Raw genomic sequence first — 72,089 nt, 5'->3', positions numbered from 1 at the left:
GAAATTGTTACTTTAAACTTGCTCTAAGTGGCTCACAATGTAACTTTTGTATGACACACCTACAAAACAAATGAGTTAATCACAATATGTGTCATTTTTAATTTTTCTCTTTCATTTTTCTTTCAGTCATTCTCTCTTTGTAATTAGCATGAAGACTACCCTTCAGTCAAAACTAGCCACCTGGAAAGTTTCAGCTTGTAATATGTAGCTTTTTTTGTGAATTATGAATGTGCAAAAAAGAGACCTTTCTCCTTACACCCACTTCCTTGCATAATTCAAATATGAATGAATTTTATTCAGGCTTGCCAAAAAATCATATTTCAGCTGATAACAAGCATGAAAAATTTCAGAAGAAAGGGATTTTTTTAAAAAGAAATAGAATATTCTGAGCATGGGAGAACAGCAGGTTAAGACAGAAGTCTCAGTGCAGACTTAACTGTAACAACTGCTATCAAGCAAATACTATATCCAAGCACTAAATCTTTCTTTGTGCTGCCCTGGTGCACGGTAGCAGGGACAGAGTAGAATAATAAAAGCTGGTCCTCTTATGCAAACAGCAGGGCACAGCACTTGACAGAGTACAAGAAGAAGGTGAGCCTGCCTGCTGTCCTGGCTTGCTAACCACATTCCCAGGGTCTGTGGGTTAGTTGTCAGCTCTAGCTCCAGTCATATAGCAAAATGTACTTCAAGCACGAGCAAAGGGAATGTTTTGGCCCTTTCCAGAAGAACATTTTACCAATTCCTTGCCTCCAAATATACTGTTCTACTAAATAAAGTATTTGAAGGAATTCACGTAAGCCACATGATGGTTCAACAGGTCAAAAAGGGAATGGAATCAGTGCCAGGCTTTTTTCTGATTAACTGTGTATTTAAAAATATATATATCTGTGAAGAAGGTATTATCTCCACAAAGCAGAATAAAATTTGGGCTCATGCCAGTACCACTTTGAAAATAAACTATAACAGTGAGGAAAAGTTACCATCTGGAACATTTCTGCATCATATTTTTCTTGTTCCTAATAAAGCTTTGGTGATAAGTCCAGCTCTCCTTTTCTACCCAGAAAACAGGATTAAAACTCCCATTCATTTACTATGGGTTTATTAAAAAAATACACATTACAGTGGCTAAACAGTAGTGAATGCTAAAGTATTACCTTGCAGGTTACAGATCCACATCAATTAGAGGATCAGCTGAGAGGATTTGCAAGTGGCAAGCTTGGACATAAAAAATCCCCTTCCAGTCTGACGTAAGTTGACTGTTGCAAGTTGAGCTTGGCAGCAAGTGACCAAAATTGAGTTGTCAGCATCCTCCTGCATAGTGGAAGAAGTTGTTGCTTTCTCTGCAGATGCAAGAGTTTCTATGGGAAAACAGAACATAATCACGGTGCTGAATATCTCTGTGGATTGGTAATGTCTCTAATACATAGATCACTTGTGCAAATTCAGTCCCAGCTGGATGGGAAATTATTGAAAATGGTTGTTGTTTGATTGATATAAAATGAGTTGTCAGCTTGATTCAATGCCTTCAAGGCAGATGTCCACAGCATTATTGGCACCTGTCAGAAGCAAAGAATTCCTTGGTACAGAGTAACAACTACTCATGCAACCACCCAAAACAGTCTTTGTGTGCTAGGGCTCAGAGAAGAAGGCAGAAAAAAATAATCTTTACTTCTGGCCAGGATCTTTAATGCCATAAAGTCAATAAGAGATTTGACATGACACTTGATACAAGCTTTTCCCTGGGATCCTGGCTAGACACTATCAGCTCTTCTGCTGTTTGGTCAACACTTTCCCTAAGAATTAGAAGAAAACTCACACATTTGGTTACTTATTATTATTGTCATGGTAAAGGTGTATTTATAAAGACCAGTTAATAAAGAAATTTTTTACATGTTTGCTTATAAAAAATGCTGTGAATAATTTTATTTTCCTTGAGAAATTGTCCTTACAACAATACAACTAGAGAAATAAGAGAATGTCTTCTCAGCAAAAACTAAGACAAAGAAACAGCCAGTACAGCAGTGTCAGTATTACACTGCTTGCTAATAGTAAACAGTGACCTATTGTTTACCACAGAGCAGATTAAAGCGGATTTTTTCCTCTATGTCACTAGTTGTCATATGGTTATTACTGCCTTTGACCAAGTGTGGTACAGCTAACAACAGGAATGAATTCTATTTCCCATTACCAATCTGTCGAGCTGGCCGCCTTCTTCATGGGGCTGGTGCTTTGGGAGGTACTAGCTGAAGGACTTTCCATTAAAACTCGTTTTACTGTCTTCATCTAGTGCATGGCTCAACTTTCCTTCTTTCCTTTCATCTCTGTTTCCTCCTTTAGATTATTTTTCATTATGCCTCCTCCCCAGCATACCCACACTTTGCCTTTCATCTCTCTACGTATGCTATTCCAGCACTTGTCAGGCCCAGCAGGAGGCACATGGGAGAACCAAACAATATGATATGTTAGGTGGAAGAAAATATTGGAACAATCATTTATTGTCACACTTTAAAGAGGTCTTCTATGTTATTTATTTTATTATTCTGTATTAGGTACATGGTTTAGTTTTACAGGCATTATTAATCACTAAAATACATTACACTTTCAGCCAGGATGTTAACATTCTAAATGCATTCATCTTGCTTCTTCAAACAGAAACAATGGGCCTTCTGCACTGCCCTCCCTCCCCTTTAGTCAATAAATCCTTTCTATTGATTCAGGAAATAACTCTTAAACCCTGTTTTATATTTTAAGTTCCACTAGCCACACTCAGCCATATAATTTTGCTTAATAACAAATGGATCTTCTATTTTTGCTGTTTACTATGTGTTTGGTTATCAAACTCAACTTGAAAGTATTGGGTAGAAGAGGACAAAACCTATAATGGCAGTAAGCCACCACAAGAGATTTCCTAAATGAATGTTGCAATAAAATAAAGTATCTATAAAAAGTGTACGAGTGTGTGTGTATAAAAAGCAGTCTCATCAGTAGATGAATGATAAATGAAAAATCCATCAGTGAGTATGGATTCCCTTGAGCTAGACTGGATCAACAGACAATATGGATTTTTGAAAATTCATGGCTTTGCCATTATTTATTCTATCCTGAAATACCCATTGCAAATCTCAGACAGATAATTAGAGAATTATCATATTGCTTAACTAAGTAGTGCAAATTGTATTAGATTCTATGTATCCCAACCCTGGGCAGAATCATTAGTGTTGTTTAATTGTTACAAATATAGTCATCGGATTTTAATAAATTGCCTTCATTGTCAATATCCACAATTGACTACTTCTCTTAATGCTTGTGGATAGGTTAGTTACCAGGTAATCTTACAGTTAATATATACCACAATGAAGCAAAAATGTAAGAAAATGCAAAGGTCAAAACCATGTTTCTATTATGAAAAAAATGAATGATAATGACATAATTTTTTCAGCTCATCAGGTTCTTTGCTAAGTGCCTCTGTTATTGCCAGATCAGTAGTGTATAACAAAGAAGTGCTTTCTGTAGGCTGCTTCATTAGCCTGCCCTGTAGGACCTCACCTCAGACCTTTCACTAATCTGTTGGCCAGCTCAATAGCCTTGTTAGTTCTATTCACTTCTTCCTGGCAGCGGATTTTCTCAGCTGTAGCTCTCTCAAAGGCAGTGGTTAAGGCAGCCAGGATTGTGTCTAGTTCCTTCAAATAAAAACAGTAACAAACAACTTTGGACATTGTAAGAACACATAAAAATATTTCTGCTATCCCATTTTATATTGCTGAAAGTTAAATTACACAGTGCAAGTAAGGTGTAAACATTAACTGCACTCAGAATTTTGCTTAGGTTGTGGTCCAAAGGTGGATTCAGGAAAACCTGGGGAAAATGGGACCGGTGTTCTCATTTCCCCCAGTTGTTCAGAACAGCCTTCAAAATGAAATTACAGATGTGATCTTATATCAGTGAAAAGGGAATGTCCCCTTCTTCCTGAGGATTCTGAAATGAAATATATTTATTATTACAGCTGTATATCCTCTATAGGAGATCCAAAACTTGAAAAGACAGCTGTTTGGAAACTAAAGAAAACAGAAGGGTTTAAAGATGATAGATAAAATACTTGAAAACGCACAAGTCGGTGTCCTTTGCTGACTGTCAGTCAGATTATGCTTCCCAGTGCACAAACTGTTCTGAAAACAGCCTGAAATCCCCAGCCACCTTAGATTTGGGAGCAAGCAGCTCAGTGTCTGGTACATCAAAGCATTTAAGCACACAAACAGTCCCACTAGGTCAAAGCCTTGGTTATTCCCCGAGGGAGGAGTGGAAGATAATTCAGCATGGATGACTGAGCATGAAGACAAGGCAAGAACGATGTGCAACTCCTGAGACTCATGGCCGGAGCACCCAAATGACTCTGAGTGCAGAGGATGAACTGGCTGGGGAGCTGATAAAGGAAAGGTCAGAAGGGTGCTGAAAGGCCCCAGCACAGCAAGGCACTCCAGAACTGGTGTCACTGGGTGCACATGAACAGAGCTACTGGCTGGAGCTGGGGCCATCCGGGCAGCCAGAGAAACGATTCCCTCCAGCAGCGAATATGTATTCCCTTCAGCTTGGCAAATGTGTATCCATGCAGCTCTACGGAACTCTCTCGTATTCCCCAGGAAAGTCAGAGCTGAGCATGGCTCCTGGGAGAGGGCTGTACTTTATCCCAGCTGTGCTCCTGACAAGCTCTGTGCACCTTGGGCAAGGCAAAGGGGTGCCCCTGGGAATCTCCTTAGAGAAATGCTGAATGGGTGCCTCAAGTCTTCCTGCCTTGAGGACACCATGAGGTGGAACCTGTGTGTATTACAGGACATTAAAAAGACAGATAGCTGTTTTATTGGGAAGGTTTGGAGAAATTTGGAGTAAATTACAGCACAAGCATTTCTAAATGGGGCCCAAAGATACCCTTTAAAGAAGGGCCCGGCAGTTTTGTAGCACCCACGCTGAGCAGCCTAAAGGGGCTCACGACTGGGCAGAGTGGGGCCAGGTTACCTCCTGCTGCTGTGTGCCCCCATGTGAGGAGGGCGCGGGCAGTGCCTGTGTTAGAAACGTGTCCTGTTGGCCAGGCTGAGGCACGCTGACCGAATCCTGCCTCTCCTTCCTGCCCAGGGAAGAGCCAGGCACCCAGAACTCGCCATGCATGAAGAAAAGAACCTGCTGTGGTTCCAAGGCACATTATGTGGCTGCAGAGACTGAGGATGTGATCCCATCGTTTACCTGAAACTTAAAAATGTTAGTGAGTGATAAATTATACTGACAAATACCTTTGCCTGTATTACAATGAATCATGTAGGAAATACCTCTGACAGAGGAAGGTATTACAAATAATTGAATTAGAGAGGCTTCTAAAATGTCCAAAAAAGTGTTTTTTAATACATCTAGTGGTCCTGACTCTAAAGTTCATGTCTTTGAGCCTGTCAGGATTCCAGCTTTTCCCAAGATTTCTGTCTTCCACTGCAGTGCACTCCTACAAAGCTTGTTGCTTGATGTGTATATACATTGCCTAAACAGGAATGAAGGATGCCAAATGGGTAGCAATAGGTCTGTCTGCAGGTGAGATCAAGGACCAGCACTTAGGCGCCGAAGCTAAGGGGATGCAGAGAGAAAAATGTGGAAAAGCTACCTGCTGTTCTGAGCATGGATGCTGCAATGCTCATGGTGGGGAGCAGAACTCTCTTGAAGCTTTTTTTTAGAGGTCGTTCAGGACTTAGGAAGGATTTTTTACTGCAGTTTTGGCTCTACTGAGCCAGGCTGAAACACATTGTGTGCTTCTCTGCCCTTGGACCATTTAGTGTTTGGAAAACCTTTCTCTAAAAAAAAATAAAAAATTAAAAGGAGGTATTGGAAGCAAAAATTCAAGTGGAATACAGTGACAAAAACACCCACATTTGTGTATATGTATATATATGAGTGTGCGTGTATGTATGCATATATTTATGGTTGAACAATAGAAGAACAATTCCAGTTCACAAAGGTCAAACCCAGAACTTGTGAAAGGTGCCAGAGGCAGTGAAAGTGCTGGCAGGAGCCATATGGGGAACTGGAAGTTGCCAGCTCCTCCATGAATTTTTTCAAGGTTTTATCATATGAAACACCGTGTGCCAGGAAAAGTATGTAGCAGATCACTGTTGGGTACCACTTCTTCCCTCTCATGCTTTTCTAACTCATTTGCAATACGAGCACCCCTTCTCAGTACCTTTACTCAGCTGGCAAGTAATCTGTGATGTGGAACTGATTTGGGCAAGGACAGAGAGGCCAAACTGCAGGTGAATAGCAAAACTGCACAGAATTACTTCCTATTCAAATGGAAGCCCAGAATAATCAGGCCCTTAATGTGTTACAATTCATTTGACTATCCACATTTTTGACTTTCTGTAAATAATGTGCTAAATGGATAAAAGAATATACCATTTTTCCTTCTTTCCTCTGAGTTACTGATAACAAGACAAGTTCCTTCCCTTACAGTTTGTGCATATAAATGTGATTAATGTAAAAAAAAAAAAGTGCCAAAATCTCTTTATCTTTCTCTCTTTTTTTTTAAAGCATTGCCCTTTTCAAAACAAGGGGAAATTCAGTATAGTTTCAGTGCCACAGTGATCAAACAGTGTCACATCACTATGGCAATTGCTGCCCAGGCCAGGAATACAGATCAGCTTTAATTGTGCAACGCCTTATTGCTGGTGCATGTCAATCAGAACCTATGAATTGAGAAAAATTTGCTCTGTTCATTCTGTTAAATGATGTATCCAATTAAACCTGTTAGAATTCATGATCTTCAGTCAAGGTTAAATGAAAGTAGTTACTCCTGTCAGCTAGGTGATTAAATGCTGCCTACATCAGGCACATTTATGTGCAAAATTAAAATTTTGGTATAAAGCATGAATCTTTATGCATGCCAGTTAATTATCTTGCAGTTCCTCCATTTATTAAATGCCCACTGCATTTCTTCTTAATCATCAGCTTCCTTTCAAAACTTATTTCATACACTACATTATACCAAATTTCAATGTTTAAAATGAAACGCTTTCTCAATGAAAACTTCCTCTTTTCAAGGGTTTGGCTGTTGCTATGTTACTAAAGATGGCCATTAACAGTTTTTCAGTCATTATGCAGAAGGCCTGTTCATGTTGTTTTGCTCCATTCTGGGAGAGCGTTACAGGAATCCCTCGAGTTGCTGCTGTGGGGCATTTGCTCCTCCCCAAAACGGAGTTCTGCTGCACATGAGCCAACTTCAGGCAGCAGTAGGGCGGCCGCGGCCGTGCTGCCTCTGCCAGCTCGCACAGGACAGGCAGGGCAGCGCAGCACCAGGGGCTGTGCCCCGCCGGGCTCCCGCTCTCTGCAGCGCCGGGGCCAGCAAGGCTCTGCAGTGGGGCCAGCAAGGCTCTGCAGTGGGGCCAGCAAGGCTCTGCAGTGGGGCCAGCAAGTCCAGGCTGCACCTGCAGGCACCAGAAACACCACAGCCTCCAGGTGGGGCACCACTGGTGCCCTGTGCCAAGGGCTCAGGGGGCTGATCCCTTCCCCTGCCAGCCTTCAGAGCTGTCTCAGAATTCCCTTTGGCTTGGCAATCTAATGCGTCCTGTCTGCCCCAGGCAGCTCCCATATTGCAATATCATATTTTAATTAGAACAAAAATTATGTGTTGCATGCTTGAATTAAATTAAATTGCATATTTATATTTATAAGACACAGTATTGGCAGGATTTAAATGCTATATGAATTGAAGAACCAGAATACAGGTGTATTATAGTGATTTGTAGCTGAAACATTTGCTAGAAATGCACACAAAGCAGAGCAGTACCAAATGCTAATTTAATACCCTAAGACAACACTCTGTGCTCTTGCAAGCACAATTTCCCATATTCCGTGTGAGCATTTATCCCCTTTCATTATGAAAAGGTATTAAGAACCTTTGTTACAAACAAGCAACATTAAAAATATGTCATACCACTTCACAACTACTAATGAATAATATCATTTAAAACAGACTGGGAAATAAACTAGTATAACACATTCTACTCTACTAGTACTATAAATATTCGCAAGGTTGTTATTAAAGATAAATGCACACAGTAATTTTCTACTTGTAGGTTTTACAGGTATAATTTTGAATCATACAATATTTTTTAAAACACATCACAAGGATGGAAACCAACAAAAAGACTGACTGGCAGTGATTCCTTGTGATCAATAGCTGACGTCTCCATCTATCTTTGAGGGCCCACATAAATTATATAGTGGCAGTGTGAACCTTCAAGAGGAGTGATGTGATTAACTTGTTCAGGGTCACAATGGGGAGCACTGATCATAAGGATTTTACACCTGTGGCATTTCTGTTCTGTGGCCACATTTGCAGGACACATTCTGCAGGTGTCAGTGGCTGCCCTGAGGTGCTGCCAGAGGGAAGGAGGGCTTTGGACAGGTCAGCCTCAGCTTCATATTCCTGAGGGGCAGCTCATTCTCTCTTCACTGAGATTCAAAGCTGAAAACTGTTTCACAGCAGGTGAAGGTATGAATGTCACACACAGATCCGTGCCCAGCCTGAGCACGGAAACCCTGGTGCAATTGCAGCAGTGGCTGCTCCAGCCTGCCCTTCCCAGACCACAATAGCCTCCACTCCAGGCCTTGGAAAGCAGACAAAAAGACCCCTCCTCTGCTGCTCCCCTAGAGCCACAAATAACGGATTTCTCTTTCTTGGCAGCTGTAGAGAAAACCACAGATATTTTTTCTTGTTTTGTTCAGCAAATATAAGCCGTAAGTTAAAGCCCAGTATCTTTAGATACCTCAACAAAAGAGGAAAAAAGGGAATCCACACTTAAAGAGAATAATTCCTCGGGGGCTCTGACAGGAGGTGGCGATGCGCCAGGGAAGGTGGTTGGAGAATAAGCCTCTTTGCAGGATTCTGGGATGTCTATTGCTGAACTGCTTCAACTCACTTGAACAATCTAGAACTCATATTTAATTCTTCTTTCTCTACATGTTCTTACTTTCACCCCAGTCCTCCAAAACCAGATATGATAAGCTGTGAACCCCAGGCCCAATGTGCCTTAATGTTACCCCATGAAACAATACTGGCAGGACAATTTATTTCTGCTCAAAACAATTTCCCTGTCCTAAAATTGTGATTGTTAGGTTAGCATCCCATTGAGATGAGAAAAGGAAAGAGCTGCACTTTCAGGTTGTGCCTAAAATGTTAAGGAAGGCAAGCTGCACCGATTTATCCTTGGCATACTGTTTTATACCCATGAGAACAAAAAACTTCTTTTTAGTGGCATATTAAATTGTGCAGAAACAGACTGACACTGAGAAGGCAAACACTGCAGTCCGCTTAAACAGGCTGAGTCTCATATCAAAGGCTGCTTGGCCACGAAAATATGTGTGTACACACACAGACTCTTAGTTTATTTGATTTCATAAGCAACTTTATATTTAAAACATATAAAAAGACATAAAAAATGAAATTGGCATGGAATTATATATTTTTAGTGATAGATTTTCAAAGAATTTGTGATTTAGATTATATTAATTTTCAGGAAACTTGCTTAGAAAGTAATTAAATGTATTTTACCCATTAATTCTCTCTTTTTTGTTGTTTTGCACTGTGCTACTGAAACAAAACTAAAAAATAGGGAATGGAAGGATTTTTTTTAAACTGAATATTATAAATGAATAGAGCAAGGGATGTTAATGTTTGTCATTTTCCTTATCTGTACACATGAATATGTTATATGCTCATTTCCATTGCAAATGGAACAACAGAATGATCATTGCAAACTGAAATATACTGTACATTTCATTTCTTCATTTCTTTGAAAATACCACTGACAAAAATAATCAATTGCTAGTATTCTTGTTCTAAAGCTCTGCATCTCAATGAAAATTGAAGGAATTAATGGTGTCCATCTGGAATAAAGCATGCAGTGTGTTCTGGAGGGTCATTATTATTCACTGCTGAAACAAAGTCAGCCTATGGAGCCCTGAACCATGACTGGGCAATTGTGCAAGGCACTATACAAACATGTAGTCTTCCTATTTCTTGCACACCTCCCCTCCACCTTGCTCACATTTAATGAAACAAAAAGAAGGCAGAGAGGAGATGTGACTCCTTATAGCTACATTAGTGAGGAAATACTGAAGAAGGAAAAGAACTATTTGAGGTAAAGGATAAGCTTGTCACAAGAACAAACCTGAATAGAATGTCAGTGGTATAGTTTGAGTCACAATTAGGAGGTTACTATCCTTCTGAGCAGTGAGGTTCTGGAGTAGCATTCCTGCAGGAGCCATGGGGCACAAGAAACCTCCTGAGGGTTAAGAAAAAAATCAGTCTCTGAATTTTTTAGCTTTCTACTACTCTGTGTTTACTTTGCAAAGTATAGTAATGTCTCCTTCTCATTTGGTCCCAGAGATTAAAAAACACAGTGAGAGGTAGTGTGTAGCCCAAAGGACTTTTTATCATCACAGACAACACAACCAAAGGAAGAAAGATCTGTAAGTGCAGGCATCAACTCTGAGCTTAAAATGACATTGGAAGATAAGTGAAAAAAACCCACTCAGGAAGGCAGGAGGACTGGTACTTTTCACATAATGATGAGGCTCTGTGGGACAGAAAACAAAAAATATGTAGAATAAATAGGCAGGAATAAAACCATAGGATGAATATAGGACAGGAAGGTAAACTGCATCCTGCTGAATGGAGTGGGACTGACATCCATGTATGCTTGGTCTTACTGCTAATGGGACACTGGGTCACATCCTGAAAACCCTTACTTATGCAAGTAATCCCACTAAAATCAATGGGAACCATGACTGTAACTTCCATGTCTCCACTAGGGATTGCAAGGTCAGGTCCATTTTCTGTGCAATATTGGATGAATGCTAGAAAATCAATATCTCTATTGAGACTTCTTCTTTTGGAGTAAAAATAAACCTGGACCATTTTGAGTTCAGATGTTCATTGTTCCTGGGTGTTTTTATAAATTCCTTTTGAAAGCAAAATGGTCAAATCAAAATGGAGTGAAATGCTCATCTTTTTGGTGTGTTTTACAGCTTGTTGTTATACCTAGCTTTGTAATGCCATAAAGGTTAAAGGCAACTTCATAGTTTCTTTGTATTTATTCTTTATCAGTTAAAAAGAGACATTTTAGTTTAGCAATTCCCTCTACTCAAATGAGTCAGGGCTGAGGGATAACTGGGGAGAAAGAGAATGCCAGAGTCTATTATTTTAGGAATTCTGTTATTTTATGGAAATTTTTTTGGTCTTTTTGCCATAGAAAATTCAAAGGAAGAAGGTTTTTTTAGAAAAAGATTTTGGTGCAGTCATAGAAATATAACTCATTGCTATAAAACATTGCTTTGGTAGCACGGAAAAAAACCCTACTCAATTCTGCTCACATTACAGGTTATTATCATACTTCAATCACTATGGAGCACCTTCAACCATCATTTTGTTTAAAATGCCTAAACCTAGCTTGGTATATTTGTTCTTAATTTGCTACTAAACTACAATTACACCTACTTGTAATTGTGTCCAAATTGAATTTTCATACTGAAATGTGTTAAATTCCTGTGTTTGATTCCCTTCTACTTCAATTGTGGTGGGTCAAAAGGAAATTATGATTAATCCAAGGCATACAAATGAACTATTTTAAGGATTTGCTAATAGATTTATGTTTTTCTGCAAGCCCTTGATGGCTTGAATGAAATTTTAAGATGCATTTCATTATGTTGGAGATGTGATCAGCTTCACGTCTGGCATGAAAGTGGTTTACAAAAGAAGTAATCTCACAGAAAAATACCACTAATTCCTAATACATTAGGGGTGTAATATCCACCAATTAAGAGACAAACAAATAGGAACTGGTGTGCTTTCTCTCAGACACAGTTCCTTGAAATTTTGAGAAAATACATCCCAAATCCATTCTGCACCTGATGCATTTGGTTGACCCAACTCAGATATTTTTCCCAAGAAATTTCATTCAACAAAAATTAATGGAAGGATCCATTCTCTTTCAATCCATCTTAATAGGAATTATGGATGATCAAGAAATAAAAATGCTTTGTTGCCCAGGTTTCAGCTAAGGTGATTGTATTTTTTCTGGGACCAATACAAAAATATGGGCTTATCCTGGGATTCCACCTCAGCTGGATTTACTGGCATACTGGGGAGAAAATCCAAGAATGTGTTCAGTGCTCAGTCCCTTTTACCCACCTCTGCAGGGCTTGTTTCCCACCTGCTGTGTGACACATTAGCCATAACTTCTTCCCCTCTTGCACCACAGCACAAGGGACTGTGGTTTGGCTCTGTACTGCTAACAACATTATTGACAAAGCGATGCTCCTAAAGTATAACAACAAGCTGTTGTAGCACTTATTAATGGAATAACGTGCACTTTTCAGATACTCCATGCTTCTATTGGTTTTGGAGCTGTGTTACTCACACAACATAGTTAACTAGCACTAACAGCCTTAGAGTACAAAAACCATGTAATTGAAAATCCAGGAGAACAATTGGCACCATTTCAACCTCACACAAGCACAGCACAGTACTACAGCGAGTAGTATCTGTGTCTTCATGGTGTGCCCTGCTTTACTTCATTATCTGATTTTTATGTTATTATTGCAAATAAAGTTAACCCAAACCCCAAAGCAATGGACAACACTTTACAGTGTGTTTTTTAACTAACAGTGCTGCCTACAGGATAAGATTAAAAATATTCCAGGTCTTGGAAAAGTATAAAAATTAGGCATCAAAACAGGTCAGATATTTACATATATCTTTTTGATGTGCTCATGTGATAGGAGAGCAGATTGATAAAGGACAGAAGAAATGCTAAATATGCACCATGACAAACAGTGAAAAATTAAGTATTGTAACTAACATTAATTACACTCTAGTAAGATGAATAGGCTGCTCATCATTAATGAGAATGTACACCTTTGTCTAAGTTTCACATCTACCTGTGATAAATGTGCTAACAGCGATAGAATACATCATAGTAACATTTGAATTAACAGCACACTAATAGATTGACATACAAGTATGAATAAAGCATTTAATCATAAACATTATACCACACCCAACAGCAAATTTTTTTTTTAGCACATATATCAAATAAAATGTATAAACATTACAATTTTATTTCAGTTTATGCTGAGATAATCTAATGGTATTACCTCATACTATCCTAATATTTGTAATCCAGACTATTAGATACTTACGTAGTAGCTTTTGGGCAGTTTAATTACACAGTAAGGGGGATTTCTGAATAGAAAGGGTGGGGCTTGATCTCAGGACAAACTACCCACTGACTCTTGCCCACGTGGCAGGGATGGAATATTCAAACAATCTTCATGATGGGTTGACTCCAATGCTTATTAAAGGCGTACTTCAATTCACTCTTAATGAAAATTGAAGCAAGCCCGCTAGCCTACAGTTCTCGTCTATATCTTCAGTAGCCTTCTCTCCTGTGTTTCCAGTGCCTTTTTCCTGGCAGGGAGGCAGAGGAGTGATTGAGCCAGGCATACAGCAGGAACGGCCAACACTGCCTCCCCAGAGCCCAGAGCTGCCGGCAGCTGGGGCCGGCCCGTTTTGGAGGAGCTGGGATGAGCAGATGCCGTGCCGTGCCGTGCCGTGCCTCCGCGGCAGCCCTAAGGGGGCGGTCCCGCAGGTGACAACGCCAGACCACTGTCCCTGTTCCCCCAGTGCCCTCTGAAGGGCTCCTGAGGCACCTGGGCCCTGCAGCACGGCTGTGCTCCCCGACGCCACCGCCCAGAAAGCGCGTGGAAGTGCCCGCGCTCTGGCACGGGGACTCAGCCGGGCCCGAGCAGACGCTCCCGCTGAGGCGCTGTGCCGGGAAGCTGGAGGTGCCGCTCGGTCACACTGCTCCAGCACCTCCCTGTTCTCCCTGGCCGAAGAGACTGTGGTGCCCTGAGTGACCAGCAAGCATGTGTGGCACAGAGCCAGAGTGCACAGGCAGTAGCTGGCTCAAGCATTCTTCCTTGCTCAGGGCCAAGGCTCCAAGCCCGGCTGGGAAGGGAGAGGGCTGGAGTTCACTGCCCATCTTCTCTCATGCGCTGCTGCCCGCGTCTCCACTGCAATGAAGAGCTTCACAGGCAGAGATGAGAAAGCAGAGGGAAAGAGAACAGGAGGAATCTTCTGGCTCAGTAGCAGCAAGCAGGGCTCTGCTACAAGTAAGACTAACAAATGGTGTAAAGACCAGATGTAATTCACAGAACAAACACTGTGAATTAGTTAAACATTGCCAAGAGGGAATTGTTTTAGCCTAATAGTTTCCTGAAGATCATTCAAACAGTGCATTCAAACAGTGTATTTTTAATGCAATTAAGCAGATGGTTTAAAATACTTTAATTACTGCCAGGGCTCACCTAGGCTGCACAGTAGATGACACTGGACTTGTGTAGTGCCTGATATAAAATGCTTATATAAAATACTGAGAGATATACAAGCAATGTATGAGTACTCAAGCTCAATGAATCCATCTGCATGGACCACAAAAAGGCTCTGCAGGTCAACAAGCCTATGGACACAAGTGAAGAATCGTATTTGCTGTCATTCTTGTAAAGCACACTGTGCCAAGACAGCTTGTGCTGCTTATCTGCTGCAGGAAAGCAAAGCATTCCAGGGGGAAGTCCCCACATGCAGAACAAGGCACACACGTTGTCAGAGCACCTAAGTCTAGCTTTTTTCTTCTATCTAAGGTGACAGATCTCTCCAGGAGAACTGGAAGTCTTGAAAACTAGCATAGGTATTTCAAACTGTTTGTATGTTTTATACTATTCTACTGCCACACCAGCACATAAGCCAGCAAGATAATACAGTATGACTGCACTGGTAGCTGCCATACTCACACTGAAAGCATCTATTTTCTTCTCTGTTACACTAAATGGTACATTACCTTGTTTTCCTTTGCATTCCAGCTGGCAACTTATTGATTTGGGGAACACTTTTGGGCTTCTCCCTCCTATGCAATAATCATTATAATTTCACATTTCTAAATACTAAAAGCCCACTAATGCAAGTGGGAAGAGTTTCCTGTGTTAGTTCACATACTTGAGGAGAAGATGTTATCGATTCATATGCTTTAGTCTGTAAGTCCTTTGCAAAGGCAATAAGTATTATTATTTCCATTCTAGCAAGAAGGAAAATGGCACGCAGACTGCCCAAGGTCACCCTGCAGATCAGTGTGAGAACCAGAATTAAATTCAGATCTTGTGGGTCTCTGTGCAGAGACTCTTCTGGTGAGCTATTTTTGGAAGCCTCCAAATGAAGCATGGCCATGATACACAACCCATTCTCACAGTCTAAAAATAATTTATGACATTCAAAATATTTTTTTCTCTAGTATTTTTTAATGTCTGTAACTATGAAGTGAGTTCTTTGCAATAGCAAAAGAAGAGCTGAAAGAAGCAAAATCTTAAAATTTTGAGCTGAAGAAATTTGCACCAGTTCGACTCCTACCTCCTGGACTCTACTGATGTTAACAACTCAAGCACCATGGGCAGCAGCCACTGAAATTTTCTTGCACAAATTTTGAGTTGAACTCTGGGTCATGGAGACAATCTTCTTTTACAGATAAAACAATAACTTCAGAAATGTATTCCTCATCAAAATTAATACAATTTTGCAGAAATCAATCTACCTAGAGAAAAAAAAGGAAATGTTTTGTGAAGATACAGTAATCAGGTAACAAACTTTGAAGCTTGTGGAAATTTCAATATTTTCCACAAAAATACCAGCTTGCTAAATCCCGAGTCAGTACCAGAAATGGAAAAAAATTATTCAAAACTGTTTTTCATATATATTTTGATTATCAGTTTGGATATTTCTTCTGACACTAAATCTGCTCTTCTTTCCAAACTTTCCCTTTACTGAAGCTTATTATTATCTGCAAACACAAGTCTTTCTTTACCAATAAATTGTCTGCCACTCTTTGTCCCTATCTCCTTTACATAATCACAGCATCCTGGGGTTTAACTAGTAAAATCTAGAAATTATATTAGTGTGGGGAAAATTAAATAAGTGACCTTACACAAAAAGAAAGCAAAATATAGTCACATACTTCATTATTTTTAATTTTTGTTACAAAGAAAAAAGTAGTTATAAATTCTAAAGAATAACCTGGGGGATTACTGCAGTTTTACTTAAGGGGGACTGTCAGCATACAGCATGTAACACTCAGTTCTGGCCTTTACTTTGCATGAGCACCTCCCACTGATATCAGTATGTTCAGACTAAATCCAGGATACTATTTTCCCATGGCTCCTATTTCTATTTTCAAATAGATAGATAATGCTCGATTTTTTAAGCCCACAGTTGTGAGAATCTTTAGTATTAGGCATGACCTTTTAATGCAGGCTTGGTCTATGATCTCAACAAATCTGAGTAATCTAGCAATTTGCTAACAACAGCCTCAACAGAGAAAAAATAACAGAAAATTTTCATTTTACAAGCAAACTATGCCAATATTGTACATCTCAATAATGTGTTTTGCAATTACTGTTTTAAATGTCTGTGGTCCTGGAGATATTCTGGTTGTTCCAGGATATGAGAAACAATTCATTTCTGGACACAAACAGTACTTAATTGGACTAATGGGTGATATACTAACATGAACTCCTCTTAAAACTTGCAGTAATTAGTTTTTGTTATTCACCAGGGACTGTTGCTTTTCAGAAATTGATCAGTAAGAAACCAAAATGACAAAATATTTTTAATGCATTACTTTGCAGAAGCACATCTTCTCAATGTTTAATCTAAATTAGGTATTAACTCCAGTGGGTCAATCACTAATTTAATTTTAAGAACAACTTGATTTGTCTTGTTTTCTCCATTGATCAATAGCTCAAAATGAGTCTTTCAAGTAGTGGCATGGATTCCCTAGGACAGAACTGATTGCAGAACTATTAATGAGCAATAACCTGGGATAAACTAAAACTCCACCTATGCAGTAGTCAAGATATGATCTTCATACGTAGGGTTTCTTGACTTGCTTTCTATCCCTCCACAGGACTTCTGCAGAAAAGGATGTGTGCAACCCTGCCCTGACATTGCCTTAAAGCATACAGGAAGACAGCTGAAACCCCATACTCTTTTGGGGCATTCAGCAGTTTTATGGTCAGCTATGACTGTTGATTATTTTACTTTTTAATTTCAGTATGTTGTTACATTGTGTGACTACCAACAATTTTCCAGTCACTCCTTTTAGTTGAAGACTGAGGTTATATTCTCAAAGATACAGATAGTGACACCTGGACATGTTGAAACCTAAACCTGTGTTGCCCCACACTGCTGTCTCAAACACTTTTAGAGCAGTAAGGACCAATATCACAAGCCTTTGATTTTCCATTGCCCCAAGGAAGACAGAGAAATCTGTGAAGTGTATATTAGTATCTTTTTCACCTCAGAGCTGTCCAACACATTTTTGTAATCACTCTGTCTTTTAGAATACCATCAAATTAAAAGGGCAGAGCTGGTATGTTTATATCCTAAATCAGAACAGAATCAGAAATTTTGCAGTCTAATATGATGGGAAGTGTGTCTTTTTCCTGATGTGTTTTGAACTCTTTCTATTTATACTTTCCAATCCTTTAAGTTTAGATAACCTGGGATAGGCAGTGCAGAGCTGGAGAAAAGAGCAGAGACTGGAGGCTGGAACACAGCCCTGACACTGAAAGTCTGCTATGCTGTGATTGCAGTATTGCTACTGGGAACTGTCACAACACCACTCACGGAAACTGTAACTTCACCCACCTGAAGGCATCTAGTGCGTCATCCTGCCTTGTTCTCAGCCAAACCCATGGGCAGGGCTTGTGCAGTTACACTGCTCCTGGCAATTAGAAAAGAAATCCACAATATTTTATCTCCCATGAAAGCTTTTGAAAATGTTTGCATGTTCCCTTTCAGGGATGTGGGGCACAAAGGAAATGTTTTATCTTCTAGGAAATTTAGTATCTATATGTTAAAGATCCATTTAGCATTAATGAAAAAAATATTTTTCTCTCCACAATTAGCAGATACTGATATATAGCAACTGAAAGGCTTTGAAACCTTATTCTCTGTTCTGTATCTCATCAGAGATATTAAAGAATGACCGAGAATTGCAACCTTTTGCTGAATAGGTCGGATTCAATCTACCTGTGCCATCTCACCAAGCAAGGCTTCAACTTTAAAACATACTGGTGCTTAAATGAGCCTCAGAACTTACAAAAGCTGCAAAGAAGGCTGTGTTGAAACCGAATCTTTGGTGCCTGACACTATCTGGTTCATGAAATTCATCAGCATGATAAGTGGTCCTGCATGCAGTATCAATAGCCATCTTTCTTACATGATACTAAATTAATCCTTCATGTGAAGCAACTTTCTCTTGGTCACTATATCTTATTTCTTGGTGACAAATGGACAGGATGTGCTACAGAGGAATTCAGCACAAAGGAGATGAGGCAAGGCAAACAGACATGCTGTAAACCTCCCACTGCCTACCTCTTTGGCATATCAGCACTGCTGTCACCAGCTGCTCAGACAAATTATAAAAGTTAGCATTTTCCAAGCCTCAAACAAAGCAAACAGGAGCACTTTTCCCTTTTCACATATGGGCATTATTTGGGAATTGCTGGCCTCCAAGGTATGGCAAGAACAGGGTACACTGCTGGGTAGGCATTGGCTCCTCTTTTGAATGCCTAGTTAAGGTACATTAGAGCGAGTAAAGCTAAGCACTGAGTTCTCAGCCTGTGGTTGCCTGACACAGTCCAGTCCAAACAAGCCTGATAATGACAGATCTCTTAAGAACTGTCACAGCATCACATTAATAGTACACATTAGACTGAAATTTCTGAAGCTTCTTTGGAAAAAGAGTTTCTGTGGCACCCATCTGAGGAATCTGGTTTTTTGACATACATCTTGGAGCCTGTATATTTCCTAAAAACATACTGACATTTAGGAAGTGTATTCTTTGGCAATATTTAAATATGTCACATTTTGCAGAAATAAGATGGTAAAGGTGCTTGCAATTCACTTGGGAACATTTTTTGAATTTGAGCTATTTCTGCGATCTTTGATATTTTCTTGAAATAGCACTAGAAAACCTATGCCTAGCGATAAAACCTCATTTAGCTGGACTGTTCAAATAAATCACATTTCTTAAATGTGCTCACAACAGATTTTCAATTACCTTCTCCACGTATAGATTTGCAGTTTTCCAGCCTCTGTCCTCTGGACTTTCCCCCCTGGAGACAGACACAAGGCTCCACAGTGCTGCATCACACTGGTTATAGCTTGAGTAGGTTCAGAAAAGTTCCCAACTCCATCAGGTTTACCTAAAAGCTGACAGGATTACAAAGCTCCATTGTAAGAAGTATAGATCCAGAACTTCCAAGTGAGGAGAAAAAAATTTCTACCACAGTGCAAGAAAGAGAGACACATTACTATATTTAAAATATTTAAAGCAGCATTTTCTGCATTAAGAGCAGAGTCAGCTTTAGCAAGGTCATCTTCAGACTCTTGTTGCTGTTTCTAACTTTTGCCTGACTAGCAACAATCTGGAAAATATCACACTTCCATTTTCACACCCATTTTAGTGGTGCTGCATGGCAAAAATTATTTAAAAAAAATATATTTACAGCCCAATGAAACCAATATATTTACAACCTAGTCCAGCACAGGAACCTCCTCAATTTCAAACTCACACAGGTGCAAATGACAGCCTATTTAACACTTGATTTAAATGTCTTATTAAATCTTATTTATTATTTATTAAATATGCCATACTTCTGTCTCTGAAGGATACCTTTTCTATATGAAAGATTCTTGAATACTCTATGCAGTTAAATAAAACAAATAATTTTGACATCTTATAATTTAAGCATCATCATTCTAGGAAAAATTGAGGCATACTAAGTGTCCATCACAAATAGGATGAATTTGTATATCTGTAAATGAACTGGTTATTTGTTAATGCAATAATGCAAGTATGTGAACTCTGTAACATACTGGCTTCTCTAATACTCTGCATTTCTTATTTCCATCAACACTCAATGAATGTGCAGCCCAGAAGGACAGAGCAGTGCTATGAGGATGGCCACCACCGGCATCAGTATTGCTAACAAATGCCTGGCATTTCAAAGGCAAGGCATGCACTGGGCAGAATGAACCAATGGGAACTGATTCCCAAGTGATGCTGTGCCAAATCACTTGAATTTCTGCCAGTGGTGATTGTGCAATAGCTGGAAGTTTGGATGCACATCCCTCATTGTGACCATGGTCATACTCAAAAGGGTGAATTAAATCAATACAAAGCTGCTTTCAGTTGGATACGAGGGCTAACAGGAATGTGCTCCAGTTCAAAGCAGGGGAGCAGACAGTGGCACTTGTTACGAAACACTGGCTGGCAAACACAGCACAAAGAATAGACCTGAGGCAGCCGTCTCCGTGTCGATGGGATGTGTATTACTGAGGGAGGACATCAGGAATCTACCATTTTTGAGGTTCCTTGTCTTTTTTGGCAGCAAAGATAGAAGGGGAAAGGGAGTGAGGGGACACAGCACAGAGAAGCCATATGCTCTGCTTTCTGCTTTACCTTTAACATAAAGAGAGTAGACATTGAGGGTACAGAAGCTTCTGTTAATCAGTCCAAACAAACAGGTTTTGTCAGTACAATGTTACTTTAAAATTGCTTACCAGGAGCTTTATTTGGGGTACAAAGCTGAGGCCCTCTCCCTGACCTCATACCACTGATACAGAGGAAAAGTTGCCATTGTGACCTCTTCTATCAGTCATGGAGGAAGAGAGCAGATTATCTTGTTCAGAAGTGCAGCCTTAGAAAGTAGACATGGATCCACAGGTATTCATACAGTAGAAATTCCTGATAAAATGGGCCTACTCCACATATCACCCAAAGCCTGTAGACAGGCCAGCTTTAAATTTAGTTACTCACTTTTACACCTGTTCTGAGCTGCCATCATCTCCCAGAAAACAGCCATGAAACAAAGAGGATGAAAGCACTGGTCCTGCAATTCCCCTCCCAGGTGGATACAGCTTGAGCTGTACCAACATTAATGAATAAATCACCACCTATATATAAGTACATATGTGTGGATGTAAATATTATTATGTAGATTTTTATACACTCCTGTGTATTTATATTTCTGTCATACAAGACATAAGCTCAGCTCCATTTTATGTGGATGTTTGCCCTGGGTTTGGCTGGAACAGAGTTAATTTTCTTACTAACAGCTGGTGTTTTGGATTTACTATAGAATTCTCGTTGACAAATTCTTGTTGGTTGCTAAGTAATGCTTATCCTAAGTCAAGAACATTTTGGTGTCTTGTGCTCTGCCAGAGAGGAGCTGCACAAGGAGCTGGCAGGGCATGGCCAGGGCAGGTGACCTGAACTGGTCAAAGGGATATTCCCTAGCATAGAATGTCAAGTACAGTGTATAAACTGGGGGAGTTGGATGTGAGGGCCTGATCACTGCTGGAGACGGGCTGGGCCTCGGTCAGCAGGTGGGGAGCCATTGTGTTGGGCATCACTTGAATTTCTTGGGGTTTTTCCTCTGTCCTTTCCCCTATTATTATCGTTATTATTATTATTATTATTATTATTACTATTACTATTATTATTATTATTATTATTATTATTATATTTTAATGTACTTAAATTATTAAACTATTCTTACCTCAACCCACAGGTTTTACCTTTTTTTCTGATTCTCTCCCTGTTCTGCCATGGGGAGGCAGGAGGGGAGGGGATGAGCAAGTGGCTGCATGGAACTTCATTGTGGACCTGAGTTAAACTATGACAATGTTAATAGATAGATGTATATTCTGTTCTTCCTTGTTATCTGTGATGACTTTACCAAGATTTTCTGTATACTGCCTTATTTTGTCAATCTGTGCCTTGGTGTCTTTGTTTCTCAGATGAAGTTCTCTCTCTCAAACAGCAAGCTTAGACTTCAGCTCTTCCACCTAAATTATGGAAGAGAATTGGTAATTAAGTTTTAACAAGATTTAAATGATATTAAAACCAGACAGTTAAAAGGAGACACTGCCTTGGGCTTTGTTGTAAATTTGTATAATTATTTTTAGTCCTCTGGAGGATGCGTGATTGTGTTTCTGTATTTATAAAAATACTGCCCTGGAGGCATGAAAATGAATTTTATAGTCCACTGATTTGCATATTAATGTCAGTCTTATGGTGTCAAATGTATTTTTTAGCAAATAAATGTCCATGACAATTAGAAAAATTTCCAAAGAATTTTATACTATATTTGACCTGGATTAATTATTTTTTTAAAAGATGTGCTGTAAAGACAAAATAAGAAAGCCAGTACAGCCCAGTGATAAAGATATAGGAGAGGAATGATCCAGATGAACTAAACAAAACAAGTATGGATTTTTAACAGTATGAACTATAATAGTTGTGGTAAATAAGCATTGAGTGATGACTCAGGTTCTGATCCAAAGCTCTTTAAAGACTCTTGGTCTGTAGATTTTTGCCAATACAGTTCTGTATGTTTGCTTTCCTACAGAAACATAATCACTGTGAAAATCATTCTCTAGATCAAATGTCCTTCTATACTTTTCGGACTGAGAATGAAAAACAGAGATAAAAGATATTACTTGCTATGGTCCAAAATCATCATAAGAAGCTGGAACTGTGATGTTCAAAGCCTGTATCACCAGTAGAGCAAAAGCTATGGCTAAATGGTGGAAGATCATGAAAGTAAAGCCATTTCTTCCATGCTGCTACATACAGGAAACAGTAGTTAGGTTGAGGTTTGTTGTTTTCATCTATAAATCTACCCTGTTATATCCTAATAAATTTACAGTTGTTCTTATCCCTCATTGGTCTTGCATTTCATAATTTTTAAGAGGCATTTTGAAAGACAGAAATCCTATGCCTGAAGTGCCAAGTAAAGTGTCATAGGTTAGCAAGCATAGTCCCGGAAGGGATATCCTTGCTAAGGGGTGCTTACAGCTTCCTCTGGGACCTGATAGAACCTATCAGCTGGCCAGTTTGAATATGGACAATTCTTTAAGCCACTTAAAATTGTGACCGCCTCTGTGATACACACTTAAGAATAGACAAACTCCCACCCCAGCTCTCTCTCATTTCCGGCGCTGGGACAGGTGGCTGCAGGTCCCGTGCAGGGGCCAGTGGGCCCGGCCAGGCCCTGCTTGGGCCAGGCCGGGCTGGGCCACGGCCAGCCTGGAGCCATGGGCCTGTTCCAGCCATGGAACCCCCCCCCCCCCACTGCCTTGCCGTGGGCAGCCGGAGCGGCTCGGAACCCCCCCCCACTGCGGCCGAGATTCAGCAAAGCGGCACCTCTGTCCGGCAGAGGTCAGGTGACCAACTGCGATAAGCCACATTCCAGCTGCAAGGCCGAGGTGAGATTAACCCTTTTATTGCTGTGAAGAGCTGAAAACCTGAGGGAAGAGAGAGAGGAGATGCTTAAAGCTGAAAGTCTGTTGTGAAGCTATGATATATCAGAGTATCCTGTTGTAACTTCATGAAGATATGGGGGGTGGAGTGTTCAACTCATAAGCAGAAGCACCTGCGCTGAGATAGGCAGATGCTGACGCAGCTGTAATTTCATGAGAAGTTTGGACAGAGAGAGATGAACCAGATGAACCAGATGAGGACTTTTTGCTCCAAAGAGGAAAGGAGAAAAACCTCAATTCCTAGAGATGCTTCCAGAGATAGTTTTAAAGATGAAGATGACCCTTTGCTCCCAGGGAAGGAGAAGGGCCTCTGTTTTTCTTTGTTTCTGAACAGCTCAACCTTAAAATTGTACCCCAGAAAACTTTCAAGAGTGGACCCTCGAAAGCAGTTGCGGGAAAAGCTGCAAGTCGGGGGAAGGGACTCACATCGCAAGCAGAGAGACTCCTCTTCCTGAATGGACTGAACAATATTTGGAAGTGGGTGGCTGTCTCGGTGTGATACTGTTTTCATAGCATGAGCAAAAAGAGACTTCTCTTTCTAAATGGACTGAACCAGGTTATTATGGAAGTGGTAAACAGACTGAACATCTTAAGGGTTGTCTTTACATTGTCAGTGGGAGACGGGAGGAAGGTGGGGGGAGGAGGAGAGTTCTAAAGGTGGTATAATTTTTTTCTTTTCTTCTTTTAGGTCTGTTAATAAACTTCTTTATATTCATTCAAGTTGGTGCCTGCTTTGCATTTCTCCTAATTCTTATCTCACAGAAGATAAACAGTAATGAGTATTTTAGACCAAACCACTACATAAAGCTATAGGCTTTTGGAGCTAGTCTAGACAATACAGAATAACAGTAACAATATTGTTCTAGTTTGGAATCCAGTCTTGTTACATACATGTAGATGAAATTCTTACCAGCACTCAGCCAAAAGACAATGAACTCAATGGGAGATTTCTTTGTGCATGGATGGAAAAATTACCATCATAGTTAATAGTAATCCATTTTGTTATCAAGATAAATCCATTGGCCTTGCAGTTTATCTCCCCACGGAACTAATGTATTGTCAGCTGAAATAATGTGTTATTATCACTACAATAATTATCATTGTAATAATCTTAAACAATTATTTGGATTAGAAACCTGTCACAAGTTTATGAGGAGAGCTAAATACAAGTTTTGTGATTTTTCCTCAGAGAGAGTAGAGATGCTTGTTGTGTGCCAAAAACTATAAGAGAAAGTGCTGTCTCAATGTCTAACAGTAGCAGACAAGGTGTATTTTACAAAAACGATAAGTACCAGTCAACTGCTGGCACGGGGAAACACTTGTTAGGCCATAAATGAGCTGATTGCATGTTCAGAACTACAATTTCCATAAAGTCTCATTCAAGGAGATATTAATGGTCATTACTTAACTGCGATAAAATGTTGTCACAGAGGGAACATCCACCTGACATTCTCCACCAGTCCCTTGCAAACATAACTCCTGATATACAAATTTTTCCCCCTTGTACGTTAGCCAGAATATTTAAAGGTAAGGCAAAAATACTTTAAAAATAAAATAAAATAAAATAAAATAAAATAAAATAAAATAAAATAAAATAAACCAAAAGCAGTCAAAACTGAGCAAAACGTTTCTGTAATGCTTCAATGTTGATGGTCAATCACGTAAATAATCTTGGGAATAAAATAAGGTAGTCTGAAGAAGCAAACACAGAAGATTCTTGGTTTTCTTTTCTTTTTTTTTTTTTTTTTTAATCAAGGGATCTTTGGTAGGGTATGGAGATCTTTTGCACTTGGAAATTTGTACCTGCAATCAATTTTGTACCCACAACTGCAGGAATTACAGACGTGATTTTACAGAACTTGTCCTTGCAAAGTGCTAAGCACTGGCTTTGAGATGAATGGCAGGCGGGGGGAAAACACCCAGCTCCTTGGAGTAGCAAAGATGAAGAGAGCACCTGGTAGTACTGGCAGTGGATCAGACATGAGCACACAATCTCTACCCAATCCTGCATGGAGTCTGACAGGCAAGGCTCCTCTTCAAAAATCCCTGATCAAATCTGAACTAGCAGAGTTCTATGGGTATGGACTTCTGTATATATGAGACTGGAATGTTTTTGACTCAGAATCACATGCCACGAAACCATATTTAATGTCTTGTAGTCCCATGATTTATAATATTTGACTACAGACAGAAAAGTATACTTACTGTTAGTAAAATATAATTACTGTTTATTTGCAGTACAAACCTTCCATAAATAAAAAGTAAAATTTGAGGGTAGGACCCATTTATCTTCAAGAGTTTGCCAAAGATATAATGATGTTTATATATGCAAAATTATAAACAGTACTGCATTTAACAAACGAGGTATTTGAAAGAGCTACAGTAGAGATATAGCACATGATTTTAAAAGATTATTTTTCAGTTTTTCTGTTTTGCCATGGTTGGCCTAGGGTTATAAAAAAATGCAGAGGAAAGACTTTTACACATACACAATCTGCTTCATCAATGAGATAAAGTTTTGTTGGCAAGTATTCAGAATTGCTATCTGTTCCAATAATTTTCTTTTTAATTGATGATGGTAATTAGGGATCAATTACTGTTTGGCCTGACTCTTTGTGTGTGTGGCAGGTGAAAGATAAACAAAGAAGGGATGAAGAGATGGCTAAAAGATTCTTTTTTGCCTTCAGGATTTGCAGGAAAAGTCAATCACAACTGCAGTGCTCTGGGCCAGCCCATTCTGTCCCTTTAGGATGCCATACTCCCATAAACGGCAAGGGGGCCATTCCCATCTGTGCCATTGCCATGGATGGGCTTAGTTCACTAAAAGAGTAGCATCTGACCAGTTCTCACAGTACCCCAAGGTGAGGAGGAATCCCAAATATTCGAATTTGTTGAGCCAATATAATTCTGCTCTATCCCTTGTTCTGGGTTACTTGAATTGTGAACTGTTTAGTTGTAAGAAGAGTGAAGGTAAAACTGTGGCTAGGGTTATCTTTGGTCTGCACCAAACCAGCACCACAGAGAGGCTCTGGAAATCAGACCACAGTGTGTACTTGTGTAGCCACATAGCTAATGTAGTACTATAGAAAGCTGATTTATTACCAACATCTTGTTCCAGGAGTTTGCAGCCCTGTTTCATACTCATTATACAGAATCTGCACCTCTGGACTCTTCCTTTTCTGGGTGGTGTCATTTTGAAGTAATACATTATCAGTTTCCATCATCTGGTGATGCATTGCGAGAACCCATCAGAAAAACAGCTGGCTCAGTCTCTCAATCCTTAGCGTCCAGCAACTGCTGCCTGTGATGATATATTACATGAACTCTTCAGTCTATCATTGTAATACATCACAACAAGGCACTGGTCTGAAGGTGTATTACTCAAAGAAAGGCAAAGCTGAGTGAACCTGTCCAGGAGAGGGGTTCTGGTTTAATTATGGAACAGAAGTTACAGTACACTGCTCAGAGAAGGTTTGTTAGCTTCAAATTTTTGGTGCATTGGTAAAACACATTTTTCATTCATATAATTTGTACTGTAGGAGAAGGTCACATTGCTGCTCAGTTTGGAGACAATCTCAACAGAGTTCTGTCAAAACACTGCAATGTGTTCTGTATAAGACAGGCTGCACATGTAAGGGAGTCAGGCAGGATTTGAGTTCAACCATAAGCACCAATTCCTATTCTTTTCATTTCTTGATGGAAATCCCAGACAAGAACCTGATATTTGAGAGTGGTAACTGAAAGCATCTCACCAGTGGGTTCTCACTGCTCCTTCATTTGGTGGCAGAAAAGCAGCAGCAGAGAATAGGGCCTGAGGCATTGTCAGAGAAAGAGCTGGAGCTGGAAAAAAAAGAGACAGCCACCTGCAAATAAATATAAAAGATTATTTAAGTAAAGTCTTTTCATGACAGCTTAATTGACTGTGGCTACTTACATCAGACCTCACCTTGATGGATGAGCAAGAATCTCCCATTGATCAGGACCGCAAATTTGACATAAGAACATCTTGGGCTGTTAAACTGAAGACAAACCTGTTTCCTCCTCTTGGGTCAGAAGGGGTGGCTACATTTCTCTCCTCATTTAACCAGGGCTTCTATTCTGTCCAAAACACAGGAAATGGTCCCAAAATGTTCCCTCTGGATTGGGTTCACACAGAGAGTTGAAGTATGAACTGTGTTTTTCACCTGCAAACCCATGGGTGACAGACAGGACATGATATGAAGTCAACCAGTTAGAACTAAGGCAGTGAAAAGTTCACTTGCCTGTAATGCAGAAGTATTGTTTCTCAGTAATTTTTCAAAGATTCAGCTGCCTAACCATTTTTCTACCTATTTCAAGGTTCAGCTTCTTTATAATGGGGCTCAGAATAGCTCCTTCAGTGTATGCTACTGACTTCTCTCTGCTGTTTTCTTGATGTTGCTGCAATATTAACCTCCATGGTCCCTTCCTTCTCCTGTCATGCTGCTATATGCTCAGTAATGCCCTGAGAATTGAATACTTTCGTGATGAAAATTCCTGCAACCTTAATTTCCATCCAGTTTCTCTAACTCCAAGTAAACTTTGGTGGGTTTGATTCAGATAAACATACTAAAATCAGTGCATGCTATGGTATTACTTCAATCTGTCTTTTTTTCTTTCCCTGCTATATTTCATTGCTCTATTATAGAATATTTTAGTGGGAGAGGACTTATGACAATCATCTAGTCGATCTAAATATAGAAAAAGCTTTTTTGAGTGAGAGTTGCAGCACCTGAACTTACATTAGTAGCAGAATAAAACCCCCAGAATTTAACTTCATGGTGAATTAAGAAACTGAGGGACATACATTTTTGTGCTCAGTAGACTTTTCTGTTCAGTAGAAGCAGTGAATATCTTATGCTCTTAGGAGGTAATTGAGAACATAAGCTGATCTGAGATGGGGACAATGGACAACTGTTTGTTTAGATAGCACAGGATATTATGAGAGTCATGAATCAAAGACATACCTGAGAATGAACGTTTCACCAATATGTTACATTCATAGGAACAATTTTAGCTCCTTGTTAATGTTTACAAGAAGATCTAAACAGTCCTAAACAAGACCAAAGAGATGGTTCACAGTGATATGTATGACAAAGGTCCCTGAATAAAACATGCAGCAAGAACAGATTAAAAGGGTGATCAGTAATGAGAATACATAGGGCTGTTACACACACTTTTGTAAACCTTGAAAAGGATTCAGTCATAGGTTGAGTTGTGAATGTGGCTGATGTGTCCTTTGCTGCAGTATCTTGCTGTATTGCTGTTGTGGGAAGGTGTGAGAACAATAAGGACAATAGAGACACAGGATGACACGTAAACACTGGTAACAAAATAGCAGGAAGGAGAGGAATTGATTAATGGAAGATATCCCATAAGGATGTCTTGATGAGGGGACAGGTGAGACAGCTGCTGAGATAAAGAATGCCTCAGTAAAAAGATCTTCTTTCACCATCTTGCTGGTTTTTAAAATATCTAAGTCTTGCAGAATTCACCTTTTCAGTAAAATGTGAAAGAGCAAATCCATAGCAACATGGCTGTCTAAGGCATAAGCTCTCTTTGTCCCATGATGTGGGCACTACTGTGACCTCCCCAGTTTTCCTTACTGACACAGTGAATCCATCTGTCCCAGATAAGAACATGGATATTGTCACAGGAACTTACCAAAGTAAGCACACTGTAAGAATCAGAAATGCTGTGCCGTCAGCCATTGTCCAGTGTTACTTTCCTGGTACTGAAAGCAGAGTAATCAGAAAATAAGAATAACATCTTTCAAGGAAAATCAGCAGATTAAGAATTTATCCTCTGGTAGCACTTGGAATATGTATCTTTCCCAGTGGGTGTATAGCTGAGCTGTGTAACTACCTGTGATTTATTGGCTGAAAGGACTGGATTTAGAAGTAGTAAAATAATCCATGATGATCTGCTCTAGTTGCAGACATTCCTGCTTATTGCAGAGAAGTTGGACTAGATGACCTTTAAAGGTGTCTTCCAACCCAAACCATTCTGTGATGCTCTGACTTGGACCCACTGATACCAGGCCACACATTGCCTGGTGGAAGCCTCACACAGAGCTACAGAGCAAAGCTGGATGGAAACAGCCTTTGCTCACTAACCCTCTCCCAGTCCTTGTGCTTTACCCTACGAATTCTGAAGGGAATGATACATGAAAAACAACAGTTGCTAAAACACACTTCACAGACAGGAACAGCAAAGTATCTATGTTCAGTCACTTCAGCCTTCCTTAGACAAGATACACAGGAGAGCTTTTGGAAGAAGAAATTCATTGCTCTACTTCTTTCTCTGGTGGATACTACCAAATTATGACCTGGGCAGGTGTTTATTGGGATCTATGGAAAAAACGATGTTTCAATATATTCTTATGTTTACACACAGCAGCATTTTTAACCTGAAAAAAAGTGAACCAGCCAGTCTGTGAACTCATGGAGGACTTAACATATACCTATGAATTATACAAGAAGCTCCTGTATTCTGCTACAACAGCCAAAGCTAGGCGGCCAGTTAATGACCTCAAGAGATTTGACAAAATAATTTTTTTTTCCTTACAATTTTCTGCCTGTTTATCCCAATTGTCTTATGTGACTTCAGGGCACATGTGGTTACTTTCCTAAACTGGTACCTAATACTGCAAGTTTTCTAGAACATAAAACTTTTCTGTTTCCAAGCACGATGTCCCTACCAACATAGGGATAAAAATGGTGATTACTGTATGCACCTGTTCACACGTATGTATAAGTAAATCCATTTCAGTAAGCTGAATGAACCCATTTGTCAGCCCAGGGCACACCCACACTGTAGGTCATTTTTAAGAGGCACACAGAGATGAAAGAATCAAAACCCAAAAACTCTCCTACAACTGAATTTTGTTCTGACTTTTACTAGCCAGTGAATTCAAGACAAAAATGAACAAATAAAGATTGATGACTACCTTGTGTACCTTCCTTCTTCAAGGAACTCAGAGCAAGAAACCCAACAGAGAAGATCACTATTTTTTTAATCTCATCCAGGAAGTTAGTGTAGCACTTGATTCCGGCACTCTCTGAAATATCAGTGCTCCACTGTCAATTAGTATTTGGACAGCAGAGTTGCTAAGCTGTTCTGCTTCTGTGAAAATAATTTCTTGTGTTGACTACACTTATTCTTTTCCTCTTCATTTCTATATTATAAATCATCTTAAGCTTGTCAGGGGTATTATTAACCATTTACTGTTACCTTTTTCAATACAACTTGAAGACCAACATTCCCCAGCCACAAGTGTCAACATATTAAGTACTGTTCAGACATTTGAACATAATATACTGTTTCTAAGCCTTCCGTTGTATTACTAGTAGGATAATTATTACAGCAAATGATAAAATACTGCAAAATTGTTTTCTCCCCCCCTTAATAACATAAATAAAAGAAGCAATTAATTTCCTACAATAAAAACAGGCAATACAATAACGTACAAATGTGGAGTTTCTTCATTATTGCATCAAATTGCAAAACGGAAACATATAATTTCAAAAGGCTCATAAGCAAAAATGGAAACACAGCTGATGTTGCGTCAGCATGTAGTACAAAACTGTGAAGCTTGCACAGCTCACAGCTACTCTCCTCAAATGAAGCAGTTAGCATTTCTAAACGAAAATACATAATACAAAGAAGCTTCTCCTTTTTTTTGAGGCCATACTTCCAGAATTTAAGGCAATTTTGCAGGATATTACTCTCCATCCAATACTATAACGTTATAGCATCACCAGTTATTTTAAAACCTGTCTATCACACAGGGCTACGTCTATAGCTTTATTGACACATCTTGTGACAGATGGCAATAATGTTTTCAAATGGAATCAATGTACTTCTAAACTGATACACCTTCCTCTACACCCCATATATTTATCAGATGTGTTTTTATACTTCTTTCTGCACTGGTATTTTAGTTTGTTTGGCTTTAGGTTGCTGAGAAAAGGTAATACATTTTCTTTGACATCTTGTGCAATTTTACAAGTATTCAGGGCACATTCCCTGCTTTGCATGGAAAATGTATTTGCACAGTTGTCAGAATGATGGACAGGGGGAGAATGATAGGAAGGAGCACTGATCTTTGCTTGTTATTACATACAATAGCCCAGTAGGAATCATGATGTGTTGGTGAGACAAACTGTGTCCCATTCTGGAACATATTAAGTTTGTCTCCAGGACACACATGACTTCACTAGGGTGTCTAACCTCATTCATAATAGATGCTAATCTTTTCAGGGCTGACTGATGACAGCACTTCCTGCCCTTCACGGAATTAGAGCTGGGTTTTATCAAAGGACTCAAACTGCCTGCTAATTAGACTAATTCCCTTCATCATGAATTATTTATTTCCATTGGTAACCGACCACTGTGACATTAATGGGTTCTGCTCAACTTAGTTTCATACTAATATACACTATAAGTTAAATGTTTAAAAACTCCTGATACTTCACTCCAGGTCAAGTGTATCTTCACATAACTCTTGATGTTTTCAATAAAGTTTTGGTAATTAAAGACAGTTAGAATAAAGTGTTCATTGCTAAGAAAAAAATAAAAAGAAAATAAAGCATAATTTTAAAATTCTGGAATCAAGTTGTTGGTTTGTTGTTTTTTCCCCCCAAATGGGAAGCAATATATACATATTTAAGACTGATAATAGGAGTCCTCTACTGCACTAAGAGGGTTTCAAGGCAATTCACAAAACTGGATCCATACCCTCAGCAAGAACATGTAGTGCCTCTGTATTCAAAATTCTCACTCAGTTCAAGGAGTTTTTTGTGTTTAGTATCAAAAATAAGTTCTGTACGTAGGTAGCAAGTATCAAATATACACGCACAAAAAAGAATACTTGGCAGACAGCAGCACTGCAGGGTGGAGAAGGCCAAAGGCAGAGTGTGGCCAACACTGAGATGAAACTGGGAAAAACATAAAGCACCATTCTGGGATGTCTTAGCAGCAGGATCTGAGTAGGGTAACAGAGGTCAGCTATGCAGTATGTACAAGGTCTCAGCAAGGGAACTGATGGCTGGTTTTTGGCATCACTGTTCATAAGTTACATTTACAGCAGAGAAAATCCATGGAAGAGCAACAAAAAATTAGAGCAATTTAGAAAACATGACCAGTGGGGAAAGATTGGTAATAATGTTTAGAAAACAGTATGATGATATCTTCACTTATGCAGAAAGATGTTATGGTCAGGCTGGTGATCAGTTTACTACAAGTCTACAACGAGCAGAACAAGAAAGAACCATTTCAGTCTGAAGGCATGAAGAAAAATTGGGAAAAGTTTTCCCCAAAAGAAGAACACATGTCCAGCCTAGATAAGAAGGTTGTAGAATTCTCAGCACTAAAGGGATTTTGGCTTAGACTAGATAGGCAGATAATTATTAGGGAAGCTTTAGGTGTATGTGGACTCACAAAATTATTTTCTGAGGTACAAAAAAATTTCAGTTCGATTACTGGAACATAAATTTACCTTATAAAATTCTTCAGAATTTTGCCATTTCTAAAGAAAAAACTTCTACTTAAAAGTTGTGATTATTTCTCAATGATAAGAATGTCTATTTTAGGAGCATTATATGCAGAACAACATTTCAGTTTTCTAGAACTTAACTGTTAGTCTTTTCCACTGGCAACAGAGACAGTAAATTTGTTCTATTCCAATTAATTAATGGAATTTTTGTGACTCATGCACAGGATAGTATAGTTCAGGCTGTATGTTTTACAATGGATTTGTTTCCTATTGCAGTGGGTTGACCCTGGCTGGATGCCAGGTGTCCACCAAGCTGTCTATCACTCCCCTCCTCAGCATGCCAGGCAGGGACAAAATAAGACAGAAGAGAACTCATGGGTCAAGATAAAGGTAGTTTAGTAAAGCAAAAACAAAGCCCATGGGGAAGCAGATGAAAACAAAAGATTTATTCTCTACTTCCCACCAGCAGGCAATGTCCATCCATTTCCCAGGAAGAAGGGCTTCAGTACATGTAGCAATTGCCCTGGAAGACAAACCTCATAGTAACAAACGCTCACCTCATCCCCACCCTAACCCCCTCCTTAGCTGTTATATCTGAGCAGGCATCACACAGGATGGAATATCCCTTTGGTCACTTTAGGTCAGCTGTCCTGGCTGAAGCCCCTCCCAAGGTCTTGCCCACTCCCCGCTACCTGGGTGAGGGGGGAAACACTTGAGAGACAGCCTTGATGTTGTGTAAGCACTGCTCAGCAGCAGCCAAAACACCGGTGTGTTATCAACACCTTTCCAGACACAAAGAAAAGCACAGCACTGTGGGGAAAATGAGCTCCATCTCAGCCAGACCCAACACACTTATTTACCTGAACTCTTTGGAAATCAAGAGACAACATACTACTTGCTCATGGATGTCACCTTTGACCTGCTTCTCTTTCAGCAAAATTGAAAGACTTTCCACATATTACAGAGCTGGGCTCGAAGCTCCAATGCCTTTTATACAAACTCATTACTAAATGGTGCATATTCTCACTCAGTTCACAAAATAGGTTTTATTCCTGTTTGATTATTCTGTCTGTGAAAAATGAGAAAGATGTATACAACACATCAGTAAGAGGCTTGTTTGGGGTAATATTTGTAATGATAAGGTGAGGTTAAAATAATAAACAGCAGAAGACAGCTGGACACTTAATATCCCTTAGCCTAATAAAGACCTGGACTACGATATACTTGATAAATAGTCTTTCACTTGATAGCCATAAAAGAATGCATATCTCTCTAAACCACAGTGATAACATTACCTAGGTGTTGGAAGCTCGATAGAAATGAACAGAGATGAGATTCAATAAGCTCATGTACATTTCTATCACAGTGTGAGATACTTTGGCTGTGAAAATAAAGGTGTTATTTTTCCACTGTTGAAATAATACAGAATCAATAAGAGGTAACTGTGAGCTCAATAGCATCAAGGGGTTTCTGTTGACATTCACAAACCAAATGAGCAGAGCTCTGCTGGATTGAGATGTCACCAGAAACCCCAAGATGGCATTACAGCCTTGTTTTTGTAAGTTGTGATTTTTTGCAATAAACATCCAACTGCCTTTTCATTTTAATTGAAAAGTCACTTTTCACAACTTTTTCTGCTTTTCCTCCTCATCTTTTTTTTTTCAGGTTGTCTGCTCTGGTCTACCTGCCTTCCTCCTTTCTTCCCACTCCACTCTCCTACCTACTGTCTCAGCCAACCTCTTTTTGTCTTTCTCTCTTTTCTAATTTACTTTCTTTCTTTCCTAGTTCTTTGAATTCCCAAATCCAAATGTATCTGGACTTTGCTCAGAGTGTTATCAATGCTCCCTAATGTCCCTGCACTAGCGCACGCCCTTCCTTTGGCACTGTGGACAGACTATCCTATTAAGCCAAAGAAAATGTCAGTCAGATACTGCTCATTATTTGTATGGAACAAGAGTGTCCGAGTAGTTTCTGATGCAGCAATATAAAATAGATTTAATTTGAGAGCTGACACTTGAACAGAGACTTCTGTCCAATGATCTCAAACCATTTCACAGGCATTAATGAATTACATCTCACAAGTGTGCTCTGACAAACAGGCTGTTCCCATCTCACAGGTGGAGATAACTGAGGAGGAAAGAGAGAGGTAATTTGTTATTGCAACATCTCTCAGGACCAAATTCTTCACTGTTGTATTTAAAGGGTTTCTGTTACTGGCTTCAAGCCAACACTGAGTAAATAACATTAAAGAGCTCTCAGATGTTCCAAGCATTAGTCCTTTAATATGAGATCCCTTCTCTTTATGTAGCAGAGTATGTTCTCCTTGCAAACTGGTATATAGACACCTTTGGGGACATTTTATTTTATAATGTCAGTTCATAAGTAACTAAGGAGAAGGACATTGTGTATTAAATGGCTCTACCATCATAAATTAAACCCAGGAACCCACTTTTTGATTCTTTACAAGCCTTTTTAAAGAAGGAGGATTCTTGAGAGGGAGCTTTTTATAAAATGGGACATGAAAGTGTATTCTTTTTAAAATAAATTAAGGTGTGATCAAAAATATATCTTTCAGCACCATGAAAACCAGCTAAGATCACAAAACAAGAGGTGAGTGAGCAGAGAGCCCGTACAAAATGCATGTCAAAGAATTTGGATAGACTGATAACTACAATTTGTTTGAATTTACAATTAACGTTACGAGCGTGCGCAGTATTACTTAAACTGTTCCTGAACTATCCTTATCAGAATTGACTGATATTACGAGATGTGACAAAAAGATATCACTCATATCCTCAATAAAGGTCAGTTCTTTGTAGTTATTTGTAGCAGTTTCTGCTTGTTTGACAAATTGATAGAAGAAAAATTACATTAAAAGAGACTAAGATATATTTTTAGATACAAAAGGGCAACAAGACTTGGCGACTTGCCAAGGGAAGGCAGAATAATAGGTTGGGCCATCAAGGACAATGTCTTTAAAACAAAGAGGTTTTCACTATGTTTATGTTCCAATTTAAGGCAGGATAAAAATGCAGGATTCCTTGTGGAACAGGAGAAAAGGGTTGAACAGAAAAAAAATGTTAGTTTCCTTCTTAGAAAATTTATTTAATTAAAATTGCTCTTGATCAAAGATGAGAGAGCTAATAGCTCCTCCAGTTTCTGAAAATAAGCACAGTAGGATGATATAATTATTCACAGATATATTCCAAGATGGAAGGGAACCACAAGGATCACCAAGTCCAGCTCTTGAGTAAATGGCCCATATAAGGATGGAACCCACAACCTTTGTGTTGTTAGCACCACTAGCACCAAAAAAGAGCAGAAGGAAATTAGTACTGTGGGCCTGGGAAATCATATGTGAGGGGCAGCAAGGGACAAGACAAAAAATCAGCTAGGTTGAATAGCCAGCTATCCTGATTTGCTACAGGGGAGCGATGGAGGATCACTGGAGGGAGCACAAGGGAAGCTGCACTGGACTGGGCACTTCCAGCATTTGAAAACCATTATATTTTGCTTGATTTTTACGAGTGTCATTATGCTTGTGGCACATAAACCCCTTCAACTAGGAAGGGAGATTATCCCCTCTTGTTTGTGGGCAATACCTTGAAGTCAATGCTGACCAAATCACTCCTGTATTATGACACAGTCTACATCTTGTCTTAAACTTAGCTCAAATAAAGTCCCCTGCAATTATGAGGTGCTATGACACAGCACATATAAATTATCCATCAAAATAAAAGCAATGTCTCTAGTATCAGCCCACAAGCAAACCTCCACATTAAGCACATCCCACCCAAACACACTCTGCCATAAACAATAAAAATGAAAGTAGATATAGATGTAGATATAGATATGAATATAGGGGCCTTGTGCTATTTACAATGCTTTCATGTTTCCTATCTGTCTAGAGGAACATCCCCATCCAAATTCCAAGCTAGAAGTTAGAAAAAAACCCATTTTTGTTTGTATGTAAGATGCATGTGAAAGACTAAGGTTACCCAAGTCCCCACTCCTGGTTTCTCTCAAGTCTGGCAGCTAGCTCATCCACTCCATTAGGAAAACTGCTCTCCCCTTTGGAATAGATGAGGGATTTATAGACACCTGCCTAACTACAACATCCAACTGCTGCTTTTGAAATAAAAGAACAGGTCTGTGATTTGTTACAAGCCACCCACATGCATAAAAGGCACCCCTGCAAATTCTGTCAGTGATGGATTCTTTGCAGAACATTGGTTTGAAATCAGCCTCCGTGCTAAAATGAACAATTAGACAGCTGCCACAAAGCCAGCATCATTTTGGCTCCACATCTTCACATCACTCATCACAACAGCGCCCATGTTTCACTGGACTTTTGGACATCATCTAAACAAACCTGTTGTACAACAGTATGAGACACCTGTGATTGCAAAGTGCTCATGATTGTACAGAGTACTGCCAGTCACAGCCATGATTTGGAGGCAGCAACAAGCATTTTCAGAGTGGTCTTTATGTGTGCTCATATGAGAAATAGAATCGACTGACAGAAAACTTCACAGCGGACTTTCAATAAATATAGTGGCCATTTATTAGAACAGCATTTAAGCTCACCAGAAGTCCAGTGCCCATTACACTTATTACTTTATCTTGGTAATTTACAAGGCCAATAACTTTGATAATTTTTTTTTTTTTTTGGTGACAAGAGATTCATGCTCAGCTAAAGCTATGTCTCTGATAGTCCCAGAAGAAAGGTGAAGGTTAGGCACATGATGAGCACTTTGAACAAATGTCCATGGGTAAATTCAGCAAATAGAAATGAAAACACTTTTCCCAGTTCCCATAACTTTCCAGTTCCAGGAACCTAAAACTAAGAGATACCAGCTTTGTTTCATAACATCCAATTATGTAACTACCATTATTTCTAGAGATGCTGGCCCATGAAAATTACTCTTTCAGTATATGAAGGAACCAAATAACAAAACCCAAACAGTAAAACTTTGCTGTTTATGCATGAGAAGATTTTTGAACCACTCAGTGAGTCATTTTATGAAGCAATTAACTTTCCTTTTTATGCAGATATTTTTTCTTCGTCTGCCACCTTTTTAATAGTCCTTTGCATAAATTGTAAAATAATTTCTCATTCCCTCAGAAACAACAGCTGCATTGTGAACTCCTGAATTGGCATGTCTTTGGAATATATTATAATAATTCAGAAACTGCTGCCATTTCTGTCAAGCTTTCATTCATATGAAGGTTGCTTCAAACATCCCATCCTCCCTCCCCCTTTCACTGCTATAGCTGATCTCAGATTGTCCAGTCACTTCCCCTGCTCTCCCAACTCCCTCTCCCACCTCCAGTCTCAGCCCTTTCTCTCTAAAGCTCGACACAAATCTCCTTCCCTTGCCACTCCCTAGAACTGGCTCTCTGTAGCCTTCTCAGTCGAATTAGACACAAATGATTTGTCTTGACTTCCAAAGCCCTTTGTGGCCTATCTGCTCACCACTGACCCTCTCATGTTCAATATCAAAGGTCAGCGCTCGCTTCCAATTAGTCTATGAGCCAAGGTACTTCCTCTGACTGCGATGCTTTCAAAACAAGCCCAGTCATGCTCTTTCCTCTGTTGCCCCTCACACTTGTGGAAGGAATTGTCTATCAGTATCTGCAAAGCCTTCACATTCTGCCTTTTTAAATCCCCCTCAGATCTTCACTTTGCCTTCAGAAACTGCAGCAAGAGCCTGACTGTTCATGTGTCAGGGCAATGCTCAGCTACACAACAGGAGCTTCCTCACTGGTGTCAGTATGCTACAGGGAAATGCAGTTTTTGTGTGCCCTGTTCTGCAGCTCAGTGGAGGAGATGTGGCTGATAACCTGAACTTTGTGGGTGCTGAAAAAATGCAAAAAATAACGAACAAGAGAAAGCATAATAAGGAAAGCACAGATTATTGCTTTCTAGGGCCCTGACTCAGGAATTGCAAAGCTCACATCAACTGAAAGTTTTTACTGAATGAAAAGTCCTGGTCCATCACCTACAACTTCAGGATGAACCTTTCTCATTTCAGATAGAGTTGCAAAGTCTGGCCAAATTATACACAGGTTACGTGGTTCCAACCAAAATAAAGCTTGTAGAATTCCACAGATTTGATGAAATGTTTGTTTTCTTGATCAATTCAGACTCTTGCCTCAAATACTAATAATTTTTACATGTTCAAGAAAAGTCACCAGTGTATATTATCTTGAGCAAATTCACTCACCTTGGCTCAGCATTTCTGTTGCAAATGGCTGGTTTGGCTGCAGCTTTCCCAAAATTTTAGACTGAGGTATGCGCACAGGAAAAGTCATTCTGATAAAGGTTATAAGTAACTGAAATTCTATTAGGTATCTGAAATTCATTCATATGAATAACTGAAAACAAGGCCATACAATGGTAAGTTTGCCTTAAACTGATAGATGATGCTCCCAGCTCCATTATTATAAACACAGTGATTTATTATGGAGATAATTGTGGGTTGTTCAAGTGGAGGATGGAGATGTGTGTGTGGGAAGTAACAGAATGGAAGTAACTAAGTGAGTGGAGTGTAGGTGAATAGCTGAATGGCTTAACTGTTAATTTCCTTGGGGTTTTTTTACAATTTACATTAGTATGCAGAGAAGTGGGATCTAACTCAGAACTTTTCTGAGCCGGGGAAAAAAAAATCACACATAATGTGTACATAACCATGTGAAATACAGAAACTCGGTATTACATTATGTAATTTACTTGAAAGTTGTAGCCTGTTGTCAGAAAGGCCCTGCTGGGTTTCACAACCTGGAAAAGTAGCTTTCATGAAGTATGTTATTCTTCAAGAAATGAACAACACTGCCATTTGCTTCATACCACTGACTCAATATTTAGCTCTGTCATTTAAATATAATTGCTCTATTTTTAGTGTTATTAATAAATGCAGATTGCAAGGGATAAGTAAATTCTCTTATACTGATAAAGCAATAGTTTATTTAAAAAAAGAAAGCTGACACTTATTGCATATTCTAGACTTTTAAAAAAATTACCATTATGATGGTAGCTTAGCTGTGGTAACGGTTCAAGGTTTTTGTGGTTTAGTATTTTTAATACTCCAGTGTAATCTACTCCAGTCATCCTTGACAGAGAATAAAGATGGGTTTTCAAGGATCACAGCTTTCAAGCTGTGTGGAAATGCCCATTTTCCATCTTGAAAGTAATCACATACACACACAGATAAAGACAATGATACTTTGACTGGTATTTATAAACTGAATGTAGGAAAAAGTGCATGTTTCTGCTAAGCCCCCTTTTTTTTTTTTTCATGGCTAAATTCCCTGAACCCAGAAATCCCATAGTGCAAGTAAAATTGCCATCTTTAATGGGCATTTCATCCCTCTGGCAATCATAGCTGCAGCCTTTAGCACTGACATGAAGCTACCACTTAAAAACAGCTTGTCATTTTCCAGTAATATAAAATTTATACTGTTCTATAAAGACAGAAGAAAAAAAAATCCCAAACCCTCTAGCACCTTTTTCATGAACATATGTCAATATATATATATATTTATTTTTAAACAGATGTAAAATCTGAAGACTTTTTGCTCCAGAATTTACATCTTCTTCTCCATGGTGAAATTCAAACCATGCCTGCCTGAATGTTGGTCAGTCAAATTTAGTCAGCCTTCATAATGGCAACACAGCCTTGACCTCTGAGTTCAACCAACCATTCCTGGTGCGCTGGAAGCAAGAATCTGTTTTCATGACATCTCAGCCAACTATATTCTCCAGATCAATTAAAACTGGTGCAATTTTGGTGCAGAGGGCAGAGATCTAATGAGATCAGGCAGATGAACATTCTACAGCAACAGCCAGAGGCCCCAAAACTTTTTCCCCTTGTCATGCAATGCTCTCCAAAACACTCCTTTCTCTGCTTCTCCCTGAGCTCATGAGGACTCAGTGCTGTCTGAGAAGGGTGGCTTGTACTGGTATTGGGATAAATTAATTCTTACAGAAGAAGAAAACGAAAATTCTGCTAATATCTATGTATGTTCTGTGTTCCACTGAAAAACTGAATCGGCTTTATAGCAATGAAGTAAGATATACATTTTTTTGAAAAAACACTTGCTCAGAACATGTTTTGAAGTTTTCTCTAGCTATGGAAGCAATAAAATTATTAAACAGAAAAAAAAAAAAGCCAAGCTAGAAAAACAAAAAGGAAGAAAGAAAGGAAATAAACAAAGGAAGGAAAAGAAAAAACAAGAAGCAGGAATGAGAAAAAGCCAATTTCTCCAAGCTATTCCTAGATTTTAAGAATTAAGGCTTTAAGAAGAACCTAGATAACAACTATGACAAATCTCACCATCACAAAATCCAATAAGGGTGTAAGAATTGACAATCTGGATTCATCTGGTTGTGTTCAAAGGGCAGCATGTGGATCACTTTGTTCCTACACTGTGCATAATGTGAAACTTTTGCCTTACTCTCTATTTTTAGTTTGGCACTTTTCAGAAGGACTAAGCAAAAATAAAATTCAACAAATCTAAGAGAAACCCTCTTAACCTGGGAATAACTTTCCAAATTGTTTTGCATTGCTGATCTGCATTATATTTAGTTGCATTCTATGCAACTATTCATAGTAGCAAACTACGCAGCTTTTGGTTGAAGCTCTTACTGAGATAGTCTGAAATAACACAAAATGGTTGCTCCAAGTAACACAGTACTGGAGAATGAGAAAATCATTGTAACATGTGAAAGAAGTAACATAAGCTGAATCATGTAACTCTACCTTCTCAAGACAGTATCCGAGGGTCCGAGACACCACACAAGTCAGTCAATGGTTGCGTAGTTCACCAGGACTGGAAATTTGTTTCTACTTTAAAACTCACACAATCAGGAGATTCTTTTGGCTGCATTGGGGGTTTCTTCCCCACCAATATCAGATAGGCATCTCAGAAGATTGTCTTGATTTCACATAATTTTATCTGAAGGGAAAACACATTTTCTTAGTCAATGCAATTTAGAAATGAAAATGCTAGTTTCTATTTAATACAAAAATTAAATCCAGTTGAGTTACATTTACCAGCTTAAAAAGCTGAAATATCAGTATTGTGTTTTGCTCAAAAACCATTTCCTACAGTCTGAAAATTTATAAGATACATGGGAAATCAAAGGTGTAAAAGTACATGTGTGTGTGTGTGTATCTATATGTCTTTAATCTATAATCAGTTGCTCCCTTGTCAAAAAGTCCTTCAAAGTAAGTCCTTCCCATGCTACCAGAGAACAGAGGAACCCATACTTTAAAAAAGCAAACACTGAAAGAAAAGTAGGAAGGGACAATGTGCTAAAACCTAGCACACAAACTCCACCAGAAACTTGCTTTTTGGGTTTTTTTGCTGCTTTCTAATATGACTGTTAAGAAGTATGCTGACAAAGCCCTTTTAAAATTGGGATCATTTCAGCAGATCTTTCTAAGTCTGGCACTATTGTGTGTTGTCAGTTCAATTATTTGAAGTCAAAATTCAGTCATATTTATGACATGCTGTTGGTCTGTTTTGTGTTCATCATGAGATATTGGTGCAATTTTATCCATCTGAGACTAAGATCTAGTCATAAATACTTCATGACTCTACTGTACAGACCAATCCATGAGGCACCCAAGCATGTGCACAGCTGGATACAAATATACATAATGCACAGAGTAAAGAGAAAAAATAGAAAGGCACAGATCTAAAAATTAATGCATATTACATAGATCTGAAATGAAAAAAAACCAAACAAACCCACAAGACATTTCAAAAGGCAATTCAAAAAGATATTATAGAGAGTATTCTCAAAGTTATTGTGGAGGTTTGGTGCTCATTTAAAATCGTTCACTTTTTTCAGGTTTGTCAGTTCCTCCTGGTTACCACCTTGTGCCTAGGCAATTCCAGCTGCCTCTCTGCTGGAAGCTGGATGCTATTGCATTCAGATTTAGAATCATCTGGTCAGTGCCCACTTCCTCACAAAATAGGAATTGCTCATTATTTCTCCTTCCTTCAGTTCAAAATAGTGCTCTGTTGGTCCTAACTTCAAGCACAAGTAGGTGCATTCTACCCTCCATTTTAGTATCAAAGTCATGATTCTGTCTTACTATGAGGCAAGAAGAGATCTGCTTTTCTTCTTCTTGCTTCTTCAGACTAAAAGGGGGAGGCTTTCTGCAGGATTATGAAAAATTCCTCTGAAAATTTTTCTTGCCTCTAGCCCTGTGTGAGTCACTTCAGAGAACCGGAAAGCAGCTTCAACACCAGACTTATATTCTTTGAGCAGTAAACACCTTATTTTCTCCCTTAGGCATCTCCTGTACATACTGAAACAGTCACATGACACTAACCTGTTGGAAAGTGCTGGATCATACTTAGAACTGGGTCAAGTACAGATTACAGAAACAGAGAAGGAGATCAAATGACACTCAGCTGGTGAAGCTTTATCGAACCCAGCAAGAGGTCAGAACTCAAATGCTTCACTTCTATTATGTTCTGCTTCCTCTGTTTCAGGAAATCTAAATAAATAACAAGAGAACTTCACCAGACTTTCTTTAACATGTGAAAAGAGGCATGGCTCCTGAATGCCATTGAAGAATTCCTGTATGAAGGTCAGTGCTTGGAGAATCTGATGTTGAACAGAAGAGCAAAGATTACAGAGTTATCCAAAACTATCCATCATCTGAATAAAGGGAAAGCAGCAGGTATTGATCAGTTCTCTGGAGAAATGTTGAAAGGGGGTGGAAGGTCAAAACATGGGAGTTACACTATCTTGGAAAGGAACGAAATCAAGATCAAATGACAAAGGCAGGACAATAGATTCTCACTGTACAATATACACAGCATATATATTGTAGTACAGCTGAACTGAAATTTCACAACGTGCACAAACACACAAATACACCATGGAAATATATTGTATGTCAAAAATATGAGCCATATGAATGCCAAAATATGAAGTAGAACAAGGCAGAGGGAAAATAGGAAAAATCTTACACAGCCATTAGTGTAAAAACCTGGAACATTTGCTGCAGATCTGCAATTTCTACCAGTTATTGAACAGAATTTGTCAGAGAATGAAACCTGAATATACAAAATATATCTATAGCAGATGAGAATTGTAGAAAGAATTGTTGAAAGATAAAGAAACACACTCCTTAAGGCACACAGGCTTCTCACGTTACTTTGCAAAACCTTTTCCCCCATTTGTGAACTGTTGCAAAGTAACTTTTCCTTGGTAGCTGAGCTGAAACTGCTGAGGCTGTGAAGGTTTGGTTCTTGCTGCCTCTATTCATCCCAGCACAACATAGGGAAGTGCATCAGACATTGGCTGTTAGTCAAGTGTGCTCTAACCTGAATCCTACTGCCATAAATGCTGCACTACCTGGTTTAAGTGGGAATCTGACACTATGACATCTCACAAATCAAGGAATTAATTTGAAAGAAAAAAGTACAACTGCCGAGCAGAGATAATAAAAAAAAAATGCTTGAAAAATGGCTTAAAGCAGGCTGGAAAACTTGAGGAAGTATTTTGGAAAAAATTACAGAGCATGGGGTTATGCTTAAAACCACATGAAACAGGGTGTGATTACGTTCTTTTTTAATTAATCAGGATCTTGAGGACCATGTTACTCAAAAGCCTGAAAATTTTATAAGAAATTATTTCCAGAAAAATACAGGAAACTATATGCCTGCAACATTAACTCATCTGCATTTTATTTCCCTCTATTTTTAAAGGAAAATGAACCATGAAGAATCCCATTTATTCCCATGACTAATGACATTACAAACATCAAGTTTGGTCCAGTCATCTGTATTTTCATTTAAGCCAACGGCATAGGTGAATAATAGGTTACTCTATATGTTAAATTACTGTTTTACAACTAAACACCTGCTGTGAGAATTGAAACAAATAGGTGAAGCATTTTTCACTGAACACTCTTTTCAGCATCATCTCACAGTGGCTCTCACCGTGATTCTAATTGGCAAAATAAATCCGGGGGGTGAAAACAGAGCCACCTCAAACCAACCTAACATTTCTTTTCCTTGGTTTGAGTCTCAAAAGCAGGAAAAATAAAAGCCTGTGCAATTCTGCTCCATGCTAAAAGTCCAGGAAAGGGCATTCTCACTCACATGGGCCCAAAATATTTATACAAGTACTACACAAAATGTGTTTGAGTTGCTTTCAGCAGCACAGTAGCATAAATGAGATTTCATGTACTTTCAAAATACTCTAGATTGACTCTTCTCCTTTATGCTGCCTTTACACTTGTATAACTCACTCTAATTCAGCGCATTTACACTAACAAGGTAGAACTAGTACCACGTATCTGCTCACTTCATAAAAGTGTATTTTTATTACTGCCCACAACACAGAGCCAGAAGTGATTGTGTTCAATCCTCTCTACTTCATCCTAAGTGTCAAATTTGTCATTTTTAGTTTTTCCAAATTATATCCTACAACTTTCAGAAGTATGCTAGGAGTGTGCTTGGACCTGTTACTTTGGAAACAATATCAGAGGTATGTTGGAACTTAGAGAAAAAAATTAAGATAATTAAAATATTTTTCCAGTATCTTTGGAAAGCGTAATAAAAGATACAGAGAACAGCACTCAATTCATGTAGCATTCTGGCATCACTTACACAAAGTTTAATTAAAGCTTCCAAACACATCTAACCTCTTCCTTTGCCCTGCAGAAGGGTGCCTTGCTCAGGTCTACAGAGGTTTTTGCCATTAGCTTGTCTACTCAGGTGAGCTACTGCAGAAAGCCAGTGGCTAAATTCACTTACACAAACACATACCTTTTCTTTTTACCCCAACTTGAAGCTAAGGGAGCTACTCTTAAGTACCCTTCAAAATCAGTAAGAACATGATTTTACATTCTGCCCTTAAGACTTACTCTCCAGAAGCAAAAAGAATGAAACACTGTGATCTGAAGTGGAGTTTTTCTAACTTACTCTTATACAAGGATTAGAAGGATGATTTTTATGAGGCATTCTATAACTAGATTCTGCACATAAAAAGAAAAAATCAATACATTGATTTTTCCTCACTAACAAATATAATTTACCAAAACACTGTGCTTATTACAATTCATTCTGCTGTGTTTCTGCCTGGTGAAGCTATTTGTCAATTTTAAAATGGAAAATAAAAAGAAGCTTTCATCATTCCCACTTATTGTCCTTGCTCACCTTTAACTGTTGACGAGTTCTGTCAATGAAAAAATTGCCAGCCATTCTCTCTCAAATCTGCCTTGCCAAACCCTTGTAATTCTATGCCACTAGAAAGAATCATGCTCTCTACTTTGCCTTGAGTAAACAATGCAAATATCAACAGAAAGTACAAATATTCTCATCTACAATATAAGATCATTACATAGAACTGCCAGCCTACGCTACAAATTCCCATCTGATCACAGGGATGTTAATTAGGGGGGAAGAAAACCTTGCAAAGGTTTTAGCACTTCTGACTTTGGAATCTCAGAGCATTCCACAGAATTAACTAAATTCTGCCTCATAAGAGCCTTCCAATTTAAATTTTTAGGTGAAAGAAAAAATAACATTTAGGGCAGAAACTCCACCTGTCCCTCACCCCAGCCCCAAAACTAAGGGCCATATTATGAATCTGTTCTTGCTTCTGGTAGAAATTATTTGCATATTTGAATTAATTGGACTATTTCAGATAATAGCCATACCAGTGGAGGAGAAGCTGTTCACAGTGCAACTGCAATGACAGCCAAATTTTCACATTATTTCCCCTAAAATGTCAGTGAGAAAGATTTTGGCTAGCCTGGAATCAGAAGACCAACACTCTTTTTTCCCCAGTCAAAAAATATCCTGCTAGAAGCAACCTAAAAGGACAGTGTAGTCCAGGCACTTTACCAAAACAGGTATCATGCAAGACACATTGATTAGTGTTCCAGTGAGGCTTTCCTAATGTCTCCAAATAGCCTGAGATACTGTCAAGCTGCTTTTAGAAGAATATCTTTTTAATAATTCCCAGAATAAACTTTTGCTGGAAAGTATACTAGCGTCCTTTTCTGCTTTCCCTCCTTGCCTTTCACCTGTGTTTTTAAATTGCAAGTTTTCTAAAGCAGTAACTGCTTCTAAATATGCTTATATATTAACTTACAGAACCTTCCCTCTCAAAATTTTCAGATGGTATTAGAAATCAAATAATCCTAGTGACCTTTATTTTTATTTTTCTGCTCGAGTCAGATTTTCAGTTTTTAATCATATTGAAAACAATCAGCCCTGGTCTCATCTTTCATTGTAACAATGTTCTAACCATGAAATATTACTGATTTCTTGCCATATTTTAACATTATTGCAATCCCTCTCACAAGATACTGTCAAATGATACTGCAAGACTTGGTTTTATCTGACCAAAACATTCAAGAACAGGGAAAAGGGTTCTTCTTCTTCACTTTTATTTATTTATTTATTATTAACAGGTGCTTTTGATTCACTAAAAGCTTTCCATCCTCTCATCTTCTAATCACTTTCCTCATCTTTAGGCTTGTTCTCACCTAGAACAGGCTCTTCCAATGTTCTTTCACTACTTCAATCAGAGTGATGGTGGTACCGACTTGGAGTTACTCACCTTCTTTGGCTTGGACGACAGTTAATTTTGTGCTTTTACCCAGAATTTCACCCCAGGCACCTCATTTCCTCAATTCATCTTCTGTGAACTTCTTTTTCCAGTGATCATCTCTAGCGCATTTTACCTCAAATGTGAATGTAAACAACGACCCCTGAACTAGTGAAAGCACAAGAGGGGGTGAGCACATACAATAGTGAAAAAACAATTCTGTTTCTTTCAGGACATCTTTAACTTACAATTGAAATGTAAAAGGTCTGGTTATCAACCATAGGCCATAGCTGGAGAGAAAACATCTCCCCCTGCAATGATAGCCTGACACTTGCTTCAGGGTCAGAAAGGGATCCAAAGGTTGCTTTTGTATTAACATATCCTTTCAATATTTTCTTTCTCACTCAGAAATATGAGAAATACAAACTAGAAATGCCTTTGCTTCTCCAATGAAGCATTCCTGGACATGTCACTTAAATTTTTTTCATCAGAAAATACTATTGCACTTGTTTTGGTCTGTATTTTTTTATTCTTCTGTGTGACCTTTTGTAAAAGCAGTTCCTTCCTTCCTGCAAAGTGCACTTGTCAAGTGCACTTGTGAGATGTTTTTCTTCATTTCTGACATTTTAGACTGTCAAAATTCCTCTGGAACACACTTCTTTTTGAACATGGTGCAGATTTGAGTTGTTAGAATGAGGGAAAAGAAAAAGGGAGGAAGTAGCAAAAAGAGAGAAAGTCAAGAAACCGCGAACTAAAATTGTGAAATCTGGACCGCTCACTAAAATAAAAATGTATACTGACATTTCCATTTGTGTTTTACTAGAAATTACTCATTTTAAAAGCCTTATAAAATTTTCAAATTTTTACTGGGATGGAAATATTTTTTTTTGTCAGAAATGGCATTGCAGAGCAATAGCTATAACAAATTACAACAATTCACTTACAAATTGTCATATTTACTTTTTCAGTCTCTTTTTCCAGGTTTCCTCTTGTCCTCTCCTATGACTTCTTTTCACGCACTTGCTCCCTTCTTTTAAGAAATAACCTTATGCTTCTAATCTCTATAAGCTGTTAGTAAATGTCTTCCTATATAACACATGTCCACACCTTGGCTGCAGCGCCTCTAATATTTCCTTCTTCTCTTTGTTTTATTCCTTCTTCTGTGCTCCTCTGTTTCTTCCATAATTTCCTCAACTCGACACCCATTCTTCACTCAAGTCTCCTCTAACTGTGTTCTCGGTAAAAAATGCTGGTGTCCATCCCTGTTGGGACTGGCTTTCTATTCCTACCTGCAATCCAACTTCAAATACTTACACCTTGGGGGAGGAGGGGAAAGGGACAGGAGGTCTTTCTCTCTCTGTACGCACCTCAGTGATCTCCGCCTGCTCTTTTTCAAATTCGAACTTACCTAGCGTGGCAGGCAGTGAGCAGAACACGGAACTGTGTGGCATAAGCACAGCTGGCCAGCCCCACGTCACGTACTGGCTGCATGTGAGGTCCCAGAAGCACAAGATACTCACACAATTGCATTCTCCTGCTCAGAAATCAGGACAGAGCCTCCAACAGCCATGAACATAACTGGGATGATGAGAGTAGTGTTGTTTCCAGACAGAGATACTTTGCAAAACTCTGTGCTTCATCCATGTCCAGGTGACAAGATCCACCTTCACTGCTTCTCAGATAGGGTTCCCTTGCAGCAAATCTGAGGTTATACCAACTGATTAGCTAAAAAGTTAATTTCCAAGACCAGGAATAGACTTCTCTGAATTACTAAAGGGAACAAAATGAAGCCTTTCATTTCCATGTTCAGTATGAATGGGAAAGCAGAATAAAATAAGATGTGAGTCTTCGTTTTTCATGGTTTTCCTCCCGGTGGAGAATTTTCATTTTATATTTTATTTTAAGTGATAAGAGAGTCAATCTTGATATCAATGATATCAGGGTGGTGACATGGGACCCATCTCAGTCAATGTCTCTAGGTACAGTACAAATAATAAGTAATCATCTTGGCAATATCCAAATTTCTAAGAGAATTTTTGGGAATAGTATCACAGAGATTAAATGCTACTTCTAATTTTTTAATCAGTTTCTCACAGACAGCAATGCACAGGTGCCTTGACCTTAAACTTAGGTAATTATTATAATTAAAGAGCTAATACTCCACTCATGAATGTCTGCTGCACTATCTCTATTGTCTAAACCCCATTATTGTGCATGTAGTTCCTTTTCTGTTCCCAGTTTCTTTGGAACTCTTCCAGGATTTACTCGGTTATTGTTTAAAGCCTTTCTCAGTATGTTAGTGTGTTGGTGTTTTGTGCCCTGCACCCTATGACTTATGGATCATTCCAGTTCTGGAGAGATATTTTCTATATCCATTCAAAAACATTACCCATCCCATATCCAGTAAATATACTTCTCCTCTAATCAATAATTTCTGCTAACTCCCCAAATAAACCCTTCCTTTCTTTATTACGTTGAGCAAATTAGACAAATGAATGTTTTGTAAAACTTGCAGCCTTTTTTGTTCCCTTGAGTCCCAGTCTGTCTCATCCCTTGTCTTTTTTGTTTCCTTTTTTCCATATACCTCAGCTGTATTTACATGACTATTTGGTCTAATTCTGTCACCAGAATGAAATCTATGCAAATGAAATACTTTCTCAGTGTGCCTGTCAAACCATCTTCTTTCCCAACCACAAATTTCTGCCCAAATTATTTTAAAATAGTTTTAGCTGTGGGAAGGGAAGGAGGCACACACACTGAAGAGAAATATTTAATTTCAATTTCAGACATTTTAAAGAAAACTAATGTATTGATTAAAAGAAAGCAGTACCTCTATCCTGCTTTACCCTACAGCCCATCTTGAATAGAAGAAAGGTTGGTTCAATTCCTTCTTTTGCCTGAGGGGTTTTGAACCATATCTTCTGTAAAAATGTTTAACTAGCATGTTACAGAGTTTTCATATTCTAGTATAAAGGCTCTCTCAATCTCTCCTGCTGGTGCTATTCCACTTGGTTTAATACACTTAAATATTCTGAGGCACAGTGAAAATGACTCAGTAACATGAGGTTTGTGGTACTCGTGTGGAAAATGGGTCCTCAGGGTTCAAGTCTTTGCTTCAATAAATATCTAAATATTTTTAAACAAAGCAGAATTTTAACAGGAGAAAGTGAAGGAATTTAAACCAACATGTGGCACACTACAGTCTCCAAGACATTGTCCTTGATAGTGACAACTCCTGAGGAGGAGAGAGTGTGGAGCCCAGGCCTTCAACAGATGAAGCACACAATAAAAGATGGGGATTCACTAATTTTGTGAAGCCAGTGTGGACAACTGTTTTTCTCAGTAAAGACCTGTTCAGCCACTGTATAGTGATTTTGCTGATAGTTCTGGCAAAATAGAAGATATACTTTAGTTTAAAAAAACTTGCAGAAATGCTAATCAAACCCTATACTTAAGTTTTGGTAATCACAACAATAGTAAAATAGATGTCCTTACAAAAGAAGCTTGGGGAAAGGAAGGAAGGTATTTCTGCCAACCTGTGTCCTCAGAGGTTAGAATTCGGTAGTTTTCATTATCACAGAAAATAGTTACCAATGTGGTGACAGCAGGTAGCACAAGAAATAAACAGAAAAGGGGTTGAGTTGTAAATATACAACCACCAAAAGATGTTTTTAGTGAAAAACAAGTGTCATTGCTTAACAAACCTGTTGTTGTTCTGTACAAGAGGTGAAGGAATAGATACCTGCTTTGGAGTTATAACCTGAAATTCCCTTCCTGTGAAGTACAGATTTTAAGGAGAAAACACATAATGATATTTTTATATAACCCATATATAAACAATTTCAAAAATGACATTTTATATCATTTCTATGGAAAATGAAAACATGCAGAGGTTTGCTTTTCTTCATAGAGCCTTAAGGACTTGCTTCAGTCAGACCCTTCACAATGTACCTAATTTAAAACAAAAACCCAGTTTAAAAAGATACACATTTATAAAGCTTGCCAAGGAACACTCAAATTACATGTACTACTCCATGAGAGAAATAGGGTAAGCAACATCAAGTTTTTCTATTAAAAATTTTACTTTCATGTTCCTGAATGTTCATCCTGCAAAACTTGGGTGCCTTTTTTCAAAAGAAAACCTGCATATTTTCTGAAATTATGTTTTCTTTTATTCATAAAGTGTTCATTAATTAAAGCAAGCCAATATTGTCAGCAGAGATGCATCTGTTACTCTTAGGAGTCTCCAGGACAAAATCTATTTTGGTGACGTCTGTGTTACTATTGTCCTAATGGAGCAAATGGCTAAAGACCGAGTTCTTTCTGATGTACACATGTTATAGATGCAATTAAGTCTTGCTATAGTAAAGAATCACTGTCAGCAGAGATTATTTTAATGGATGTACAGTATTACTTTAAACTAAGTCTTCACCATCTGTTCATCTTAATTACAAATGCAAAACCAACATATCTTACATTAGCATCAGAAAATGGGGAAATATCAGTGACTGAAATGTCCATATATACTCTTTGTGCAATACTGCATGCATCTGTGCCATTTTTCGTCTCCTCTTCCAAGCAACACAAATTGGGAAGAGGGGGAGGAAAGAAGGGGGTAGAATTATTCCTCACAGATAATTTTCTGGCATGGTTGAATATTTTTCTGGCAAACAAGGATTCATTATAAAACATTTCAATATATTATGCTTTAGAATGATTTCCAAAAGTATGTACTTGCACTTGTACCTCATTCTAGCTCTTTCTGGCTGCCAGATTATCAGGGAAAATGAAAGAAAGAGCCAACACATGCTAATGCCATCTAATAAATCACGAAAATGGAGGTAAAAGAATACGCAAGGAATATTCTGAATTGTACTAAACTAAGACATAATAAGGAAGTAAAATTTAAAAAATACAGCTCTATATTTCTGACATGATTTTACTTTGTGGGGACAAGATAGACTTACAGAAAATAACAAAATAAGTGAGAGTACAGCCTGTCTGTAGTCTGCTGCAATTTAGTAGCTTGCTACTGGATATTTGGTCCTACAACTGTGCATCACTATGGAAGCAGCATTACAACAGTTAAGACTGAGTTAACTTTACTGATTTTAAAGCACTTTGCCATCCCCTTGTTGACTCAGTTTATCTGGAAATCTGTTGTACTTCGTGGTACAAAAACATGCATCCTGACAAAATTATGATCTAGAATGAAGGAAAACTCAGGGAAAGATATAAGCTAGTATATTGCAAGATACTAATATGTGCCAAAAACGTATGCAAAATAAAATAATTTTAAAAACCCCAACCAAACACCCTGGCAAAGATTCCATCACCCTCAAATTTTCTAGCACGTTCTCATGAAATGTGACAGTCAACTTTTAAAATCTTGCAACCAAGATGTGTCCGAATCTGAAACTCTGATTTGGCATGTCTATCCTGAGATAACCCATGAACATAAATATATGAGAAACATAAATGATGATATTATTCTCCACTTTACATATAAGAAAATATGCATAGAAAAGTCCAATTTCAAACTGGAGAGACCACATTAGAAGACAATCCTTTTTTGTGGAGTCTTATCCCTAAATGAGAAGCACTTCAAAGAGATGGTTGGCATTGTGTCAATAAGAAGGGTAATCAAACTCAAACAGAGGTATAGGATGCGGGACTAGTTGACATAAACTCTGTATCAGTTGCAATTGTGTACAACAACAGTATAAAGAAAAAATTTTTTGCAAGTCTCTAATAAGTATATTAGTGGAAATAGGTTTGGAGAGATACTTCCCTATAATTTTTTTACATTGAAAAATGTCAGGAAAACACCATAAACCATTAATGCTGGTAATTTGTACTGGGGAAATGTGTATGGCCTTACATTACACCATCTTACATAACAATAGGAAATATATACCAAATAGGAAAATCAAAACTGCTCTGTAATAAACAGCATTTTTACTGATTGCACATGATTATGTTAAGCAGCTTCTTCTAACAGTGTCACAGAGGTGATTTAATAGCTCCTATAACTAATCTTCCCAGATGACCTCTCCCCTCTGCTGATGAAGCCTATTCAAAATCTACTGCCCTTTCCTCATTTTATCATCTTTTATTTCCGAACTGCTTTGATCATAAATACTTTTGGCAAAATTCTACTTTCCTATGAACAAATTTTCTTTGGACATCTCAGCTCACCTTTGTGAGTGATGTAAAAGGAAACGTGTCCTTATCATTGTTCTCATTATTACTATTATTTCCCCAAAAACCACCACATCAATAAGTATAAGAAATCACTCATCAGGTATCTCACATCTGTGCAAAGTACTGCAGTTTCCAGCCTCTTTCTTCCAGCACTGAGAAGAAAATTCACACAGCTCCTTTTTAACAAAATATTGAAAAAAAACCCCATCTCACAGAAATACCAAATTGGAAATGAATGTCTTAAAATGTTACCATCAAATTCAAACAATGTAGAGAAAACTTTGTATGCAAAACCAAATACGCACGCACTGAAGATACACAGAGTGCTGTAAACCGCAGATATTAATAGTCAACTTAAAAAAACCAAACCAAAACAAAAACTGGAAGGAATTAAAGAGCAAGTAATATCATTACAGCTGGAATAGGATGAAATTCGAAGTTACTATCAAGGTCAAGAAAGGCGAAGAGGAGCGGCGTGCGGGGGCCGCTGGGGATCCCCGGCGGTGGCAGGAGTCCCTAGGGGGCACTGCGCAATTGATATTGGCGGAGGCGGCCACTGCCACAAAGACGGGGCTGCTGCCCAAAAACGGGAGCAAGCGTTTTGTTCTCCGGGCAGCTTCCTGGTTAAACCCGTACTATTTGTCCTCATAGCACAACGAACTACTTTCTATAGTAAATATTTTCCTCTAGGATCATTTAATATTCTAGTAAAACGCGGGAATCGCAGAAGGTATGGACAACAAGCAGACAGAATGAAAGAAAAGCAGTAAAATACTCCTGTTTGGGGGAGGGGGCAGGTAGAAAGAAGATTAAATAAGTGTTAAAGTCGTCTTGATTATAAAGGTAAAGTAAAACTCGAGTTTATAGATATATATATATATAATTTTGTGCAAATGAAAAAAAAATGGTAACTACTATTAAGTTTATGAAACAACCTTCAGGATTGAATGATTTTTCATACAATAGGGTAAACAAGTCAAATCTGTGGTTTTGTTTCTACATGAAAATAATGCAATTGTTACAGTGTCTGCCTGCTGAAACTATCAAATAAAGAAGTGCCTTTATTCTTCAGCTTTAAACTCAGAGCTACTGATCAAAGCAGGCTCGAAGAATGCTGAGACAGTACCTGCACTACACAGGACTGCTGGTCAATAAAGCTGTTTGAATTATGTAGGTGGCAGGACATGGCTACTTTGTAAATGAGCAGTTGAAATGGGTGTCTCTATATTATGTGTGTGTCTGCAAGGGAGGATGATATTTCATTTTTTAACTTGAGAATGTAGGTACCATGGGAATTCTGTCTATCCATATCAAATAGCAGTACACACAGGAAAGGCACAAATATGGACCTTTCATACAAAATTCCCAGTTGCTCTTCCTGATCCCAAGTTAGAATTGACAAATAACATTAATGGTTTTTTACACTAAACCCCTATTTTGGAAGCAGAAAGCAAGTAAGGAAATGAGTGCTGTTGGACAAGTGTTGTTTATCTTTCCTCTGCCACTTGTTTATTGTCACTGAGGACTTATGGCCTTCTCTAATAGTTTTAGCCACAATCTTCCAATTAAGTCCTCTAAGCATGAGGTTCCATGAGAAATGCTATCCTGCCATGAAGGGTGCTGTATTAAAGCCACTTCTGGAAACTTCAGATTAGCGATCAGATTTGCATTATCTTGTATTTAGATCAGGTTTAAAGAAGGCTGGAAAAATCAGAGTCGCAACTTTATGAGAAATTCTATTATGGAAAAAGAAGAATTTTACTTATTGACAGAAGTTACAGAGTTTCAAGCTTTCCCAAATAAGGAGCAGAGGAATTAGTTTTGAGATAATAAAAATATTTTGAAAATTTCAAAATAATATCATGCCAAGAAGTTGAGTGATTACCAGCTTTAGAGCAAAGAGTCCAGAATCCTTGGAAGCTTAGCTTATTTCTTTTAAAAATTCTTCAAAACCAACACAAGACATTTTGGTTGCCATTAATCTGGGTTTTTGAGCCAAAATTTGCTTCATTGTTACATATCAAATAAGCTGTAAGAGATTCAATAAAGACACCATGACCGTAAAATTAAAGAGTTTCTAAAATTAAAGTAAAAAATAGATAAATATATGAAGAGGGTGGGAGGATCAGTCTTCAATAAGCATTGCCTTTATCCTGGTGCTGTGAAAGAGACAAATAGGAACAAACTTCGCAATTACAAAATTTGGTGATGAGAAAAGCAGAAAATCTTTTCTCTGAAGCTTTTATTTCTGATATTCTGGACTTCTTTCATCATTGACTACATTTTATTGTGCACTGTAAATATAAAATACTTATTTTATTTCTATAACTCTAGGCACATTCCTAGCAAAAGATCTATCTTTGAAGCCTTTCTATTAATGTAAAAATAATAATTTAGAAATTATTAACACTATAGTTTTACTGAACATATATTTTGAGTAATGTTTTTAATTTGTCAGTCAAAATGGGGTCAATGTGACATTATTTCAATGAATTTCCAACAGATTAAATAATGCTAGTTTCTTCTTACTACATCGTACTTGGAGGCAATTTCTCTGCAATGCAGGTCCCAAGGATTTGAAGAATTTGATTTTGATGAACATGATGAGTTAATTAGAAGTAACATTCCCTGTTACCTCAGAACAGAAGCTAGTCACAAGTAACCTTGAAATACTATCTATTTCATGGAACTGTGTAAACAAGGAGCTGACAACTTTTACAGGGCAATTGGTAAGATTATATGTTTCTTTCCTAAATTACAGATAAACTGTGATAGTAGGAACTCAGTAGGAGCCAGGAACAGGCATTTAGGCTTCACCTAGCTACTTGTCTGGTACCCTATCACCTGTCTGTGAGGTGGTGGTTTCCCAGCTTGTGCTGAGTCTTACAGAGCCAAGAACGGGGATCTGCCACCTCTCACAGTGCTTCTCTCACACCACAGCCTTAACCCCCTGCCTGGGCTGCATGTCATTTGTCATGGACTCCTGCACTCTCCTGGGAACTTGAGTAATAGGTTGCTGAATGATGGTCTGAATTTGGGATAGCTGCCCAAACAACATAAACGTGAAGTTAAATTAGCAGTCCTTACAAAGGCTGAGAAAAATAAAAAAGAGCAGATGAGAAACTATGCACACATGTGGTGAAGCCTTCTTCATTTGCCTTCTGACACTGCTTATGTATGAAACCAGACAATTCACAGTGCAGTATTCCAGGGTCAAAATTTGAAGGCTATGCAATGATGGGAGAAGAATCACGGAATTGCTAAGGCTGGAAAAGACCTCCAGGACCATCAAGTCCAACCACTAACATAGAAAGAAACCCTGCAATCTGCTGTTGAACTTTAATCCGACTGCTGACACACAATCTGACTCGGGTCATTCCTTGTGGAAAGCGAACACTCTCTCCTTTCTGGCATTTGGGATTCAGCAATGCTGTATGAACCGTTGTGCTGTAATGTCATAGCAATCCAAAATCTATAACCTGACCACCTCCTGAAAGTCTGGAGACTTGACAAACTTCCACTGAGCTGTGGAAGACTGCCAAACAGTATAGACTTTTCTTGATACTACTTCCAACTCCAATTAAGAAAGCCTTGCCACAAGATATCTCAAGAATTCAGCTGATAATTATAAGATAGGACTAAGAGCATTTATTTTTGCATGATAACAGGCATTCTTAAGATATTTGAGCTATCAAAAGCAATGAGCCAGAAAATAGTAGTAAAATCTTCATAAACTCATCCAAGCTGCAAACTCCTGATCGGAACTTCTGTGTTTCCAAGAGCAGCCAGGGGAAACAAAATGAAGGTTTTGACCAAGTCCTGCTCTGCATTATGTGTTAATTCAACTTTTCTAAATGTAGTTTCATTACAGAAACTAATTTTTTTTTTCCATTCTCATTCAGTAATACTTCATGCTTGTTTGTTGATTCAAAGTTGGCAATTTTCACTAGCCAGTTGCAAAACAAATTGAGAGGTTGAAAGGTAACAGAGATGTTAAGCGCATCCAGGTTTCAGAACAACCCCAAATCCCACAAGGTCATGTTAAAAAAACCAAAACCAAAACCAGAACAACAACAAACAAACATTTATTGCTATGAAAAGATATGTTTTTCTTATATGAGTTACTGGAATTCTTATTTGAATAAAATAACAAGTTCTAGCTGTGATTGAGGAGGTTCTCTTCTGTTGACAGAGAGGCAGCACAACAAACTTAAGCTATCTCAGACTGCGTGACATCTGGCTACAGGCTCAGTGCAGTTTCTACATGCACTGCTTCCTGTCACAGTAATTAAGTGCATTTTCCTTGATTAACAAAAATCCAAACAAGATAAAGAGCTAATTTGCTTTCTGCTTTGGGTCCCAGTGGATGAAGCCTGTATGTATTTCTTGGGGGTTCTTCATCATTTAGCACTAAGATAAATCCAATGACTTCCCTGAAAACACTATAAACAGGTAATTTTTGGATGCATCAAGGTTTTTGTAATAAGATGCTTTATTTAAATTTATACTAAAGTAATTTTAGGCTTGAGGAGCTGAAAAGAAGGAGCCAATGTGAACAGAAATATTTTCTTTTTTTACCTTCCTATGAAATGGGAGAGGTGCAGATTTTGAATTAACACTTGCCAGCAATTCAAAGCTGATATCAGTTTAGATTTGTATGAGAAACAGAGGGTGAAGCAACACATGCAAAACAAATCTAACCAAGGCCATTTTACTGTTCAAACTATGTGGAAGGCAGTAAGTGAACACCAGCAAAAGAAATGAGTATTTTGTTCTGAGAAATGGACATGGAAATCCTTGCTTGTATGAACAATCCTTAATTAAATGACTTAATGACTGTCTAACAAATTCTGTAGAAAAAATAATTTAATAAATAATTAGAATAATTACAACTGAACTGGTGCTGAATTTAGCATCTCAGCACAAAAATAAAATCTGTATAGGAATAGAAAGTCAAACCACTTTATCGAGTACTTGTCAGATTTAGAAACATAGAACGTATGCCGCAGAAACTCTTCCAAAAGAAGTTTTAGTAAATCTAAATTTAAACCCCATTCTCTCTATCCATCTACTCTTTTAATTTGCTTTTCAAAACTGTCTGAATTCTAACTGCGTTATAGGAACTGCTCCTGTATGAGGAGACCCCTTGGAATGCATTAAGCAGATGATAGCTGATGCACCACATGATCCCTTTGTAAAATATGGGGCTAATTTAACAGCATTAAATAAACCTCTTTTCTGAAGCTCTGTATATGTTTCTAACGTGCAGAGCTTTTTTGTTGTTGTGCTTCGGGTTTTTTAGTATCCTTCATTTCCTATCCACATAAAATGGAGAACGTTTGAAGTCACTGTAACATTGCAATAAGGAGTTTTAAAATACCTGGACAGCTCAAACCACAGTCTCCCTGGGGCTCTAAAGTTTGATATGACCAGTAGCAGGCCAGTGAGTCATGCTGAGAAGGAGCCAACAAGTCACAGTGTGTAAAGACTTCTTGGAAGCATTAGAAGTAAAAATGGTTACAGTTCACATTAAAAGTCTGATAAATTCCTGGGGTACTCAGCATATATCCCTAAAGCTGGGGAGGTTATTTTTAATACTCCTGCCAGTCACCTTTAAATGAATTTGCACATCAGTGATTACCTTTGCTAGAGCACGTGTTACATGTACCAAAAGTAAAGAAACTTACATGTGCTGTATGGCATCCTTAGACAACATGGTTCATTGCAGCATGAAGCTCATTTTAGTGCTCTTGTGATTCTTTTAAAATTCTGGTCAGCTTCTCCCAATCAGATACTGGGAAGTAACGAGGTTCTCCAACACCATGGGCAAAGTGGCAGTAAATTAGTGGCTTATGGATAAATATGTGCTCATCAACACCCTGGTGCTAACAATATAGAGATACAAACAAGTATTCACCCAGCATATTAACCCTTTATCACAATTGTCTCTTTTTCATGTGTGCACTTATGAAGTCTGGGAACAGCCCTGTTAACTACAGAACCAGTAGGCAGTATCTTAATTTTTTTTTTCTCTCAGACCCTGGCAGCATGCCATTTCTAGAAGTTCTGGCTGCTAGATCTCCTGGACTGGGTCTTCTCTCTGTAGACAACTGAACAGGCTATCAAATGCAATGCAGATTTTTTGGATAGATTTTCATTTCAGCTCCTTTTCTGGAAGAAAACAAGTTCACCCCAAAATTATGGGACTATTTTTCCCTGGCACTTTATGCTATTAATGTACGATTTCATGCTGTTTTACTCTGCTCTCCTTGGAGTACACTCTACTTCCTGTGTATCCTCCATTGATTCTGAATATTCTCCTAGCCTTTACCATGGCATGCAACCATAAGGTGGTAGCATCTGAACAGAAGAAAGATAAATAACATCATTGCAAAGAAGAAACTTCAATAAGTATGCTTCTTCAAGTAAAACAGGAGACAGAATACTTCTTGCGACTCTAGTGATTTTGTTTTTATCATCTGTCCTCTTATATAGAAATTATGTTCATTCAGACAAGGAACAGAGTCAAAAAAATACTCTGTAATAAACAACTGATCTGTAAAATTTATAGTTTCAGTATAATAACACCCCTTTCATCTTTCTAGTACTTAGAGTATAATATACCATGAAGCAGGGCATATACCTGTCTTACCTCATGCTGAGAATCATACCTCCAAGTACCTTCTGTAGCATGGATGAAAATTTTGTTAAAAGGTTCAGTATCTTTTTCCTCCATACATTTAACTAGGGAAATACAGGATGATTTCATGGAGCCATAAAAAGACCAAGGAAATAGGAAGCTATGTATCACTGGAGTGGTGAAAGTGTTCCCTGCAAAAACATTTTAATTCAAACACTTTTTCCTTATACATGATACTGTGAATCCCTCATTAGAAACTAACATGTTTCAGTCAGTGATATGCATTCTTGGGTCACCAAAAGACAAATCTTTGCTTTCCATAGTATGTATGTTTAATGGACAATTAATGTCCTGTTTAAAAAGGAGTTACATAATGAAGTTGTTTGTTTGCCATGGAAACAGTGAACCCTTCCCATTACCCCTTCTTTCTATGACTTTCACCTTTGTTATAATCCCATTTTATTTACCTCTGTCACATATCTTTCTCTTTAGGATAGCCTGATTGTATCCTCCTGGAGTCCCAGGTTGTGTTTAAAAATTCTTTTTTCTGGATTGCCTCTTTTGCTCTGTATTATTCCTAACTTCACTCCTATTATAGATTATCCTGACACACTGAATACCAAAGGACTACACCAGCAGTAAGAACAACACATCAGACTTGAGGTTAAGACACTTGCCATTGTTTCTGATGAGTTGTTCACCTCGACCCTTTAGTATACCCTTCATTAACTATCACTTTGATACTCCAACTCTCCATTCTGTCATCGGCTGTTATCAGTCAACAAATGTTGGCCTTGTTAAAGGCAGTGAAAATGTTCCTCTTGACTTCAGGATTTCACCCAGAGTGCCAGTTCCAGCATGGTTTCCTCAAGAACACTGCATTCATTTTTAGGAACTGGCAGACTAAAGTCTCTCTGCTGCAAAGTGCTAATATAAATGCATTCACTGGGGCTTTTGCAGCATGGAATCACCCCAATACTTAAGACTAAATTCAGCAAGTAGGTTAATAATTATTTGGTGTGCAGGTGGCTCATGTATCATACTTCCTCTACTGTCTTCATGTTTATGTACAAGTTGATTCAATACAATTTATCTGTTTTTATGTCTAGCAGATATCATTATTGGGAAGTTTTATTTTGAAATTTTCCATTATTGGTGTATTGCTTTTTGCAGCAACTTTTTGATCCAAATATACTATGAGATTTTAAAAAATGGCATCCTGCTCTCCTTGCTTCTAAACAGATCTTAAATAAGCAGCCCTCAGGAACTGTGGGTAAAATTCCTACCTCAATACAAAGATTAATATTTCCAAATGCATTGAAAAAAGGAAACTGTCTTTAAATCTTAGAGATAACATACAAAGATCAGAAATTATTGAAGGCTAGAAAAACAAATTATGCTCTCAGCACCACAGTTGTTCCAGCAATACCTCTTACAACCAGAAAGATTTTTACTATGCTTTTTTAACATTGATTTCCCTTTGCGAACCTCACAGGCACTGTTTCAGGCTTCCCAAATTGCTGCTGTCTCCCACGCACCTGCTGATGGTCTCACACTACTGCTCACTTGTTGCCAGCTCGATTTGCAGTGCTAAAAATGTTCTCACTCATATAGAAAGTGACAGCTGAATTTGTTAAATGCTAACCCAGATAGGAAGGCTAAACAAAAAGAAAGCTAGCTTGGAAAAAAAAAAAATTAACACTAGGTTCACTGAGTTGCCAAATCTTATGGTATTTTTTCAATAATTCTTTTGAGGAAAAGTATGTTCAGAATTGTTAGATGTTCTTTGCTTTCCCTATTCCTTTCCTCCATCCTCACTTTCTGCCTACATGCAGGAGGCAGTACAGGAATTGTGATGAGAGTGCTTTTTCTAGACAGATCCTGCCAAACTTTGGGCACGAGGCAGCAGAAGGAAATGGAAGGACCATTCATATTTGAAAGGACAACCACCATGATAACATTTGAGCGTGGACTGCACTCTGCATGCTCTTCCCTCCCTGCAGTCTGCTCTGTGTGTAAGCATCCAGTAATTTACAAAACTGGGAGGGGGGAGAGGACATCTCAGGGGTTGTAAGGTTGTGATTAAGTTTGTTTGCTAAACAAACACACACATAAACAAAAAAAAAAAAAAAACCAGAGGGAAAAAACAAAACAAAACAAAGAAAGCAGCTGGCAGTTTTAACCCAGAGCCCAAATTTTGTCCTTTGCTATGTCAGACCCCATGTTTTAATTGTCTCCTTCCTAGACTGTAGCAGAGTGGAGTGATACCATGTAAGCTTTACATCTGAGCTGCCTTCAGTAAGGGAAAAACCTGGTTATGTGGGAACCAGATCTCTGCAGAATATTTACCTGGCTTTTACAAGTGTGCAGGGACCATAGATCTGCCACATTTAGGTTCTTTCTGATACTTGAATCAGCTTGTTCAAGGTTCGCACCACATGGCACAGTGGTTTGCTGTATAGACAGGGGTTAGAATAAACACATTTGGGAGAACTACTGTTTGCAGGAACTGTTCACATTCTGTTTCAGAGCAGTCTGGAACACAAACTTATTTTCTTAATCATGTGGCAGCTTGTCACGGGCAACAAAATTTTGGGCTTTCAAAAAATTTTTATTGTAATATGTCAGTATTTTGCCCTCCAAATCACTGCAAAGTCATCAATCACATTCATACTCTTGACTAGACTAGAGGCATTGCTCCAACATTCAGAAAATTTGGCCTTACCCTCTCATTCCTACTACTCTTCCCTCCAAGGAGAAGTGCCTTGGAATGGCACAAGAAGCAAGACATGTGAGTTCTCCTAGTAGATCTAGAAAATGTATTTAGTAAATACTAAACTTCCAGCTAGAAGCTTTATACAACAGAAACCCAGGAATAAGATCATGGCTGTTACGCAATGCATTGCAGTTTTTAAAATAATAATTACAAACAACAGCAACTTTTCCAGGTGTTTCAGAACAATTCAGAATTGACTGAAACCAGTGCAATTGTATATGAAACGTGGTCTAATTTATTCTCTTGGTACTTTTACCTTCAGAGTTTGTAAGGTAATTTTCAGGCTTGTAGGAGAGCTATAGGAGAGATTTTATAAACGCTTCTATCCTGGCAATTACAACAGTCTAGATATCTTATGGCTAAGCTCCTCATTGCCTGAGAATGCTGCATTCTCCTTCTGGTGGCCAGTGGACTACCATGAGAAAATGGCATTACAGAATTTAGATGTTCAGGCATAGTAGTTACTCTGAATATTGACATAGCCTATATAAGTATATTTGGGGAACTCTCCACTGAGTTAGACTGGAGATGTTAAGAAAATAATTGTTACATAAATCATACAAGAATCTATAATATTTAGTAAAGAGAAAGAGCAATTTATAAATACAAGAACTATGTAGAAAGACCTGTATTACCTAGAATACACATCAAATCTCTAAAATTAAAAACATAGTTGAATCTAGTCACTGTGGGTAGAAAGTTCTGGGTAATTTTCTGATGCAGAAAGATTGTATCTTATATGAGTGAGATGATAGATTTCACTACACTGTAACTGCAGCTCCTGTGTTGCAAAAGGATATTTATGGTCCTTCTCTCTCTATGGTGGTTAGAGCATCCATCTCTGGGGAGCAGTCAGTAAACACAGAAAATTCCCTGAGATTAAAAAAACGGTGTGTATACGAAAGGATAATTATTTCTTTTAAAATATACCCACATAGATATTTTTAATAACACTGAAACCCAGAAATTGAAAGCACAAGTCGAAAAGGTTTTCACAGCCAAAGCACACAGTGTTAAATATCTTATTCACTGCCTGTCTCACTCGATGGAGATCATAATTACTATCAAGTTAGTATGAAGCCTGCCAAATGTGCCTGACTTCAGGGCAGTGTGCTCCTTTGCAGCCATTTTCTTTTCAGAAGGACTAATAATCTGCGTGTTATTAATCAAATTGGGATAGCTCAGAGTAGGCATGCTGTTTTTAAAAAAATAAAAATATGTTAGAGAGCACCTTAGTGGAATGTCAAGCAAAAAAGAATTATAGAGTTGTTAAATTTCTTAGGGAGAGTAACATATTGATCCTTTACCTTGGATCAATTAAACTATAATTCTATTATTAACATCTTTATGGTATTTTTAACAGTCACCTAAAAACAAGAGAACTCAGAAAAATTACCTGAGGATGTTTTTTTTTTGCCTTGGTGTGGCTCAGATAGGACTGAGCAAAACACAGAATCCCCCATTTTCAGAGTGTTTGTTCCTATGTGAAAGAAAAAAATAATATCTGTAAATCCGAAAGCTTAAGCAAACCCAGCTAAACAGAAATTTCTAAGACTCATACACCTTTGCAGAAATTATGCTTTGGATCAGTCAACATTTTCAAATAAAATCATATCATGGAACATTCATAATTAACCTAATTACCAAGTATACTAATACAGGCTGTATCAGAACAGTGATTCTTAAGAGTGAGACCAAGCAGTATGAGAAGCTATTTGAGATGTGTTTCTCAATTCTATCTACTACCAAAAAAATTGTTGACAAGTTCAAATACAATACAGAGAGCACCTCAGAAACTGGAAAGATGTTTTCAATAAATGCTCAAACACCTTTTTTTTTTTTAAAATCTATGTATTTCCAGGTATTAAAAGATACTAAAACCACACAAATAAAAGTTGCTGCATAGAAAAGAACACGATGTAAGGCAAAAAACCATGCTAAACATATTTCTGAGTTACCAGTTGAAATATAAGTATAAAAGGAGACTAACAGTACAAAGTAGTAGCGAGGCACAAGGTCTGCTGTTGAAGATAAAAGGACTCCTTCCTTTTTAATTAATCAGCTCTCTTAATTTCAGCTGAAATTAACAGGTGAAAAGAAGTGAACATGAGCTTCTTGTTCAAGGGCATAAATGAATGGTTGAAACACCAGCTGAACCTGCCCACTTAAACCCTGTCCCCACAGCCAAGATACCACTCTGTCCCGACTCTCACAACCAACACCGAATCTCATGATTAGGAGCTACCTTATAGGAAAATAGTACGAGCCACTAATGATAAAGTGTTATGGTATTGCTTTAGTATTAAGACTATAATCTCATTTTGATACTTGATCTTCTCCAAAAAACCATTATTTAATTTAGCAATATATGTTACAACTGTCTGGATGTGAAAAGTTTGCATCTGTAATTACCTGTGATCACACACTCGTGAGCAGCCATACTGGGCCAGAGAAAGGATTCAACCAGACTGGGAGGTGGTCAGCAGCTGCTACCTGATGAGAATAAAATCAACACAAGAGCATATGATATTTGCCCCCTAATACTCTCATAATCTCTGAATATTTTCAGCTCAGGAGATATTCTCAGTGGGTTGTGCTTTGTCTACACACAAAAGGTAGCACCTGTCCAGTTATAAACTCTGGTCTCCCCTTGATGGCATGAAAACCTGTATTCATTGAATCCATTGGAAAGGAGTTGCAAAGGCCCTTTATCCACTGCATGAAGTCCCTCTTCTTGTTTTAAACCTCTCTCTCCCATTCCTTTCACATGTTCTTGCATTGTAAGAGACAGCAGTCACTCAGCATATACCTTCTTGCTAGCACTTGTGGCTTTGCAGACAGCTGTTTGGGTTGCCTCCTTTCAATGCTATCAAGTCTCCCAGCCTCCTCACAGAAGCTGTTGGTTCAGTCATCTTTGTTGCACTTCTCTGCACCTTTTCTATTTCTAAACTATCATTTTTGCAATGACATGTCTAGAACTGCACCTAATTTTCAATGTTCTGGTGAATCATGGTGGAATACTTGGTGGAATACACACATGGTGGGATAATTATGTTTTCTGTTTGTCCTCTGTTCTCTAATAACTTCTAACTATTGATTCATTTTTATTTAACTACCACCAAGCGCTGAGATGATCTTTTCATGGAACTATTTATCATAACCCCCACATCTCACTCTTCAGTGGCAATCAGTTCAGAGTCCATCATCTATATGAAAAAGGCTTTTTTCCCCAGTGTACATGTACTTTACATTTATCTACTCTGAATTTCATCTGGGTAATTTTATTACCCAATCACTTTGGCAATTTTTCACAACTGATCCTCATCATTACTACCTGGAAGGACTTTACATTGTCACCAAACTTCTCATGTATTTTTAAATAGTGTGGATCTCGCTTTTGGTACTCTGAATCCTTCCTCAGAGCTATGCTGATGTCCCCACTCTCTTCTTAAGAAAAGTTTCTATGTGGGATTAGCCCCAGATTTACTGACAGCAAGTATCAGTACAAAAAAATGCATAGCCATTTTTACATTTTATATTTATTTTATCATCTGTTTCTGCTAAAGTGATCAAAAAAATGTTTAGGGGAAATTCTGATCCCTGAAGCTGGTTAGCCCTTAAACTCTTTTGGCTAGTTTGATTACAGTTTTATTTTCAGTCTTTAGTATGCAGCCCTTCTTACTTAGTTTAGACACAACTTCAGTTTCTGAATGATCTTTCTAACTTCTAATAACCTTTTTTCCTTTGCTGATTAGCCACGCCAGGCTCTTTTCACCCTTTCTGATGTCTTTCCCAAAGGATGGGGCATGCTCTGCTGCTGTGCCCCTACTTCAGAGATTTTCTTACTGCCTGGAAGAATTTAATTCTTTTAGTGGCCCATTTTAGCTTCTTTTTAGTGGGCTTGCCTATTTTCACGGAGTTGTTCTTTTTGAAGTTAAGCACACTTGTGGTGGATTTTTTGGCCTTTGTTGCTGCTGTGGGGGGACTGAATTGAAGTACACTACGGTCACTGTCACAGAGCAGTGATCCCTTTGTGACATTCCGAACCAGGTCCCGCACATCACTCAGGACACAAACAAGCTGTCACTCAGTGAAGTCTGGTTGTTCAAGGAGCTGATCTCAGGCCCCCTCTCTGCTTTGGTGCTCCATCAGATCAGTCACAGGTGCATGGCTCTCTCAGAGGATTTGCACGTGGGTCTGTCAGAAATGGGATTAAGGGAACTGAATTGTTTCCTTTAATAGTCTATGCACTTAATAAATACAGCACAGACACAAGATTTCAGAAAAGTGGGACTGTTGAGGAAATTGTTACATGCACATCCTAACAGATACATTTTGCTGATCTTTGGAATTCAAATCCTAACCACCTTAGAAATGGAAACCCCTGAGCTTGAGCACAGGTACAGGCAGTGGCAACCAAGATATGGCACAAGGCAGAAGAAAAATGCTATGCAACTGCCACAAACAGCTCATTTGAGCTGGCAGACAAAACACAGCCAACACATCCTCACCAAAGATCTGAAACAAAGAAATCACAAAACAATTTTAATATAAAATGAAGTTAATTCTTAAAAAAAAAAGGACTGCTTAGAAGGAGTTTTGCTTCCTTGTCTTCATCTTTCACGAAAGACGGAACTCTGAAGTTCACCAGTTGCTTCCATCTCTCTCTGTTTTGTGTGTGGCTGGTTTCCAGGCCCTGCCAAGAACAGTAGCACCATAAATCCTTAAGACACAAAGGCAAACAAATAACCTTGCTGGTGTGTGAAGGTTTGGAGACCTCTGTGTACTCTTTCACTGTACTCCTTAGAGAGTCAAAGGACTTCTGAGGAAACCTGGAGTGTCTTACACATGATTATTGTTTTACAATACAGCACTTACTTGCTTATGTAGGCTCCCAGGGATGCCTTGGCAATGGGTCTAACTGAAGGTTTCCCTGTGTACTCCATCCCCTCAGCACCTTTTACCTGGTAATTATAACTGTTAAGTTCCTTGTTTGCTCTGTGCAAGACAGACCACCATCTGTCTGCTGTGCACTACAGTAACAAAATGTTAGGATGCTCATTCTCCTTAAATTAAGAGCTTGAGTGTTACTGTGAGCAAAAACATTTTGTTAGAATACAGCATTTGGTGTACCTACCCAAAGATGCTGATTTACTGAAAAACTTCCAGCAGTGGGATTCATGTATGTGACACACTGACAATCGTGGATTTCTTTTAACATCAGTTTCTGTCTGTCATACCTATGTAGTTACAAAATAACAAAGGGATAATAAAGTGCAATTGTATATTCACAGTTTGAGATTTCTATTGACAGATCTTCACACTGAATGCTTCTACAAGAAAGTGTGATTATATAGCTCTCTGTTAAAAGAGCTGAAAATCTCTCCTTTGTTACAACTCTCTTACACACCGTTGCTATCATTTGGAATCTTTTAAGGGATGTGTCGAAGTTGACAGGTCCAAATTTGGCCTCCTCTCACCAAATTATATTTGTAGATTTGGAATATCTTCCATGTAGGAAAATATTCCAACAGTGACCTCCAAGACAAGGGCTAACTCCTCTGTCTAAGTTCAGGTCAGCCAATAAGCCAGCAACAATCTCCTCTTCTGTCCCACAAACTGCAGGTTTATGTTCGACACAATCCCTCCTCTTCTGGCCTATGTGTTAAACTGGTACTGTGCTGAAAAATCACTCTGCTTACTCATATACCTATGGGATAGATGGTTTTATTAGTTCAGCTTGTCACCTCTAACTTTCCACAGCACCCTTGAAAACTCTATTTTATTACCACCACGTGAGTGCTCTACCAGAGCTTTACTTAAAATTTACAGAGTAATCTTCTGGCTTCTCTTCTGTTGTACATCATGTTGCATAGGATTAATGATGACAGAGAATTCAAAAGAATTCCAGGAATAAATATGTGTTAGTAAAAAATTACTTAGAGATATTAAATTTTTTACTGCAATAGCATGGGATTGCAAATCTGGTTGCTGGATTGTTATCGACAATAGAATAAGTATAATTTTAGGTCAGAAAATCTGTAAATCCCTTAGCTATTTTAGGAAAAAAAAAAAAGAAGAGAATGTAAATTCATAGAGCTGGAATGCTTGTCGTCTTCTCCTCGCATTAACAATCCAGAAGAAATACAAAAGAGATTCATTTCAATGCATATGCCATTAGATTATAATCTCTCCTGGTCCAGATTTATTAGACAGCTGTATGCAGAAGAGTAGCATTTGGATCCAAGCATCCTAAAGTATTTCTTCTAAACTCCTAGCCAGTCTTAGCCACTTTTCCTGCAGACACATATGTGTATTTTAAAGTTAAATAACTGCAAAGGACAAAGGGCATCTTCCTTGATCCATCTCCTATCTCCCCCATCCTTTTGGAAATTTAACAGGGTACACAATGGTGATTTGGAGTTCCTGGACACAGTATGCTTAAAAGCCTTTCAAGCAAAAAGGCAACAAATCTAGAAGCACACCCTAGTAGACTATTGGGCTTCTGGAGAAAAAAGAATGGCAACATCTCTTTTTGCCTTTTCATTCAGCCAGCTCCAAAATATTTGCCATAACAAAAACTGTAGCAATACAATAATGACAAAATACGACAGGTTATAGAAAATCAGCAGCAATATCTGAAAATACATTTCCCATCCTGAGGCTCTGCATCCATTGCTTGGTTCCTTTGCTCACCCTGCAGTAATTTTGTGTCTTGGCTGCACTAGTTACTCCCTAGAACTTCTTTGAACCTTTCAGCACATCAGGGAGGCTTTCTAAAGCAAAGCTGTAAGTGGAACTTACATGTTAAAAAAATATTTTGCCCAAACTGCAAGAAGAAGTCAACATTAATCAAATTTTTTGTGTGTTTTTAATGTCTTAATGTCTGTCTAAGTTAATTTTCCTTTAGGCTTTCTTTCTTTGTCTCCAACAACTTTATTTTGTAGTGCCAAATGAAACTACAAAATAAGATGGAACTCTTAGCAACCTACATTTCCCTCTGAGCCCATACGTCTAGGTCTGTGCATCTAAACTCCAGTAAAAGTTTTTTCCTCAGATATGCTGGTCACTATTTGGACATACAAGAATGCATAAGCACCTCTGTGAGTGACCAGAGAACATTTCTCTAGAAGATTTCACTTGTTTACTACGGCAAGTATGGAAACATCTCCTTTGTAGCCTTGTGGACATTCTCCTTTTGTACATAGGTCTTTCTCTTTCAAAGGACAAGTATGAGTCACTTTCACAGCTTTGTGACTCTGCCCACATCAGGTGGGAACTCTCCAAGGTTCATGAAGAAAGACCATCATAGAAATATCCACAGGCAGCAACAGGGAAGCCACAGAAACCCTACAACACTGGAAAGTGTACTAGTTTTTCCACACATTCCTTTTATGTTGAAATTTCCCAGTGAAATTTCCTTGTAAAAAAATTTCCACTGGCAGATAGCAGGTGAGGAACTGGACACCTCAGAGCTGGTGCACAAGCTCAAGCTCCCACAGTCTACCTTCAGCTTCAAAGGAATCAATGGCTTCTTGTGATGACCTTTTTAAATTTCTTCTCCCACTCTGCAGTCCAGGGCAAAGACACATATCCAATGACTTCCTTTCTCTGAAATATCAGATATTCAGTCTTTCAGTGAATGCTGCAGACTGATTTAAAGTTGGGTTCTTAAAGCACTAAACATCCAAAGCCAATAACAAAAGTGGAGCTAAACACTGCAATATGATAATCTTAAATAAATATCATCAGCTGAAAACTATTAAAACTTCTACTAATCACTACAGTCAAGATATTGCTGGATTAGAGCATGAAAGTAAATGGAAGAACAGGCATTATCAGGAATAATAAGACCATCAATGAAATTAATTACCTTTAACAGCTCAAAGGAGCATAATTTCTCTCATTTTTCTCTTCCAAGTGTTTTTGAGAACACAGCCAACAGAGTAGATGCTGTTATAGAAAATTTTAAGGCTATGACTCAGGCCTAGAAGTATCCAAGCAGGAATTTCATTTTAAGCACCAGTCCCACAGGAGACAACCCATAGGATCTACCTGACCCAAACTGCTCCAATACCAACTGCTTCAGAGCCTAAATGTAATTTTTTTTTTTTTTAGTATTAATTTGAATTAATTGCTTCTCCTCTTCCAGATCAAGATGAACATGGTCAGATAAAATTAACTGAAATCATATGTGATGTTACTCATTAGTCATCTGTAATATTCCTCTCATGATTAATAATCAGAAGAGGTTATCACAAACCAAACTTGAAATACCTCTACAGCTTTTAGTACATTTATAGTTTCCATTGTTTCAAACCTTGGAAAAAACAAATATTCCTTTTGAATGTTTGGCACAACCACCCTTTATTGCTTTGCCTTTAAGTGCATTTAAAGAAGAGATGCCACTACAGTGCCGAAAAAGGAAATCTCCTTTTCTGTTTTTCAAAGTGCTAAACTGTGCAGTACAAGAAGTGGGAGAATAAGTTTCACCAAGTAGAAGCAGAGTGGTTGAGAGTCTAACTCCATCCAGAAAACATCCTGTAACTTTTTGCCTTTTCTGCCCATTTGCTCTGCAGGTGCCAAACCATGACTTGAGGATTCTGGGAATTACCTATTTCTTTGCCATTGACACTTATTCCCTTTGCTCACTACTGTTTCACTTATTTTTGGTTAATTCTTCACTCCAGCAAATCCTGTGCAGGAGTCTCTGAAATTAATTTTACCTGGCACAACCAGACAGAACTGAAGGATGTACAGAAATAATAGCTATTATTTTTAAATTTGTCTTTATTCTAAAGACAGCAAAAATAAACCTGTATATCACAGTATTCGCTGTTTGTGTCCAACAATTCAAAACTGAACAACCAGTGTGCCAAAATCCCTGTAATTGCAATT

The 72,089-nt window shown here is 38.4% G+C and overlaps 3 long non-coding RNA genes across 11 annotated transcripts in view; 1 reads left to right on the top strand and 2 right to left on the bottom strand.

Annotated features, from left to right (window-relative positions):
- LOC138112967 (uncharacterized) overlaps positions 1-3,277 on the top strand; it is a 21,755-nt gene extending 18,478 nt beyond the window's left edge. For 3 of the 8 annotated variants that reach the window (XR_011151950.1, XR_011151946.1, XR_011151948.1), the window contains exon 7: positions 1,162-3,276. This is a non-coding gene — a long non-coding RNA (uncharacterized lncRNA). The other 5 variants (XR_011151945.1, XR_011151947.1, XR_011151951.1 and 2 more) reach the window with 4 other exon arrangements.
- Positions 3,278-15,438: 12,161 nt separating this feature from the next.
- LOC138112937 (uncharacterized) lies at positions 15,439-19,319 on the bottom strand. The gene is made up of 3 exons (XR_011151923.1): positions 19,203-19,319; positions 17,786-17,861; positions 15,439-15,670 (listed from the first exon to the last, which is right to left on the bottom strand). It is a non-coding gene; the product is annotated as an uncharacterized lncRNA (long non-coding RNA).
- A 9,833-nt stretch (positions 19,320-29,152) lies between these two features.
- Positions 29,153-65,231, bottom strand: LOC138113467 (uncharacterized). 2 transcript variants are annotated; one of them, XR_011152184.1, is made up of 4 exons: positions 65,182-65,231; positions 64,588-64,671; positions 41,747-41,942; positions 29,153-29,222 (listed from the first exon to the last, which is right to left on the bottom strand). It is a non-coding gene; the product is annotated as an uncharacterized lncRNA (long non-coding RNA). The 2 variants fall into 2 exon arrangements; XR_011152183.1 differs by lacking the exons at positions 29,153-29,222; positions 41,747-41,942 and adding an exon at positions 63,892-64,064.
- Positions 65,232-72,089: the final 6,858 nt, after the last annotated feature.

The sequence above is a fragment of the Aphelocoma coerulescens genome, chromosome 7 (assembly GCF_041296385.1).
Source record: "Aphelocoma coerulescens isolate FSJ_1873_10779 chromosome 7, UR_Acoe_1.0, whole genome shotgun sequence".
In the NCBI taxonomy this organism is placed as follows: Eukaryota; Metazoa; Chordata; class Aves; order Passeriformes; family Corvidae; genus Aphelocoma; species Aphelocoma coerulescens.
This window is presented reverse-complemented; position numbering and strand designations above follow the sequence as displayed.